We start from the raw sequence: 72,089 nt of genomic DNA on the forward strand, positions 1-72,089 counted from the left end.
TGCGATCAACATTCAACCAAAATTATGTTCTTAAAAACTATTTGTGCTGGTTTTTCGCGAGCATTGTCTAAAGCATTTTGTATTGATCAGGATTTTACTTGTGTTTATTCTTTATTTTTCCAAATAATTTCCTCTGTATTAGTTATTGGACTATGACTTGGTTTTGTTGTATAAGATTCTGACATTAGAGTATATTTCTTGTCTTGTTTCTTGTTCAGGGAGCCGGGGCTTTTGAAGTTGCAGCCAGACAATACCTAATTAATGAAGTAAAGAAAACTGTTCAAGGGGTAATGAGAATATTCTGAACTTACATACAAAAGCTATTATTCTTAAGCCGTCTCCTTTTTCTTTTTCTTTTTTTTTATTGCCAATAAACATTTTAAAGCCCTTATTAATATTTGTTTAAACATTTTCTTGTGTTTACAAACTTGAAACAGCGTGCCCAACTTGGTGTTGAAGCTTTTGCTGATGCCCTTCTCATGGTTCCCAAGACACTAGCTGAAAATTCTGGCCTTGACACTCAAGATGTCATAATTGCCCTTACGGTATTCTATTCATGTCACTAGTGATCCTTTATCTTTAATTTTTTCAATTGGAGAGTAAATAGATTCAACGTTCTCATGCTATATGGATATTTTGTCTAGGGTGAGCACGACAGAGGAAATGTTGTGGGATTAAACCAACACACCGGGGAGCCTATTGACCCTCAAATGGAGGGAATTTTCGACAACTACTCGGTTAAGCGCCAAATCATACACTCAGGGTAAGTAGAAAATCATTTGTACTGAGAATCATTCATGTTCCTTAATTAGGCTGCATCTGCTGCTACTTGGAAGCAAGTCATTCAGATGACATGAGCATTTTCCTGTAGCTTCTTAGCCATGCATCTCTCTCTCTCTCTCTCTCTCTCTGTATATATATATTCTGTTATATAAGACAAAACTCAAAACAGTTTTGATTTGTGTCATCCTTTTTTCTTCTTCAAGAATGCCCATATTGTTAACTGCTGCAGTAAATAATTGCTAACAGTTTTCAACTTCATCCTATCTTCCTCATTTATAAAATCACCAAAAATTTTAGATGTAAATTACAAACGCATTGCATTTGCATTCACCGCTGGTGTTAATTCATGCATGCCTTCCCAAGACTAATTGCTGGTCTTCTGGCTTTCCACCTGATCAGCAAGTCATTAAGATTACCGTTTCCCTTCTGGTTTTGTTCCTTTCTTCGGTAATGTATCTGAGAAACAATTGTGATTCAATAATATTTCAGGCCAGTCATTGCATCTCAGTTGCTCTTGGTCGATGAAGTAATCCGGGCAGGGCGTAACATGCGGAAGCCAAATTAGCTCTTTTTTGTTCGTTTGCCTACACTTTTACCAGGTGGTGCCATCTTCTTTGTTGTAGGGTGTTATTTGTCTATTTGTCTATGTATGCTTCTAACTGAATCTGCACAAATGATGCTGGTTTTAGTTTGAGGTTTGTAGAGGGTTATTTTGCCATGACCCTCAGAATTTTTGTTTAGAATTGGCATTTTTTTCCACAAGTTCCCTCTGTTTTGTTATCCTAACAATGGTTATGGGTCCGATATTATGTGAGTTTTTTTAGGGCCTGCTAAGTTGTGGGTTCTCATTATATTGATCACGTGAAACTTGTGAATCTACAAAGCTTTTTAATCTATTGGGTGGCGCTACGAACCAAAAAATGCGTAGACATGGACAAAATTACCCTTACTCACCTTCACCTCTCTTTTCTTCCCTTTCTCTCACTATGCTCATTTTTTGGGCTCATCTCTCTCTCTCTCTCTCTTTCTCTCTCTCTACCCAGTCTAACTGACCCATCACTTTCCTCCTTGGTTACCTACACTTTGATTCTGCAGATTGAAATAGTTCACCATGTTTTTGTTGGCAAAAATGTTAGATATCTTAAAAATTTTATTCAAATTTTTATTAAATGTCTCACATAGGTATGTTTATGCCATTGATTGTGATAGTTCTCAGCAAAGTTTTCGATTTAATTTGGTCATTTTGGTGGGATCGTATCATGATTTGTGGAGGAAATAATTTCTCTGCATCATCATGTTTCTCATGCCGTGTGAAAGAGAAAATAAATGAGGTATATGTATATTGAATTTGTTGTGTAATTACAAGGGGAGCTTAGCTCGCTTCTTATAGCCTATGCGAGGCATGCGAGACGCGAGGCACGGAGCCGAAAGCATAAAGCAAACAAACATAATAATAACAACTTAATGCTAAAGTATACAAAGTAATAACAACTAAAGAATAAACAATGCTAAAGTATAATAATAGACTAAACAATGCTAAAGTATAATAATAGACTAACACCGTGCTTGACAATTTCATTCGAAGATTTGATTTTATCACTTTCTTTTCTTTTCAATTCACTACATCTCGATCTAATTGTTAGATGTTTGTTTCACATCACTTTCTTAAACTATTCAAATTCGGTTGAATTGAATGTCCCTATAATAATTCTAACATAGTAGGAGAGTTGAATTTTTATCAAATCAATTCTCATTTTTGGGTTCATTTTTCTCGGCTCTTATTTCTCTGTCGTCGTCTCTACATGAGACCGGGGACAATTTAGTCAATGTCTTGCGTGGAGTCGGTTTTTCAATCATTGTCGAATCAAGCTGGCAGTGACTTGGAAGCGTTAGTAGTTTGGTGGCAACGACAGTGAAATGCAACGACTTGGAACAATTAAAAATAGTTTGGTGGCAAAAGCAATTCAAGGTGGCAATGATCAATTTCGATTTGGTACAATAGTAATAATGGATTTGTTTTGACCTTGTTTATCTCATTTTCGTTTTTTGCACATCAAGAAAAAAACAAAAAATGAAAGCATGAAAATACTCATTATTTTAATTTGTATGAAAGTAATTTTTGAAAATTAGAAAGAAATATTTTATTGTTTCCTAAAAATTGGTTCTTTTAAAATAATTTGAAAATAGTTTACAAAACACGTTTTTTAAATTTCTTAAAAATAAAATTAAAAAAAATAAAAACATAATCAAGCAAGACAGCCACTTTCAACCTCAAGATAGTGAATTGAGAAGAGTCACTTAAAAAACACTAATGATTGGATTGAAAAATTAATAAGATAATAATCATATATAATACACAGAAAATTGTTGAAAAATTCAATCTACGGATGTTATAAGGTATTAAATTTAGTAGATATTTTTGTTGGTGAGTGACTCACCCTTTTAAAAATAATTTGGTGAGAAATTCTTTTATTTGTTTTGAAAGACATTTTATTTTCAATTTTACCCCTTAATTTATCTGTTAACTTTTTTTAATTATATGTTCAAATTTATATCTATCTATTCAATTTTTTTATTTATCTGTTCAATTTTTTCCCTATCTGTTTAATTTTATGATCTTTTCCACTCAAATTTTGTTCCTATCTGTTTAATTTTTTTCTCTAAATTTTTTATGTTGAAGTTCGATCTATTCATTTTTTCCTATATGTTGAAATATCAAGCCAAACCAAATCCTATATGTTCAAAAAATTCTGTCTATTCACATATTTCTTCTCTTTATCTGTCTGTCTCTCACTCTCTCACTCATTTATTAATCATCATCAACAACAAAAAAATCATATATGTTCATCATCAGCAGCACACATCTAACACAAATATTTAACAAATCTAACATATTGGAGCTCAAATGTAAAAACCAAAAAAATAAAAAGATAAAAAAAAAATAAAAATCTAACGCATATTCAACAGATTAACACATTTAATCCAAGTTTCAGAAATCTCTCTATCTGTTCAAATCTTTATTCTCTCTATCTCTCACTCCTCCTTATCTTTTCAACACAAAAACAAAAAAATATTTTAACGTGTTACAATCTGTTTCATCGTTATCATCAACAACAACAATAACAACACCAACACTAGCACCAGATCAACAACTAAAAATAAATACATTAGTTCAAATCTGTTGAACAAGATCAAGATTGAGATTTGCTTCGATCTTCTTTCACCATTTGAATAAGATTAAATAGAGCCACAATAAAAAAACATGAAGTCAAACCAAAATCATAGATCTAAAAAAATAAAGAGAGAATGAGGGAACAGAGATGCCAAACTAAAAAAAAGAAAAACACCTAATCTAACATAATCATGATCGAAAACAAAACTATACAATCATAATCATCAATGCTAACCAAACCATGTATGTGAACATGAAAACCCTAACCTAAGCCTTAGCTAAACCGCTGCAGTAATGGAAAAAATCGTATAGATTTGAGCACAAAATCCTAGAGATAGATAAAAAAAAATGCAAACCACAACAAGCAAAAAATAAATCAACGAATATTTTTTACTTTGTCAACAGATAACTCAGCCTTGGCTGAAAATCGACTCGTCGCCTCTACTGATGCAAAGCCGACAAAGCTCTTGAGAGGGAGATTTATAACCTAATGTGGGCCGACCTGGCTTGAGCCTCGGTCAAGGTCTTTAGCTCGGTCAGATTTTGGATACGAGTTATACCGAGGTATTGGCTCAGTCTTATAGTATAAGTTTGAGGTGCTAGCACGGCCTGTGGATGTGCATCACGCTAAGTTAAACGAAATTTGTCCTCAGGTCAGGTTCGACTGAGCAAGAGCTTATCATAGACAACGGAGCTCAGTTGATGTAACAACCCTCACCACTGTTTACCGATAAACTACCGATTACTGCTAAACTGAGACTGATTATGATTGGTAATTGAACTGATTGAACTACTGAACTGACTGATTGGAATCTGAAACTGAATTGATTAAGTATATCTGTTATATTGCATTTCTATCTGTTGCCTATTTGATTATCTGTTCATGTTTTTACGGTTAAATTGCAAATTGAAGGCCTTATCGGCGGTCGAACCAGAAATTGATTAGTGTTTCATGATCCTTAGAATTAATGTGATTTTATGGTGTATTTATCTGAAAACTGAATTGGTATGATTAAATTAGATTAAATAGTGCTAAATTACAAGAGTTGCATTATTTACCACATTGCCATAGTAGTGGCCCACTACTTTACACATATTGAGACTTGTATTACATTGAGCAAACCATTTCCTCAGCCTTATTCATTGTTATTGCCGACTAGAGAGTGGGAATAGGGAGATTGGGTGATTTCATCTAGAATTGCTTGGAAATTGGAGGAATTGAAAGGAGTTATTGCTAGATTAACCTCAAGACTAGTAATTACGGAACCTAGGTATGAATTTCATCCTCTTGATTGTGTCTTTAAGTTGATTCATGCATGGTTCATGTCTAATTGAGGAGCTAAGTCATAATTTAGTTCTAACATGTTGAATTATAGCTTAATTATTGCATGCATGTTTGGATTGTTGAGTTTTAAGTTGTTTTCATGGCAAAATGTTACATGCATGCTCATAATTATGTTAAGTCCATGATTTCATCTTGTTTTGAAAAGAATTGGCTCCTTGGAGCATTTTTTGGAAGCTTGGAAGCTAGCTAAATTCATGCATGTCATGTTTGAAGATTGTTCATAAAAATTGGTTTGAAATTGAGTTTGTTTAAGCTACCCTTGGGCTTTGATTTCTTAAATTGATCTTTAAAACATGTTGTTCTATGAGTTTACAAATGTTTTCCAGGAAATGAGCCCAAGAGGATCGAAAATTTTGCATCAAACCATGGTTTTAAGCTTAGAGGTGCAATCTGGATTTTCCAGATTTTGCACTCCCGCTCGAGCGGGGAAAGTGGCGCTCGAGCGGGAAATTCGAGCATCCAGTACTTCGCACTGTTTTACAGTTCGCTCGAGCGGAGGAATTCACGCTCGAGCGGAGGCCTGTGTCTCGCGTTCGAGCGGGCGTCGAGCAAAGATTTCACTTACCCAGCACTTTTGACTATTTTGCATTACGCTCGAGCGGGTAAGTCCGCGCTCGAGCGGAGATATTTGTCTGCATGTCCGCTCGAGCGGATTAACCTATGCTCGAGCGGGACCCCTGTTTTCTGAAAATGCTTTTAAAGTGCATCTTTGCATCCTCATCCCATCCTAGGCATTCTTAGCCTAGTTTAAGACATCTTAATGAGGATATAGATGTAGAACCACACCAAGGAAAACTAGGGATTAAGTTATTATCTTTCCCAACTGTGTAGCTTAATGTGTGTTCAATCTGTTAACTGTGTAGGGTTGGCGACTGGGGACGCGCTCTAGCCTAACTGTAGCCCAGAACTCTATGAGTAACAACTGTGTAAAGATATGTTCAAAAATGATTATCTTCTGAATAATGAACTGTACTATTTCTGAATTGATACTGTTAATAGAATGAATGTATGTCCTCTATTCTGAACTGTATTGTGGCATCCTTAGCAACTACTGTTACTGACTGTTACTGTTATAGAGATCTCTGTCGGTTCCCTTGTTGGAACCACTACTGTTTACTGATTGATGGCCATCATTGACTGTTCGGTCTTTCAAGACCTACTGTTTACTGTACTGTTATGCTAATGGATGTACCACATATGATTGTACTGACTGAACGACTGAAATACTGATTTAATGAAATTTTTCTATTACTGTAAGGACATTCATTCTAAACCTCTTTACGCATTATGTTATTCACTGGGCTTTAGCTCACTGGTCATATATATATGTAGGTGTACAGGCACCAGACCGCGGCTAGAAGTGTCAGGGTAAGCACAATTTTGTCAAGCCAACCACTGTGCCTCACTGCGAGGTTCCGAGCCTGTCAAGCTATGGCTTGGGGATGTTATAATTTCCCCCGTCTGTCCCTGTAACTGTTTTGTAGACTGTATAGACTGTTACTGTACTGTTTAATACGGATTAGGTCCCTGATCTGAATGATTATAAATGTTGTACATACTGTTCTGCACTATGTATTTGTATATATGAAAAGTCTTTTTGGCATACAGACTGTCACAACTCATTGGACATTGTTTATTTACTGTATTGGCTTCCGCCAGGCCCTTGTACACTGTTTTACTGTCTTACTGTTAAGCAGGCCTTCGGTAATCTCGGATTACTGGCCGGTTACGATGCTAAACCCATAGGAGCGGGTTTGGGTCATGACAGAGTGGTATCAGAGCGATACTTACCACGAGTTATACCACACACACGTGTCCAAATGAGCTATAGGATGTCTTAGAAAAACGATTAGGGCATTACATGAGCATGAAAAGTGTGTGTGGCTATGACATGACTGAATATATGCTAATGTGATAAACTGTTTAAGTATGCAACTGCTTATGTTTAAAATTGCTTTAACTGCTTATAGTGAAATGGATAATACAAGAACTGCAAATGAATCTGAATCCTCATCCTCTGAGGCAAGAATGGCAAGACTGGAAAGAATGATGGAATTAATAACTGAAAGACTAGAGCAACAACAGAACCAACAGCCCCCACCTCCTCATCCGGTACAGGCGGAACAGAATGTGAATATTAATGATGGGGACATAATTGCTCTTACCCAAAAGTTCAGTAAAATGAAACCGCCGTCCTTTCAGGGAGGCCTGGAACCGTTAAAAGCTGAAGCATGGGACCTTGAGACAGAAAAATTGTTCGAAGTTTTTCCATGTTCTGAAGCACACAAAGTGCTATTGGCCACCTTTACACTACAAGAAGAGGCTAGAAGGTGGTGGATGCTTATCCGCGATGATAACACTGTAATGACTTGGGCTCAATTCAAAGGAGCCTTCTTTGAAAAGTACTTCCCTCAGTGTGTTAGGGACAGAAAGGTAACTGAATTTGAACAGCCGAGACAGGGCACAATATCCGTTGCTGAATATGAAACAAAGTTCACCGAGCTTGCTAGATATGCACCACACATGGTGGACACTGATTATAAGAAGGCCAGAAAGTTTGAAGACGGCCTCAATGTTGCAATACTCGACAGAATAAATGTTCTGAAATTACCGAATTATGTAAATGTTCTTGACCGAGCCTTGATAGCCGAATCCAACATCGAGGCACTGAAAATTTAAACACCAGCGTCTGAATGGCGTGGTAAAAGGCAGGGTTTCAAATTCAAGAAAGGCAAGCATAACCCATTGAACAAGAAACAGAATACGGGGTCAACAACTAGCCCCAGCCAAGGGAGTGGTTTCATACCACCCTGTTCTGAGTGTGGCAAGAAGCACAAAGGGGTCTGTTACAAAATATCTGGAGCCTGTTACAGGTGTGGCAATGTGGGCCACATGGTTAAAGACTGCCCCGGTGCTCCACAAGCCAATAGTAAAGCTGCACCAAGCGTGGCAGCATCAACTGTTACATCAAAACCGAATCCCAAAGCTACCGGGAAAGAGCCCATGAGGCAGGGCCAAGTGTTCGCTCTAGTACCGGGAGACGTGCAGAATACCGAGACCATTGTGTCAGGTATTCTCTCTATTTGTACTCAAAATGCTTATGTACTGATTGATTCGGGGTCTACACATTCATATGTGTCGCATGCTTCTTAGTGAAAACTGAATAGACCATTAGAACCCATGAATTATCTGTTAGCTGTATCATCACCCGTTGGGGGATCTATGACTTGTGCATATATGTACCCTGCTTGTGAAATTATTGTTGGAGATGCACATCTGTATATTGATGTACTGCCACTGAGCATTGATCATTTTGACGTAATATTGGGAATGGACTGGTTAACGAAATACCATGCTACTATAGACTGTGTAATGAAACAAGTAGTTTTCCGTCCACCTGGCTTGCCTGAATTTGTGTTTAATGGAAATGGAGTAATACCTCCTCCGTATTTGATTTCATCTGTGAAAGCTTGTAAATTGATTAGGAAGGGGTGTAAAGGGTATCTGTGTTCTGTATTGACTGTATCTACTGATGATAATGCTAATGTGAACAGTATTCCCATAGTCAGAGAATTCCCAAATGTTTTTCTAGATAACCTGCCAGGGGATTTGATTGACAGGGAGATTGAATTCACCGTTGATGTGATTTCGGGTACCCAGCCAGTATCTAAAGCTCCTTACCGAATGGCTCCAGCTGAATTGAAAGAATTGAAAGTGCAATTGCAAGAACTGTTAGATAAGAAGTTCATCAGGCCCAGTACTTCACCGTGGGTGCACCTGTTTTGTTTGTAAAAAAGAAAGACGGCTCACTGAGACTGTGTGTTAACTACCGTGAACTGAACAAGGTAACTGTGAAAAATAAATACCCATTGCCATGTATTGATGACTTATTTGATCAGTTACAGGGTGCTCAAGTGTTCTCTAAGATCGACCTCAGATCAGGATACCGTCAGTTGAAAGTTAAACCAGAAGATATTGACAAAACTGCTTTTCGAACGAGGTATGGACATTACGAATTTTTAGTTATGCCTTTCGGAGTTACCAATGCACCTGCTGCATTTATGGATCTCATGAACAGAATCTTTAAACCATACCTTGATGACTTTATTGTTGTATTCATTGATGACATACTGATTTACTCCAAAAGTATAGAAGAACACGAACATCATCTGAGACTTGCCCTACAGACCCTAAGAGAACAGAAACTTTATGCTAAACTGTCTAAATGCGAATTTTGGCTTGATAGTGTTATGTTTTGGGGACATGTTATTAGTAAAGATGGGATTGCAGTTGATTCACAGAAAATTGAAGCAGTAGTAAACTGGCCTAGACCAACAAATGTGACAGAAGTCCGAAGCTTTTTGGGATTAGCCGGGTACTACAGAAGATTTGTCAAGGATTTCTCCAAAATTGCCTTACCGTTGACTCAGTTAACTCAGAAGGGGATATCATTTGACTGGACTGACCAAAGGGAATCAGCATTCCAAGAGTTGAAAACTCGACTTATAACTGCACCGATTCTTAAATTCATGCATTCCAAGAGCATTCCAAGAGCATTTTTTGGAAGCTTGGAAGCTAGCTAAATTCATGCATGTCATGTTTGAAGATTGTTCATAAAAATTGGTTTGAAATTGAGTTTGTTTAAGCTACCCTTGGGCTTTGATTTCTTAAATTGATCTTTAAAACATGTTGTTCTATGAGTTTACAAATGTTTTCCAGGAAATGAGCCCAAGAGGATCGAAAATTTTGCATCAAACCATGGTTTTAAGCTTAGAGGTGCAATCTGGATCTTCCAGATTTTGCACTCCCGCTCGAGCGGGGAAAGTGGCGCTCGAGCGGGAAATTCGAGCATCCAGTACTTTGCACTGTTTTACAGTCCGCTCGAGCGGAGGAATTCACGCTCGAGCGGAGGCCTGTGTCTCGCGCTCGAGCTGGCGTCGAGCGGAGATTTCACCTATCCAGCACTTTTGACTGTTTTGCATTACCCTCGAGCGGGTAAGTCTGCGCTCGAGCGGAGATATTTGTCTGCATGTCTGCTCGAGCGGATTAACCTACGCTCGAGCGGGACCCTTGTTTTCTGAAAATGCTTTTAAAGTGCATCTTTGCATCCTCATCTCATCCCAGGCATTCTTAGGCCTAGTTTAAGACATCTTAATGAGGATATAGATGTAGAACCACGCCAAGGCAAATTAGGGATTAAGTTATTATCTTTCCCAACTGTGTAGCTTAGTGTGTGTTCAATCTGTTAACTGTGTAGGGTTGGCGACTGGGGACGCGCTCTAGCCTAACTGTAGCCCAGAACTCTGTGAGTAACAACTGTGTAAAGATATGTTGAAAAATGATTATCTTCTGAACAATGAACTGTACTGTTTTTGAATTGATACTGTTAATAGAATGAATGTATGTCCTCTATTCTGAACTGTATTGTGGCATCCTTAGCAACTACTGTTACTAACTGTTACTGGTACAGAGATCTCTGTCGGTTCCCTTGTTGGAACCACTACTGTTTACTGATTGATGGCCATCATTGACTGTTCGGTCTTTCAAGACCTACTGTTTACTGTACTGTTATGCTAATGGATGTACCACATATGACTGTACTGACTGAACGATTGAAATACTGATTTAATGAACTGTTTCCAGTACTGTAAGGACATTCATTCTAAACCTCTTTACGCATTATGTTATTCATTGGGCTTTAGCTTACTGCTCATATATATATAGGTGTACAGGCACCAGACCGCGGCTAGAAGCGTCAGGGTAAGCTCCAGTTTTGTCAAGCCAACCACTATGCCTCACTGCGAGGTTCCGAGCCTGTCAAGCTATGGCTTAGGGGTGTTTTAATTTTCCCCATCTGTCCTTGTAACTGTTTTGTAGACTGTATAGACTGTTACTGTACTGTTTAATAGGGATTAGGTCCCTGATCTGAATGATTATAAATGTTGTACATACTATTCTGCACTGTGTATTTGTATATATGAAAAGTCTTTTTGGCATACAGACTGTCACAGCTCATTGGACATTGTTTATTTACTGTATTGGCTTCCGCCAGGCCCCTGTACTCTGTTTTACTGTCTTACTGTTAAGCAGGCCTTCGGTAATCTCGGATTACTGGCCGGTTACGGTGCTAAACCCATAGGGGCGGGTTTGGGTCATGACAGTTGAGCTCACTCAGGTTTTATCAACGGGACCGAGCATGTAGCGCGGTCCCATGGGAAGTCTACGGTGCCGCGCCGAACACAACTTGGCAAGGTACGCTACGTGGCATATTCGGATTACAGGAAGGAGATTCCGTCATCTGTACACGTCAATGTCGTTAGGTGGTTTTGTCATTTAGTATTTGGCAATATTTGCGCTTATCCGTGAAAAGGGGAATATATCTACGCGTTAGGAGGAAGACAGACAGAGGAGCGCGCAGAAACTATATAAACGATGTTGCGCCTCTATGCATAAGTCTGGAACATTTGGTTATCAAAGCTACTTATTCCTTTGTCTTTCTCATTTATTCTTCTCTCTAAGTGTGCTAACTTGAACGTCAAAGGGTTTTTCCGACAACGCACCGCTGGGTAGCTCACTTTCTTTGTGTTCTCAAGTCACTCGGAAATGAGCATAGCTTGGATACGAGGAGTACCGAAAGCGATGAATATTTGCTCCCCGTACAGCTCTCTTCACTAAGTCTCCTTCCATAGTTCCAATCCTCAACATCGAGTTAGTCATCGTCAATATCCAAACGTTCAACTGATTCACGCGATACGAAACCGTATTGTGATGTTACTAATGAAGATTAATCACGTCTCCATAACCTCGAACTTACCGTTACTACCATCGGAGTTGAGGTTGACTTCGACGATCTAGACTTTTCCTGGTTGGTTTGATCGATTCTGATGGAAAAGGATCTAGGGTTAAGGTACTCAAATCTCGGCCTAGAAAAGAGAGAAGAAGAGAAGATGACTAAAACGACGGTGAATGTTTCTCTGATTAAGTCATCGTCATTTCCAGAGACGAGTTGCTGATGAAAGAGGGGATGAGAAAAGAGACAAATTAGATATCCTCTATCATCGGCACTACGGAGCTACTGCGTCGAAGACTCCAATCGGATCTGGGAGAAAACGAAAAGAGAGAGAAAAAAAAAAAATTGAGGGGGTTTGTGAGAAAGAATGTGAACAACGAATGCAACAATATATAAAGGCATTTTTGTCATTTTATAAGAGCTTGTCCTTATGGACAACGTATTTTAAATCGTGGATTTTTGAACAATAAATAAATAAATTTATATTTATGGACCAAGTACCTTATAATATATACGATTGAACAAACCTAATCCAATATTTACCTTTAAAAAGTCAATAATAATTATTAAAATTATATAAGATAATTATTGTACACAACTGAAATATTTTATGAGACCCTTCATATTTTTCATGGGACTTCCTATGCATTATTGTGGGTATTAATTAGGGCAGAGTAAGGAATTCGTAAAATCCATAATCCGATCTGGTCCAGTCCTGTAACAACCCCGACTCATGATTAATGATAATCCATGATTTAATATGCCTAATAAGTTATTAAGATCAGATTTTGAATTAATTGCATATGTGTTGCGTCATTTGTATTTTATCTATTCATTATAGGAATATCTGTTTGAAATTTTTGTTACATTTTGTGAATCGAAGGCCTTATCGGCATCCGATCACGAAATTGACTTAGTATATGTGTTATTTGGAATTTTGAGAACATTATGATAGGTTCAATTAAAATTCGATTCGGAACGATTAAATTTGATTAATTTAATGTCCATTTGATTAGCTTTAATAAACCAACACTAATGAAGCCTATATAATGCACCAATTGAGCCCCCACTTATCTCTTTTCCTATATTTCAATACATTTTGAGCCTATTCAAGTAAGAAAATGTGAGAGAGGGAGAGTAGAGAGAAATTGAGCTCAAACAAAGGATTTGCTAGGAATTGTTGACATTTGAAGAGGATTTGAGAGTTTCAACTTCAACCTTTGTGAATTCAAGTCTCTAGGTATGGAATCAAACTCTTAGTTGTATAATTGGGTTAGATCTTACCAGACTTCTAGTGAATTAAATGAATTCATGTAGGAATTGGGTTAGAAATGAAGAGTGTTAAACCATACCATGCATGCATGCATATTTTCTTACATTTTGAGTTGAATTTCCAAGAATTCCCTCATGTATGTCTTGAATTCACCTTAATTTCTGGAAATCATCAAGTTTCATGATGTTTTGTAGCATTTGATCATGTTTTGAGAAGTTTTAGTTTAAGGGAATTCATGCATGTTATGTTCATGAAACATTCATAAAGTTTAAGTTGAATTTTTAAACAATTGGTATGCTTTTGGGCCTTGATTTCATGAAATGATCTTCAAAGCATGATGTTTTATGAGTTTCTAAATGTTTTCCAGAATTTTGGCCCAAGATGATGAGTTTTGAGGTGTTGAATTCATGATTTGCAACTTGGAGACAAATCTGAAAATTCCAGAATTTGCACCTACGCTCGAGTGACCACTCTGAGTACGTGCACTTCCGCTCGAGCGATCTGAAGTACACTAGAGCGTGAAATGCAAGCCCTCAAAAGTTTTTGCATTTTGCAGCACGCTCGAGCGACAAAAGCCACACTCGAGCGAGGATCTGAATCTCACGCTTGAGCGGGGATCGAGCGTCCATCGAGTGTGAAAACAAAGCAACCGGTACTTTTTTCAAAGTTTGCAGACCGCTCGAGCAAAGGAAGTTGTGCTCGAGCGGACCTTCACATTTTGCATGTCCGTTCGAGCGAGGAAAGCCATGCTCGAGCGTGGACCCTGTTTTCAGCAAGTTTTGAAAAATATTTTCAAGTACATTTTTGCATCCTCATTCCATCCTAGGCATTCATAGGCCAAGATTAAGACTCCACAATGAGGCTAAAGGCTAGAAACACACTAAGAACAAATGAAATACGTTACGTACAATCCGAGCGTGTGTTTCAATGTATGAATCTGTCATGTTATGTAGGTCACGCGCCTCAAGTTAAGTGAATTGCCCACTTTGTCGTCTATTTGGAGCTACCAGTTATCTGTGATAAACAACTTTGTAAAGTTATGTTCAATATTAAATATTTTCTAAACATCATGATATGAAATAATTAGTTTTCTAAAATGCTACGCTATGTTTTGAATGAATGAATGATTGTCCAAGATTTTGAAATGCATTCGTGGCATCTTTAGCATCATATGATATGAGTCCCTTTATGGGTCATCGGAATGCCTTTATGGTCGTCCCTTTATGGGTCATCGGAAACGTCTCTGTGCACATGAGTCATCGAAATGCTTTATGGTTGTCCCTTTACGGGTCATTGCAATGCCTTTACAACTGTCCCTACATGGGTCATTGGATTTGTTAACTCTAACGGATGCACCACGTACTATATTATGAAATGTACGAACTTTGAATACGAATATGACTACGTATATGAATTTGTTTCTGCTTTGACATTTGATCATATACAAGACTCTATTTCTTTATGGACATCATTCAGTAAAATCTTTACTTTGTTATTATTCACTGGGCTTTCGCTCACTATTTACGTTATGTATGTAGGTGAGCAGGCGCGTGACTAGGCCTAAGCTGTCGCCTGGAGTTTTGGTGTCAACCAGCCATCGTGCCTCCTATGGAGGATCCTTTTAAGATATGTTCAACTTTTGTGTTTTTGGGACTTTAATGCCTCATAAATGTTTATGTCTGGTATGAACATGTTTTGAAAGTTTTGTATAAGTGGCTCAGGTGACGTAAGACTAATGTATTTAAGACGTCACATATACGTGTATAAAGTTTTAAAATTTTGTCCCATATATGTCTCCATAGCTCATTGGACTATGTATGTTTCTATATTTGCTTCCGTAGCCTCTACTTATATGTTATCCTGTATGAGGCCTTTCGTAATCCAAGGATTACTGGCCGGTTATGACGCTAAACCTATAGGGCGCGGGTTTAGGTCGTGACAAGTCCAATCCGATAGGCTTGGATTAGTTTTTTGAATCCGTGGTTTGGTTCTGGATTGAAAATTTAAAAATCCGTAGGCCACGAATCAGTTTCGAATTGAACCCGATTCCAGATTAGAACCAATTCGGACCGTATAGAAATAGTATATGTTTATACTATATATCCTCCCACATAATATCATTTATTCTCTCATATAAAAGATAAACTCTAACCTAATTAATGTCACTTGCTCACTGTCTCTCACTTTCATCTCTCTTTCGATACTTTCTCTCTCTCTCTCTCTTCTCTTTCTCATCTTAGATCAGATTGCGTTCTCTCTCGGTATTGTCCCTCACACTCATCCATCTTAGACTCAGATCAGATTGGTGAGTTGTCTCTCTCTCTCTCTCGGTGAGCTCTCTCTCTCTCGGTAATGTCTCACACTCTCATCCATCTCAGATCAAATCGGTGAGCCACTTGTCTCTCTCTCTTTCTCTCTCTCGGTGAGCTGCTTGTCTCTCTCTCCGTGAGCTCTGTGTGTGTGTGTTCTCAGATCATCCATCTCAGATAAGATCGGTAGCTGTATCTTCTTGTCTCTCTCTCGGTGACACTATTTTTGTTCCTTTGTTCTCAGATGCAGTTGGCTTCGATCAGATCAGTAGCTATAGCTACTTGTCTTTCTCTCGTTGAGCTCTCTCTCTCTCTCTCTCTCTCTCTCTCTCTCTCCCTCTAACATTCTGAAATGGGTTTAATCTCAAATAAAAAACATACACTGTTGTGATTTCATCTCAGATCGATGAATTTAATCTTAAATCGATTGTTCACCTCATCTATAATGGATTTGGTAAATGTAAGTAAAAAATCTTTATTGTGATTTCATCTCATCTTTATTGTAAGTAAAAGGTTTTATTATTTTCTGTTTTTATTTTTTTCTATTTTTGAAATTTTTTTTCTTTGATTTCTGGTATGATTTATGTGGTATAAAGAGAAACAGTGTACATAGAGACAAATGATTTATGTATTTCTTTTTCTTGTTTGATAGATGTCAAGTACTAGAGAGACAAATGATGTCATCGACCTCTCTCAATCTCAATCTAAGCCAGAGCATGATCCTCAGCCTGAAACTCCTTCAGGTTCTTGTCTACTACTGCTGAATTTTGTTCTTGCTGCTGCTGAATTTGTTTGTTGTTATCTCTTTTGTTATCTACTGCTGTTGAATTTTGTTCTTGCTTTTGTTTAAACACGGATTTGTTTGTTGTTGTTATCTCTGTTTGTTTGTTGTCTACTACTGTTGCTGTTGCTTTTGTTTGCTTTAAATGTTCTATATATATTTTTTTACTAAGTGAATTTGTGATTCTAAACCGATCCAAACCGTGTTTAAATGGATTGGTTCCACGATTTAAACGAATTGGATTGGTTCTAATCTTTCAGGAACCGTAGGTAACGGATTGGTCCGGGTTTTATCTCAATCCAGACCATGCTCACTCCTATGTTTAACGAACAAAGACATACAAAAAATAAAATGAAATAGTAAAAAAAAATATTAGGTAGCATTTGGTAGAATTTTAGAATTATGATTTGATAATAGAGTTGTATTTTAAGTTTGTAAGTTTTGGAATCATTATTTGAGTGTGAAAAATTTATTTGGTTATGCGTTTTGAAAAGACTTTTAAATTGAATTTGAAATGAATGATGTGACATATGATATTTGATTAAAAAACTTACTACTCATAATCAGACACACAACCCAAAATTCTATTCAAAACTCATAAAAAAAATTAAAAAATTACGAAAATATTTTTTATTTAAAATATAAAAATAACAGGTGAAAAAAAAAATGAATATTGTTCCGGTTAACAAGCCGATCAACCGGCTTAACATCCGAGGGGACATCCGGGAGAATGACTGGATAGACATGTTTTCAAAAGTAGGTGTGGAATTAATGTTTGAAAATCCTAACCAAACAACGTACTCAAACCCAGGTATGGAATTAAGTTTCCAAAACTCCACCAACTAGATAGACGAAAGGGATGGCAATGGTGGTGGTTTGTTGGCAGCACTGCGGTGACGGAAAGAAGGAGAGAGAGAGACACACACAGCGACGAAGGAAAAAGAGAGGTGGTGGTCTGCGATGAAATAGGCAGATAGAGGCAGCAGTTTATAAAAAAAGAGGAAGAGGGAGGTGGCGGTCTATGGTGGAAGAGAAAGAGAGAGACGTCAGTCTACGAGGAAGGGAGAGTAGAGAAAGAGAGTAAGAGGGAAGAAAGAGAGATAGAGTGGCTTGTTAGGATTTTTACCGTATGGAGATATATATATATATATATATATAAGAATGGTATTTTAGTTATTTTGTTTTAACTTGTTCTTATTGACAAGCTATTTTTGTGTTTAATCCTTTGGTTAAAAAAATTCAACTTTAAATTTTTGGCCCAAGCCCCCAACTAATAATTATTAAATCCAACACCTTTTTTTTTTTTAAATTCTTGTCACATCAATTTATAATAAAAATTTATTCATATGATAATATCAAAATAACAATTACAATTATTGATACAATTCCGTGGCGTACACTTACTCTGGAAGCGAGTGGGTTTAGTTAATGGCTTTGTTTGACAAAGACCAAAACTAGAATTTTTAAGCTAAAATTTATAAAAATATAAAATAGGTTAAAATAATCTACAAGATAAAATATCACATCAAATTATAATCATTTTATTTTTTGGACAAATTACAAACACCCCTTCGAGATTTGGTAAAAATACAGATTCTCTCTGAGGTTTAAGAAATTACAAATTACCCCCTGAGGATTAAATTTTCATAACAAATTAGGAAAAATTAGGGGAAATCTGTATGAAAATAAAAATCTCAGGGGCAATTTGTTATGAAAATATAAATCTCAGGGGGCGGGATGTAATTTCTCAAACCTTAGGGAGAAATCTGTATTTTCACCAAATCTCGAGAGAAATATTTGTAATTTACCCTTATTTTTTTTCTCACAAATATTATATCTAATTACAAAAAAATTCATTTATCTTTCTAAATAAAAATTTTATAACTTATTAAAATACTCAACTTTCCCCATAAAACCAATTAAACCGAAGTAATGTTAGGAATCCTCAAAAAAAAAAAAAAAAAAAAAAAAAAAAAAAAAAAAAAAAAAAAAAGAAGAAGAAGAAGAAGAAGAAGAAGAAGTAGTAACGTTAGGAAGCCCAAATGTTGTGGATACGGATGGTGTAGATCTATATTTACGTGAAAAATAATGTTACTGGGTCATAATTTTTGTGATCATAATGGTTCAAAATTGTCAAAATCATATCGTTTTGACATGTTTTGCACTCAAAACGACGTCTTTTTGACAATTTTAAACTATTATAACCACAAAAATTATGCCCCAAACATTTTCCTTACGTGGAATATTTAATAAGGAATTTGATAAAATTTTTGGAAAATGCTAGAGGTCCCAAATTTTCTACCAAATAAATGACCAAATGTCTCACATGGGTGTGGGACCCACAAAATTGCGGATCTCACACCCATGTGAGACATTTGGTCATTTGTTTGGTAGAAAATTTGGTATCCCTAGCATTACCCAAAATTTTTAGAATCGTCACAAAAAAGACGGCTTTGATTGTCAACGCCGACGTGGCGACAGTCCATGGTGATCTCAGCTACCCGCCACGTGTCACATTTCCATTGGTCCACCTATTCTCCGGCCCACTGTTCCCTTAACTTTAACCAAACCCCCCTCCTCCTCTTCCTCTCTCCTCCCATTCATTCCTATCGCTCCTTCCTTTGCAAGAGAAAGATTCGCTGTGTCGAGAAAGGTATGTATATTAATCCCTCTCTCTGAGAGTTAGGGTTTAAGGCTTTAGATCTATGGTTGTCAAGTTAATTGCGTGCTTGTTTGTATTGTTTTTCTTTGTAGATCTGAATTCGTTGACTGTTTTGGTTGATTGATTTGTCGTTCTGATTCTAGTAGTATAGCGATTGATTTGAATTAAATTTGTTGCAAGTGTTTACAGTTCGATTTGTTGTGGTGTAAACCACAGTGCGGAATTGTGGGAAAATGAAAGAAATTGAAAATTATAAAAGTACCTATGTATGGGGTCTGGAAATGGATAGAAATACAACATTAGATTCAAGGCTGTGTATGTAGTTTTTGTCTACTCTGTTTTCTTGACAAAGCAAAAAGTGGATTAGAGACTTACAGTAGTCTGTTTGGTTGCTGAGAGTATGTAGAAAATGGAGATGAGTGAGTTGTTGATTCTTTTAACTTAAAAGCTAATAAAATTTTACTGGATCTGATTCGTCTAGTTTAGGGCATTGAAGCTCAAAATTGTCAATTGACTCTCAAAATATTTTATTATTATTATTTTTTTTTTTTTGTAATTAGTTTAAATTGCATGTCAGTGCTTTGGATGTTTTAAATCTATTAGAGGTTTTTTGTGTTTAGAACATATTTATGAAGGATATGTGTGGAATTACTTTGCAGAAGTAGGTATTAGTGTAGCATAGCAAATATGGTGGCAACTGAAGCATCACGTGAGGAGAATGTTTACATGGCCAAATTGGCCGAACAAGCTGAAAGATATGAAGAAATGGTTGAATTTATGGAGAAAGTGGCAAAGACAGTGGATGTTGAGGAGCTGACTGTGGAGGAAAGGAACCTCCTTTCCGTGGCTTACAAGAATGTGATTGGGGCTAGGAGGGCTTCTTGGAGAATTATCTCTTCTATTGAGCAGAAGGAAGAGAGCCGTGGAAACGAAGATCATGTCTCTATTATCAAGGAGTACAGGGGAAAGATTGAGGCAGAACTCAGCAAGATCTGTGATGGGATTCTGAACCTTCTTGAGTCACATCTCATTCCTTCTGCCTCATCTGCAGAGTCCAAGGTGTTCTACCTTAAGATGAAGGGTGATTACCACAGATACCTGGCTGAGTTTAAGACGGGGTCTGAGAGGAAGGAGGCTGCTGAGAGCACTTTGTTGGCTTACAAGTCTGCTCAGGTGGGTTGTCATTGTGCCATTAGTGACATTTTTAATTTTATTAACATGCCCATATTGCTATACATGATAAAGTTTATTTGTGCTTTCTTTGGTGAAGGATATTGCTTTGGCTGACTTGGCTCCTACTCACCCAATAAGGCTGGGACTGGCTCTTAACTTCTCTGTTTTCTACTATGAAATCCTCAACTCCCCAGATCGTGCTTGCAATCTTGCAAAGCAGGTATTGCTTATTTAATTGCTTTAAGACCCTTACTTCTGACCCTCCCAAAACCCTGGGACTGCCCTTTTCTTATTTGTTTGCTGTTCCCATTTTCCTTTCATCGCTTGATCGATGTAACTTATTTGTATTTTCTTGGGGCATGTGCTGGGTTGGATATTTTGTCAAATATTAAGAGATAGGATAGGAAATATGGAATCTCACGTTAAGGCCATGTTTGTTTACCGGTGTGGGAGGGGGGATTGGAGTGCTATGGCTGTGGATCCCGCCCACAACTTGTTTGGTGGTGTTTTGGGAGGGGAGAGTAATAGTCCGACGGCTTAGTAATCTCTCTACTAGGTTGTTTGGTGGTGTTTTGGGAGGGAGGAGTAACAATCCAACGAGCTTAGTAATCCCCCTTAGGAGGGATTAGCTTGGTTGGATTTTAGGTAAGATTAGAAAAATAGTGAGCGGATTGAGTCTATTATATATAAAAAAATTATTTTTTTAATTTTATCTTTTTTACCAAGTGCACTTGTTTGTTTTAATGTAGAAATAATTTTTTTTTATTTATTTTATATAAAAATATCACTAATTATCTCCCACACTATCGTCATAACAAACACACTTTTACTTAATCCTCCCACTAACAATCCCCACATTAACAATCACTAACCATCCTCTCACTAACAATCACATCTAACTTAATCCGCCAAACAAACGTGGCCTAAGTTTGTGGAATCTCACATCAAGTTTGAGACCTCAGGTTTAGATGAGCAGTCTTTTCACCTATAAAGATACTTTGGGCTCGTTTAGGAACCTGGCTATTTTAGTTGGTTTTTTGGTTATTTTAGCTTGGCTAAAAAAGTTGTGTTTAAGATGATAGTTGGCTTTTTATTTAGATGATTTTGATGGTTGTGAGAGAAAAAGTGAAATGATTATGATTTAGAGCATTTCCAACGGTGGACCAAATTTTTCACCAAATTTGAGTAAAAAAAAGCCAATTTTCTTAATCTGATATGGCTTGCTCCAACCGTGCATCAAAAGGGAAGTGGTCGACCGGTTGGTTGACCGGCCGATCGACCGGTAAGGCCAATTTTTGTTTTATAAATTTTTTTGAACCATTTGAACTAGTAATTTGAACCATTTGAACCAGAATCGAACACAGTTTTTGCATGAGCTGGGTGACCGGTTGGTCAACTTGGTGGTCGACCAGGGGGTCGACCACTTAGTGTAAAATTTTCACAAATTTCTGCTTTAACGGCTATGCACAGTGAATTGGTGAAAGGAGCAAGCCGTCCTCAGTTTGGTGAAACCTTTGATGTGTTCTCAATTTGATACCAATTTGCTGAAACCATTGGAGCTCCAAAAAGTGATTTTTTTACCAAATTTCAAATCTAATGCAATGTTTGATGAATCGTTGGAGATGGCCTTAGATGTGACATTTTGTGTTATTGGCTATTTTAGCTTATTTTGTCTTTATTGGCTATTTTAGCCAAAGAAAGCCACCAAACCAACTTCCCAAACACTTAGACATGGGAATTAGTGAAAAGGAGATGCAATCAAGAAAACTTGGTTGGATCTGACATGGATATGCTAGTGTTAAGGTAACAAAGAAGCTCTCCTGATAAAAGATAGGTTGACAAAATGTAGATCTGCGTTCATTTCTAATAGAGCTCAATGGTAGTAAGTCATTTTTTTAGGACTCCTCTATTTTACAGCGTCTTGATCAATAGTCCTTTGTTTCAACCAAATTTAGGATGCTATAGGTGCATGGTGTTTACACTAGCTTCTTCTTTGGTCAGAACTTTGTTTTGATTTGAGTTCCATATTGAAAGTAAAAGGCACAAGAAAGTGACTCACCATTTCCGGTTTTGATCATTGCTCTGCCTTCCTGATTTAGAGATTCTGCTTGGAAGTGTAATGTTTATGTCTCCAGTGGGAGGGTGGCACCCTTGCTTTTAGGTGCTACTTCCATTATTATTTTCACCTTGTGTGTATTGGATGGGTTCCCAACTGTGAAGACTAGCAGTTTGGTGCTAAAGTACGAATCAAAATTTGTCCATAGCAGACAAATTCTTGAACTTTTGGCTTTGATATTCAATGCTTTTGTTTTGTGGGATGCATCTAATCACCATGCTATTTGTCATTATTAATTCTTCATTAGATGTTGTCCTTGCGCTTTGGTTTCATGTATGTGAATAACATCGCATATGTGCTGTTCTGTTAATTATTATTTTTTCTTTGGTTGGTGCATCAGATGTTTGGAAAGGGCTCAAATTCATGAACTAATTGGATCATAGAAACATAATACAATGGAATGATGATGTCATGAGTATTTAGTAGTTTGCAAATCTTGTATGAGTTGTTTCTTTGTTAACCAAGCAATAATCTTCACGGAAAGGAGATTGAACTTTTATAGCAATTGGATTTTAGGTTCTGATCCTATATTAGATGTTGTTCAAGAATTTTCGCTAGGGAAAGGAAGAACTTGGTGCATTTTCTTTCCTCCGTTTTATTGATTGTCAAACTTAAGAAGGAAACTATATTTTTTGTAATTGATAGAGAATGAAATTCTTGAAGAGTAAAGTGAGACTTCTTGATAAACAATCAATAACATGGAAGACCTCTTTTGTTCATCAGAGGAATAGACTAGGGAGTGAGGGCTTGGATAAGTCATAGTTGTTAAGGCGTGCTTAGGCTCCAAAAAAGCCCCCAGGCTCATCAAGGCTCAAAGAAAGCGCTTCATTATCTGCTAGGCCAGGCCAGGCCCTGCAGTTCGACCAGGCCCACATAAAGTACTCAAGCACACGCCTTTTAGTAGGCTCCAAGTCCAAGCTCTTCAAGGTGCTCCTTTTTTAATAATTGAATTGTCTTTTTCGTAATATTTTTATTTTTCAATAGTCACTAATTGATATGCTTTATGTTATATCCACGTTGTTTTAGAATTTAGATAGATAATATTGTTTAATTATTTTTAAGATATATATATATATATATATATTATTTTATTTTAGATTCATAAGCTTATTATTTGATTAGTTGAAATAGATAACTCTAGTGCTTAATTTTTTTTGTGTAGTATAATTGTATAATATATATGTTACAACTAGCTTTGTCATTATTGGCAATGGGTATTTGATTTAGTGAATGTATATATACCAATTGAAAAAATTTGCATATCTAACTCTCTTAGTTTGTATGTCAAAAAATTCAGTTTTTCCACCCATTTTAATATCTTAAATTACTTTCATTTGGAAATATATTTAATATACATTCCAATTGCACATGCACCTTACTTCACTTCAGATCGTGCCTTATGTGGGGGCTAGCGCGTAGGCTGTAGGTGACCTTGACACTTTAGGCTTTTAACAACTTTGGGATAAGTGTACTCTGCCTGTTGACAAGGTAGGGACCTATATGGTTGGAAGTTTTAAAGGGAACATTCTTCAGAATGGAGGGAGATATGGACATGGGAGTGGTAATTTAAAACGCCTGGTTACACTATTCTATGGCTTCTGGTACATTGTTATTATGGAAGTTAATGATCATATTCATCGTTAAGAATGCACAAATCTTACCTTTGTCGCCTAGGACTTGAGTAAAGGAGACGACCTCAAGGATTCAAAGGTCATTTAGTCTGGAGATCTGTTTGTTTGTTATCATTTCACAAGTGATTTGTGAACTAATTGGTGAATTCCTTCCTTATTTTTTTTAAAATGTAGATAGAGTACAAGAGCTGTTTTGGTCACTAAGCAGATGGGAAATGATATAAGAAGTTCAGAGATGGAGTTTGTAAGCTAGATTTGGAGACACTCTATCTATGTAATAGGGGTTGGAGATTCTTCTACTCTATGCTGGAAAAGATGTGCTTTTGTCTTCTTGGGCAGGTTCGGAATACAGATTTAACATTGATCCTCTAGCATGCCTGATTTTTGATATTTTGTTGTGGAGGTTTCTTTTATGACCAAATAGCCTTTGGTTTGTGTCTTTCTAAGAGTTCATTTATTGAAATTATTGGGGAATTTGGGATTCATTAGTTTACCTTTTGGGGAAACTTATTGAGCTCAATGGAATTTCTTGAACCATTCATTCCATGACAATTGTGAGACATGGTTCTCTATTGGGTTCTACATTGAAGTTTGGTCCGGGGTGACTTTTGGCACGAGCTTCCTTTGAATCACTTATCCTTCCACACTTACCATTTTCTTAGAGGTGGAGATGCTAATGTTGATCTTATAGTTCTTCGATGCGTTGTTAGGAGCTCCAGTTAATAGAGTAATTCAGTGTTATTAAATATTAAAGGGAGATCCATACTTGTTTTTGGTTTATGTAATTTCTGTGTGTAAAATGCATGTTGGTATCTACATATTTCATTGGTAGCAATTCTCCTTTTGCATGTGATTGAGACACTTGTATTGGTAATGTGGTTGGTAGAAGTTATATTACGGGGGTGTTTGGGAAGCCAAAAATTGGTTTTTTTGGGCTAAAATTCACAAAAAAAAACAAAATAGTCTAAAATAGCCAATAAGACAAAATGTCACATCAAACTCATAATCATTTTACTTTTTCTGTTACAAACATCACATCCAACTACAAAAAATCCAACCCTCTTCCCAAATACAATTAGTTTAGCCTACTAAAATAGTCAAAAACTAAAATAGTCTACTAAAATGGCCAACTTTCCAAACGAGGCCTACATGTTACAATTTTGTGCCATAGAATTGAAGTATGGACAGATGTGAACAAGGTTTCAACTTTTGATGTAAAAGTCTGTCTTTGCAATTTATTTATTTATTTATAAATATCCCTCTTTACAATACGTGACTGTGTCACTGAATTTATGGATATGTTATGGCTGCTAAATTTAGGCCTATAATAAAGACCCTTAAAACCATGGTTAATGTTTTCAATTGGTTTTGATGTCTAAACTATTTGATTATATTGTCTCATTGTAAAACCCATTTTCCTTCCTTGGCAGGCTTTTGATGAAGCTATTTCTGAGCTCGATACATTGGGTGAGGAATCATACAAGGATAGCACATTGATCATGCAACTTCTCCGAGACAACCTGACATTGTGGACATCTGATATCGCGGTCCCTCTCTCTCTCTCTCTAGCCTATATATATATTTGTGTGTGTGCGTGCTTGCATATGTGCTTGTGTTCTCGCATGTGTATATAATGAATATGTTGGTCATCTATTAGTGCAGTGTTAACCTGTAGCAGGGTCTAGAGTGCTAGCTTGATTCATGAAATGAAATCCTGGCTTGATCATTGCCATACAAAACAAACTGGCTATACTGAACTCCAATTATATTTTCCCAAAGACTGAATTCCTGTTGCGGAGCTTACCAAATATCAACCAGAACTAGTTTCTAAATTTAGCATGGATTGAGTCGCATAAACTCCCAATCCAAACTATTTTTGGCTTCAGTTGTTCCCAACTTAATTAGCCCTCAAGCCTACTTTTGGTGCCAAGGTCCATGAAATAGTCTTGGAGCTCACTCAAGGTTGGCTTGGTGTGGATTCCTAAATAGTATTTCGACTCGAGATGAAGTCAATGCACTTGTTACATGCTTCGTGTGGATATGCATATCTTTTTTATAATTTTTTCTCGTTATAGTGTTGTTTTTTTCATTGATGTTTTTTTGTTTTTTAATTTTAAATTTCAGGATGAAGGTGGGGATGAGATCAAGGAAGCTTCAAAACGTGAGTCAGGAGAGGCACAGTAGTGACATGCTTGTATTAGATGTACTTTTATCATTTGTGACCTTAATATAGATTGCTGCATTTGGGTGGTTGTAGAAAGACTTGATGTATTCGAAGATCTCCGAGTACTGGTGTGCTCAGGGGTTTGTAATGCTTCTATATAGGTTATAAGCTTGTTATTAAGGCATACCGAAAGAATATGGTTTGGTGGTTGATGACTGTTATTCAAGACAGTCCTTGAATCAGTGATTTCTTGTTCGAATACAATGGCTTGAGGTGATTGTTATTTCTTTTGATCCTCCTTTTTCTTTTTCTTTTTCTTTTCTGGGCGCGTGTGGTCTTGATAAATAATTGGGAAAATTACAATTCAGGGGGGTTTTCAAAAATTATTACACATTAGTTAAAAAGTTTATGATTTTAATTATTCATATTTATCATATATATATTTGTAAATAATTTTTCTGACTACCACTAATGGATAATTCCCCTTAAGTAATTTAGTGGTTACAGTTGTTTGGATGGTGATTGAGACCAAGGAGATTTTTTTGGGAACTTTTTTTTCCTTTAAATTTTTATTCTTCTTGCATTTTATTTTATGATACACCAATTAAACTGAGTAATTTAATGAGGATTTTACAGATGCTAGCCTGCAATTTCTGGAGTTGGATTGGTTTTTGTTTTGTGGAAGATATTGACTAGGACACCAAGTGGAAGATGCAAAGACACCAGGAAGCTATTGATTAGAAAAATGATTGCTTTTGGATGAATGAATGTAAGCAAGTTGTCACCGACTGGGCGCTTGTCATCCTCTTGAGTTTGCGAATGGTACTGCATACCCCGTATATTATGCCCAAGGACCAACGCAGGAGATGTAATAGGGATCTACTCTGTCTGCTTTGCCGCTCACAGATTAATGCACTTGCAAGGTATTTGGTGTAAAACTTGCATCCACAATAAGTCGGTACGTGACATGCTACCAATGCTAGTCCCTGACGCCCTCGTCAGGGGACATTACCTTGCCTGCCTCTATGCTTGTCTATTCTCGTCCTCACGGGAAACCCACACTATACGGATACCATCCTTCGTGCGGACCCTACAATGAAGGTGCTTAGTGTAAGTCCCACGTAACGTCTCCATCACAGTGCCCTTAGGCTGGCTCTAATACCACTTGTCACGGACTAAGCACTTGTCATCTTCCTGAGAAGCCGGCTCCATAAGTGGTATTACATACCCCGTGCATTATGCCCAAGGACCAATCCAAGAGATGCGATAAGGATCTACCTTGCCTGCTTTGTCGTTCACAAACTAATGAGCTTGCAAGGTGCTTGGTGTAGAACTCGCATCCCTAGTGAGTCGGTACGTCACATGCTATCATCGCTAGTTCCTAACACCCCCATTACGGGGAGATTACCCTGCCTGCCTCCATGCTTGTCCGTTCCTTTACCTAGGGAAAAACCTGCCCCAGCATGGACACCACCCTTGGTGCGGACCCCACAATGAAGGTGCTTAGTGTAAGTCCCACGTACCGTTCCCATCATAGTGCCCCTAGGCTGACTCTGATACTAGGAATGGCAACGGGGCGGGGTGGGCCGGGGCGGGGCCGGGGATCGCACTCCCCTTCCTCGATCCCCGATGGCAAAAACCCCCCCATCCCCGGCCCCGATCCCCGACGGGGAAGTTATTATCGTCCCCATCCCCGTCCCCTGACGGGAATCGGGTTTCCCCGACCCCGATATTTCCCCGGCCAAAAAAAAAAAAAACAAACAAACAAAAACAAAAACAAAATCAACGTCAACATCAACATAGATCATGATGATCTAAATCCAACACACAAATCCAAAACACACTATTCAACAAATTCAACACACAGATCCAAAAAAAATTATAGATCTACTAAACATTTATATATATATAAAGATCTTGAAAAAAACATTTAGATATGTTAAAAAAAAAAAAAAACGATCTGAATCCATATATATAAAGATCTATATCTATAAAAAAAAAACATTTAGATATGTTAAAAAAAAAAAAAATTAGATCTGAATCCATATATATAAAGATCCTGATTTTTCAAAAAAAATCATAGATCAGTTTGTTTCAGATCTATATCTATAAAAAAAACATTTAGATGTGCTTCAATCATTATAGATCTGTTTCAATCATCATAGATCTGCTTGTGTTCAGATGCTTCTTCAATGGCTTCAGATGCTTTTTCACGGTGAGTGAGTGAGAGGGAGAGAGAGATGAGAGACGGTGAGCACGACAGAGATCAGAGACGGTAAGTGAGTGAGCGCGAGAGAGAGATGGGAGAGGAGAGAGAGAGAGAGAGAGAGACAGACAGTGGAGGAGAGAAATACTCTTCCTAGAAGAGAGATGTGAGGAATGGAGAGAGAGAGTAGATCAAATGAATAAAGATGAGAATAAAAAAGTATATATCAAATGAATAAAGATAGAGATGAGAATAAAAAAGTATATATATAATGCATATATCATCCAGGGGACAAACGGGGCGGGGCTGGGGCCGGGGCCGGGGCCAGGACTGAAATATGTATCCCCGTCCCCGGCCCGAAAATCATCGGGGATTTATTTTTTATCACCATCCTCGGTCCATCGGGGTATTTTTCGGGGAATAACCGTTATATTTGAGATTGGGGGGTCGAGTCCCCATCGGGCCGGTTTCAGATTGCCATCCCTATCTGATACCACTTGTCGCAGACTGGATGCTTGTCATTCTCTCGAGAAGTCGGCTCCATGAGTGGTATTGCATATCCCGTGATTTATGCCTAATGACCAACCCAAAAGATGCAATATGGATCCATCTTGTCTGCCTCGTCGCTCACAAACCAATGCACTTACAAAGTGCTTGGTGTAGAACTTGCATTCCTAATGAGTCAGTACATGACAAAGCTTTGATTCTTTATGGTTTCTAGTTGTTAGCAAGTCTTTCATCAGGTTGTGAAAATGTTGATATGTATTGTAGACTTTTGGGTTTTATTGTTGTTCTTCATCAGTAAAATACAATAGCAATGGGCTTACCCTATACATGAATCATTCTTTGGACAACATATATTAACATAAATATAATGAGACATATCGTATAAACATAAAACTCATTTGTTTGGCCACTTCAGCAGCCAGTCTAGAATAGGATTGCTGTGGGTCCCACCCATAGCATGTGTTGGTGTTGTTTGAGAGGTTGGCTTCACAGTCTGAGCGGCTTAATGGGTTTACCATATACATGAATCATTCTTTGGACAACATATATTAACATAAATATAATGGGACATATTGTATAAACATAGGCCTCGTTTGTTTGGCCACTTCAGCAGTCGGTCTGGAATAGGATTGTTATGAGTCCCACCCATAGCATGTTCGGTGTTGTTTAGGAGGATTGGCTTCGCAGTCTGAGCGGCTTAGTAATCCCTTTCAGTAAGGGAATTAGCTTTTTTGGGAAACAAGTGGGATTAAGAAAATAGCAAGCGACTTCAATCTGTTCGGTTGTTTGCATGGACATTTGGTATAGTGCAATTATATATATATATATATATATTTTTACGAATCCCAAGCGTACCTTTTGTTTTAATATTTATTTTAATTTTTTTAATATAAAAATAATTTTTAAATTTATTTTATTAAAAATATTTTAATAATCTCATCATTAATCATCTCCGACACTATTATCAAAATAAAAATATTTTTACTTAATTTTTTCACTAATAATTTTTACATCAATAATCTCTTCATTAACAATCTTCTCCAATCTAATTTATTAAGGGGTTGTTTTGAATGACCTAAATAAGTATATTTTTTATCTTTTTACGAAAAGATGTGTAAAAGAATAAAGAAGTAATGTGATGAAGAAAAGATAAAAATATGAATTATTTTAGAATTGTCAAACTTGACCTAAATAAACGTGGCCATAACGGGGAGAGAGACAGAAAAAGAGTGAAGGAGCTGCTCACCGAGAGAGCGAGGGAGACAATTTGAGTTGAAATTTTGTACAGTAGTTTTTTTATAAAAAAAAAACTTTATTACTCCCTCCGTCCCAAAATAATGGTCTCTTTTGGGGAATTCAACTTTTTTTGGTAGTACAATTATTACATTTGAAAAAAGTTGATTTTCTAAATTACCCTTTTGATAGTACATTTTTTGAGAATATCAATGTCATAATTGTACTTTTTATATTGTTTATTAATTTAAAAGAAGGGCAAAATAGGAAATTTACATTATTTTTGTACTTATTTTTGAAGAGGGACTAATATTTTGGGACAATGAAAAATGGAATAAGGGACTAATATTTTGAGACAGAGAGAGTACCATCCTTTCACACTCTTGATATTTGTAATTATCATTGGAGCACTAGTGTGGCATAAAGGTTATGCAAACTTGATGTCATCTTTTTTGTTTATTTGACGTTTTGTTTTTAAGTTACATGTTTTAATTATAGATTATTATATTATTTTTTATTTTTTTACAAATATTTTTTTTTATAAAACATTGAAAAATTATTAAAATAATTTATTCCTAAATGAGGCAGGAGTCATTTTGGCGAGGATACTGAGCCCTTAACAAACAAGATTGAATTCAATTTTTATTATTTTTTATCATATAACATAATATTTTTTTAATATTTTCATTTGAAATTGATTGTAATTTTGTTGTTAGTTTTGTGTGTCAGTCGCATGACTTTCCTATATATATTAGTACTGTATTTGGTTGAAAAATTTGATGTGAGATTTGAAAAGGGAAATAAAAAGGATAGGTGAAATGTGAATAAAATATATCTACATTTCATCTAGTTTCACACATATTTTTTTATTTCTAAATCCCCCTATCAAACAGATGAAAATCATGTTAACAATTAGGGTACTTTTTATAAAAATAATTAAAGATTAATTGAAAATTTTAGGCATATACTTGTGTACTCAGATGTATGATGGACTGGTTTCAAAAAATCCCGCCCACCCACCTCTCTTTTGGGCCACGAACTAGCAGGAAAAATCGAAAAGAAAACGCCAATTCCACTTGGCGCCACTCCAATCTCTCCAAATTCCCAATTCTCTCTCATTTTTGAATTTCGTAATCTCCCGCCATACGTACACCCAGAAAACAAGAAATAGACACGAAAGAAAAACTCCATCTGTTATTTGTGTGTGTGTGTCCTTGCAAGTTGCAACAACTATCAAAGCCAACAAAGGAAGAGTAGTAAAAGAGTTTTCCACAAATGGCGGTGGTTACTTCAAGTTCTGCTTCCAAACAGAAGCTGAACTCGGCTGATCATCAGAATAATAATGGCAAGAAGAGCAAGGAAGACAAGTCTCGGAAACAATCTGATAATGGTTGTGATTTGCCTGCGAAGCGCACCAAGTGTCCAGGTGTTCGTCTCGTCGGCGGTCGAATCTACGATTCTCAGAATGGAAAGACTTGCCATCAGGTGTTCTGTCTCAACCCTTATTTTTTTTTCTTCTTTCTGTTTGTTTCACGGGAAACACCAAAGGAAATCCGAGGAACTTAGAATACTTCTCACACATAAATACGTTATTGCCGTCGTAATAATTGGTTTAAAACGAAGGATTTTACGTCAGTTAACAGTTGATTTTATGATTTGAACTTGTTTTCTGTTGTACATTAAGATCTCGACTGACGAAACCTTCGTTTTCTGTTAGTTAAATGGGAAAATTCCTAGGAAATCGAAGGAATACTCTCTCCCTCTCTCACACACACACACACACACATGTATATATACTTTTTCGCTATTGTAATTGGTTTAAAACAAAGGATTTACATCAGCTAACAGTTGTTTTATGATTTTGAACTTTGTTTTCGTTGTACGTCAAGATCAGATTTGGAATTGTGTAGGTTTCATAGAAATTTTCCTACCTTTGAGCATATTCTCTCTCTTTTTCTTCTTTTACTCAAATTTGAATCAAACATTGACTAAAATCTTTATTTGACATGAACCAGTCCAATGTACAAAATCAGATTTAAGCATAAATTTGAGAAAAAGCTTCACCAATGGTAAAGTGGTAAATTTGAGAGCCATAAAATAGTATTGAAATTTTTGCGTAAACATTTGAGTCTCCTTGATTTGGGTAAAAATTTCAATAAAACTCAATTTTGTATAATTTTGGGTCAATGAGTGGAGATTGTTTTGAGTGATTTTACCCAAATCATTTTTAATTTGAATTATATAGGATCTCATATTTTATTTTAATTTTAATTGAACTAAATCATTTTTGCAGTGCCGTCAAAAAACCATGGATTTTACAGCTTCCTGCAAGAATCTGAAAATGGACAAACCATGTACAATCAAGTTTTGCCACAAATGCCTTTTGAACAGGTTCAATATAGTGATGTGCTTGACTATATTATATCTCTATTTTGTGTAGTATTCTATGCAATCAATTAAATTCGTTTTCCATCAGATATGGAGAAAAGGCAGAAGAAATGGCAGGTTTGGAGGACTGGAATTGTCCAAAGTGCAGAGGCATCTGCAATTGCAGTTTCTGCATGTAAGTGTTTGTTTTGTGAATTTTTCTACTGTTGACCGGCTTACAAGTGTTTTGAAATAAAATTTGATCTTTTCAGGAAGAAACGAGGACACCGACCTACTGGCATACTTGTGCACACAGCCAAGGCAACTGGTTTTTCCTCTGTTTCAGAGCTGCTGAATGTTAAAGGCCCTGAAAATTTTGGTATTGACAAGATTGTAAAAGCTGTGGATGTTAGTCCAAGAAAGGCTGCTGCTTCAAGCACTGTACGTTAATTCTTTTCTGCCAACAGCATGCAGCATTTATATTTCTAGAATGTATTATTGTTGGCATGTGTCTGTTGATGTTTTCATACCAATTTGTTTAAACAGGAAACTTCTGTTGCTTTGCCTACAAAGCGGGGAAAGGAAAATTCTTTTAGAGTTTACAATGATTCAAATTTACGTCCTCTACATTTGGCACCAAGCCCCAATGAGAAAAAACAAAAGAAAATGAAGCATGAAGGGTTAAAGGAGATGCGAGATGGCAACCGGGACAATAGGGTTTTGTTGAAGGAGAGCAGCCCCAGAAAGCCTCAGATTGATGAGGAGATAAACCCCCAAGTTTCCAATGGTGTTTTCAAGAAAGAGTTGAAAACTAGTAGGAATTTTGAAAGTGTTCTAGAAGAGAAAAATAATCTGAATACAAGGGCTTCTAAGGGAATTTCATCCAATCTAATTGGATGTGAAAGTGAAACACAAAGGGATAGCAAAGTCCACAAAGATGCAGAATTGTTGGACGTCCAGAAGCTTGATAAAGATGGAGCACAGCCCACGATAGTTGTGGATTCTTGCAGAGTTCAAACAAATGCTGTGAAGGTCCAAAATAAAGATATTGATGCTGACATTTCATTGCCTCTGGGCACTGAGCTGACAACTGTAGCTGGCCTTGACTTACCACCAGAAGATGTTGGCCATGCCTTGCAATTCTTTGAATTCTGTGCTGCTTTTGAGGAGGCAAGTGAACTTTAATTCTTTTTATGATGGGAGAATAAATGCAACTTAGCATCTGTTGATATTACTTGCAGTATAATGTTTTGTAGGCATTTCTGCCGCCCAAATATTAGTAGTTGTTGAATAGTGGTATATTGCTGTGTCGGATACAGACATGCCATCGACATTTGTTTGTTTTTTTGAAATTTATGTTTTTATTTCATTGAACATATTTGGGGACAAGTCAAAGACATGTCTTGCATCCAAACATGCCATAGGACACATTTGGGTTTTATTACAATTCTACAAAGGTGGGTTGGATGTCAAACAAAATATTTGAAAACAAGGTGGAAATTGGACAAAAAAAATTGTTGCCGAAGATGTTGGATTTTCAATGTCTCCAATATGTGCCCTAGTATTGACTTGACAGAGGTAGAGAGCATATCTTCTTAAAAGAAACCAGTTGTCCCTCTTATCTTTGATTTACGCTAATTATGTGGAATTTTTAGTGCGGACTTTTGGTAAATGATAGCATGATATTATTTATTACTTAAATAAAATAGTGGGAATTTAATTTATTTTTTTTATATATAGATGATGATCTATTTCATTGTTGAACTTAAATTCTTTTGACATTTGTAATTTATAGAGGTTTATGATTGATGAAATAGTGCTTTTTGTGTTGAATGAAGTTTAAATTATAGATCAAGTGGTTTTCTTATATTGAATTAGTTTTAATTTATTATTATTTTTTATTGTTTGTGGAGATAAATCAGCTACTAATTCCCGTATTCCCATTGTGTTTGTATCTTTTTTATTATTTTTTTTTATTTTTTAAATTGTTGTATACTTTTGAGCTTATTAAGTCGTAAGAACTAATATGTTAGAGAACATTTCTTGTTCCTAGTTGAGTTGACAAAGAACAAATTTCATTTAGTTTGATGTCTAATATGCATTGTATTTCCTTTGATGTTTACTGTCTGAGCCGTTCTCAAATAGTACTGATCAAGAGTAGTGTCAATTATTCTTTGTACTTTCATATATTCATTGATGTTTTACTAATGTGTTCTTGAGGAACAATGACTATAAACATCTGCTGCCATTTATTATTGCTTAAATATTTTGGTTTTTTTGTTGCCTTGTAGTACCCTTTTAATGATGTTGCCTTTCTAGACTAGCAATAAAACCAAGATTTTAGTAGCACATCAAATATTTTTCTCACTTTTTCCAATTCTCATTCTCCTTTGGGTAGATTCTTGATTTGAAAGAAGGGGAGCCTGAATATGTACTTCGAGAATTAATTCGTGGGGGACGTGGGCGGCGAGGAAAATATTCTCCAATTGTCCAGTTTCATATCCAGTTGCTGTCAATGATACAGAAGGACTTGGGAGAAGAGTATGAACATTGGCAATAGACCTTTGTAGCTAATCAAATCCCTTATAGTGGGGTAAATGTACTGATATCTGTTTTGTTTTTTGTTTAGCTCTCCAGTGATAACTTCAAAAGGTGGCAAAAATTCATGGCTACATGCTCTACAGAATTATGCCCTAAGATCCCAGTGTGTATTGGAAAAATTGAAGTTGGATGGGTTTGGCTGGGAAGCTAATGATTATGATAGTTTAGACTCCTCAAAAAGGCTTAGACTCTTAACTTTTCTATGTGATGAAGTTCTTTGCACTGCGTAAGTATAAGGTTTTGCACTTCTTTTTTTCAAGTCATCTGAACTTTTCTCTTACAATGCAGCAAATTATGGGAAAATAATTTTGATTTTTTGTGCAGAAAAATGAGAAGTTGGATAGATGATCAGAACTCAAAATTTGTTGAGAAGCAGAAGGAAGCAAAAGAAAGAGTTCTTGCTGCAAAACATAAGGTAACAACCATCATGGACATTTTTTTTGGGCCTTTGGACCTTGGGGCATAGAGTGATGTTCTTTTGAATTTTATTTTTTATTTTTTTAAATTGCTGCTCTGTACAGGAGAAACAGTTGAGGAACAAGATGCAGAATGAGGTGGCCAAAGCTATCATTGCAAAAAATGGTGCTCCTCTTTCGATTTTTGAGCATGAAGCTATTGTTTCTCAAATTAAAACTGAATCAGCTCAAGCTCATGCAGAGATGCTGCAGTTAAAAGACATGTTACTTAATGGTATGTTCTATAATTTTAAAGTGTTGTGTAATGCAAATAAGTTGAGTTGTACTGATTCTTGGGATGTTAAAGTTTGGCTTTCTAGATTTTGGGTAGAGGTTGAAGTTGACTTTGTTATATGTTGATCCGAGTTTGAGCTTCTTGTGATTCTAATTAGTATGTTAATTAGCTTAGGGTAGCATGTCATAGACCTGAGTCAACTTGTCTTTGTGGCATGTTAGATAAACTAATGTACAATTGAGTGTGTGTCCCAAGTGTTAGACTTTATGATTATTGATTAGAATTTAGGATTTGATATTTAGACAAGTTTGATAGTATACCTATTGATGTCATTTTGGATTTTGATTTTTACCATAAGATAATCATTAAGAGTGCTTTTATTAGCACCTACCAAAATTCTTTGGACTCTCTATTTCTTTGGACCTCAACCTTAAACTCTAAATTTTAATAATATTTTTTTAGACACTTCACTTATTATCAAATCTATTCATATTCATAATATTTTCTCAATGAAATGCACACTCACCTAATTTTTCATTCATCTCCTTTCCTAACTCACTCAATCTTTAGAGTTTAGAACTTCAGTTTAGTATAGAATTCTTGGACCCCAATCCTCTATTACTCTTGTCGCTGTCTTAGCCGTCAACGAAGCATTCTGACGACTCTCATCTTCTCTGAATGCTCTTAAGTGTTGTCGAATCAATAATCTCTCTCATCCTCTCATTATCGTCTTTTTCGTTGCTTTTTGTATCTTCGTCATCGCTGAGATCGATCAAAGGTACTCTAATTTCTACGGGATTTGCATAACCGTTTGCAAGATGAGAAAAAACAAAATTATCGTTTGAATCGCCATTAGAATCATCGTCTAAATCGCCATTAGAATTTTGACCTTGTTTGGTAAGGATCATTTCTAGCTTATTTCAGCTTTTAGCTTAATTTAAGTTATTTTGATGTGTTTGGTTCAGCTTAACAATACAATTTATAGCTTTTTGTAAGTCAAAAATCAAATTATTCTTTGAGTGGGGGAGGAGAAGTTTAATTTATAAGTTAAAAATCAGTTTATGTTTACAACTAAAAGTTATAAGCTGTTAGGTTATAAATTATAATCACTTTCTCATAGCTCTACCAAACAGGGTCTTTGAATGTAGCCTAAAACAATTTGTTCACCACTGTGTAGTTGAAAAAATATATTTTGTTCAGAATTGTTTTGTTGAACAATAATGATCCTGTCAGTATTGTATGTCCGAACAAAAATTATTCATCACTGTGTAACTTGAATCCATTCTAATTTACAACTTAAAATAACATGAATTAAATCCATTCAAAATACATAATTTAAATCTATTCCAATTCACTCTTTTTCATTCTAAGTTAGTTTAACAAAGAAAATTACATAATTGATTATCTGCATTAATGTTCAGAACTTATGTATTGAACGAAAGGATTATGTTCAGTATTGTATTACCGAACATAATTCTAACAGTTAGCAAATCAGTATCGAACAGTTCGAACGAAACAAGAACGACCGAAAACGATTGAGAATGTTAATACAAGACAAATAAACGACCGAGAATGACGACCGAGAATGTTGTCCTCGTTCTCTATTACTCTACACAGTGAAATAAGTGATGAAGTATACATTATATTTGAAGCAAAACTTTCAAGTTTAATAGCATTGATGATGGTGATAAAAATGACACATTTAGGATTTAAGATGATTATGAAAAATAATAGATTTATGGTTTATGTTAATTAGTTATAAAAAGTAATAGGTTTATGATTTACAAACATGGAATACGTATGGTTGAAGTTGGAGGTGGGGGTGAGTGCTCAATATTATAGAGTATTAGTTCTTATCGATAGGTGAGCGTTTTATTTAATAATGTCTTTTAATATAATTTTACTTTAGGGTATAATTGTAATTAAAAAAAATATAAAATGAGGGGTCCAAAGAATTTTGGCAGGTGCTAATAGCAGTACTCAATTATTAAACAGTGAAAATTTAAAATTTGGAGCTTCATAGTGCATTAAATTTACATTACATTGTTTTTTATCTTCCAAATTTTCTACTATATCATTTTTTTAAGCAGTTATTCAAGTTTTGGTAATACAATCTGACTTTCCCCTCTGCCAATAATTTCTGTAGATAAACAAAAATCTGATGCTGTTAGAACAGAATCTATTCTTTTGGACATTAAGGGGCGCACATATTGGAGATTAAAAGGATATTCTGATTATTCTAATGTTCTGCTTCAAGGTTATGTTTTAACTGTATTATTTCGTAATGTTTTTAAGCATTCATTTTGGAGTTTTAAATGTCAATCCTTTTTCTTCAATTTACAGATGTGGGAACCTGGGATGCAGTTCAGTCAGGTGAAAAATGGTTCACCTTTGATGTTGGACAGGAAAAAGAAATTGAAAAACACATTTGTTCTTTAAGGTAAATACAATTGTTTGTTTCACTTGTAGCCTGTAAGTGCATTTAGTCCACCTTATATGCAACAGTATGCATTTCTTGCATATTGTTTTAGGGCTCGTAGAATAATTTCATGATGTTATTGTGATGTTATTGTAAAACACAGGAATGCTAACCAAAAAAAAAAGAAAAGGTTTTTTGCTTACTTGTTTCTGACAATGGTATAAAATATGGTTTAAAATTAATTCTGAGCACTTTATTATACCTCAAGCAAGCTTTCAATGTAGAATTGTTAGTCTATATTGATCCATCTGTATTAATATTATTTTAGCAAGACTAGTTGTGTGCACTTTTATTCATGAAACGGTGTTGACAGGAATTATTACCTTTTCAAATTGTGGTTTTGCTTTTAGTTGATGCTTAACTTTCTTAGCATCTTTTTCCAGGAAAAGAAGGTTATGGTCTCAAAAAAATTATTGATGGGCTTCATCTAAAACTACTGAAGAGGAAATGATTTTGTAACTAATCCACCACCTTAAGTCAGTGCAATCAAGGTAACTGTTGGATCATCTCTTTCTCTAATGTTATTTGTCAGGTACTTGATTGGGCGTGGAAGTGGCACAGCTAAATTAATTTCACTATTTTTCGATTTAGTATTTGATGAGTGAAAGGAAAATGACATCACTTATGGCTATTCATATATATATATATATATACATTTCAAGTAACCAAACAAAATGAATTTTCTAAGCAATGCCCATTCATTCTCTTCCCATTTTTGCAGCCTAACTAAACAAATGCAAGGAATTTAGCTTCTCATTTGTTTTTTTTTGTTTTTTTCTAATTTTCTTTTCAGCAATGATTGAGGACCACAATTTTTGTAATTCAAATGGCTCGAAATTGCTAAAACGACGTCGTTTTGGCAATTTTGAGCTATTTGAGTCACAAAAATTGTGGCCCTCAAATATTTTCCTTTTTTTTTTTTATATTGTTACTTTAATTCAAGAACCGAACACAGCACCTTTAATTTAAGGAACCTTTATGAAGATAACTGTGACTTGTTTTGCCTTTGAGTCGATCAAATAAGATTAGCGCAACATTTTCCAATTTAAGACATGTTTCCAAGCTAAAACTAATACCATATCTGTCATTGTAGGGCAGATAGACAGACGGCAATGAAAATGATCAGCGGACTTTTGGCTTCAACCGTATCTACTCAGAAGGGTTCAGCAGTTCTGGCTTTCATTGTTTTTTGATGAATTGTATAATTGGAACTTTTTGAAGTTTGCTATGCTGTATGTTTTTGCTAATTGTTAGCTCTAAGAATATTGAATTAGATCAATCGGCCAATGTGTAACAACCTACGGAAGTTTATACTCCATTTTTGTTCTGTTTGCTGCTTGTATTATGGAGAAGCAAATAGATTGATGCTTTTATCATAAAATCCAACTTATTGCCTCATATGTGCATTTACATTTAGAGATGTGTTAATAACTTGCTTGAGTGCTACCTAAAAAGGTTGAAAAATAGACCTTAGCAATGGACCTTAACTTTGTAGGTTGTGTTCGGATTTGTGTATTTTGAAATGGAAAGATTTAAACATGAATCATTTAAGCAGTAATTCAAACTTTAAATATGATACTTTTAACATGAATTTTCATCTTAAATTTGAAAGTTTTACACTAATGGATTATAACGAATTTGAAATAAAAGTAAAAAATCTGAAATCTTTCATCTAATCGTTAGTCATCCAAAGACTAATAAAATATATATTTTCTTAATTCTGCTAATTTCTCAATCTTTCTATAATATCTAACTTCTATTCTTTTATAAAGCTTAGTATCAAATCTATTCATGTGGAAAAAAAAAATTAAAATCATATAGCTTCATCTTTTTGAGATGCAGAAACAATTTTTTAAAATTTAAAATTATTTTTTTAGTGTTTACTTTAATCAAACTAGTTTCTATTTAAAAAAAATAAAATTACAAAACTGTTTCTAAAATGCAAGCCAAACATGGCCTTAATTTTTGAAGTGCAGGCATTCAGATTGAGCTTATTCAAAGGGCGGCCTATCCAACAAAAACAAAAATAAAAAAGTGTAAAACTCGTTTGGAGGTAAAAGAATGTTAAAACAATCCATTGTTCAACTCTCCCCAATTAGTTACAAAATATCTTTCACCGTGTTACCTTTCTCCTATTCATTTTTTCTTCTCTTTATACAAATCTATTATAGTGAGCTTTTTCAATTCCATTAAAATATTACACAACTGTCCCACCTGGATACAGCTAGCATGTGGAGCCAGGGCAGATAACATGGTTCCATGAACTTTGTACATTTTTATGAAGTCGTATTGGAAATAAGTCGGACTTCGTATAGGTCCTTTTCTCCCTTCCCTACACCCACAAATTTATGAATGTTAGTTGAAAATTGCCTATCTTTGCCGGCCTGCAAAACATTTCTGTAAATCATGTAACAAGAGCATATAGAACTTACCAACTTCAGCTGTGATCCCCGGTCCAAAGAATGAAGTAAATTTTGCCTAAGAAACCATTGGAGTTTGATATGTCAGTATGGAATTATGCTTGCTGTTCACTACAATTAAGCATTTTAAAAGATGAACTTATATGACTGTCAAGACACAAACTTGCAGAAAGAATGTAACCATTGAGATGGAAGATCATAAGAAAAATAAGCGGAAGTGGTTCAGCACGCTATATGCACAAAATTATCTCTCACCTGTCTTCGTTCAAAATCTGACAACTGCAAAGCTTTTGCCTCAAACACCAAAACTAAACAGTATTTACCATCTTCAGTGACCTGGGGCATGGTTATTAACAACATAAGATGGCAGCAACCATCAGATAGAAAACTATCAAGTTAAATTTTCATTGAACATAACAATATTATTATTCAAGAAAATTTTGCTAGTAAATAGATTTGTGTTGTTTTACTTGAACTATTCAATTTTTTAAATCTATATTCCACTAAGCCATAGTGTGCGATTCAAAGAGAAACCTTAACAGGATGAAAGATCAAATAATATTGGGTAGTAACAAAAAAAATTATTATTTCATTCCTAAATCAAATTGGGTTCCCACTAAAAAAAATTAATGTAAATGACACCATCATTTAGCAAGAAGGGCAGCAAAATAGTTGGGAATATTTGCTATCTTATCAAATGATTCTTAGGACTTAAAGGTTCTTTAAAAACGAATTGTCATATGGACTGTCGGTGCCGGATTTCATAAAGGAAATTAATGGAATGGTTATTAAGCTAATTTTTTAAAATAAAATTAGCAAAAAGACAATTTCTTAAGGCAATATATGTTCAAAGATGCTGCCAACTATAAATGCTCAAAAGGCTCTCACACTGATGAAATTTAAGCAAGTTTGAGAAGCATACTTCTTCGCGAATCATTTGCAGAACAGGTGCACTCCTTCGGGGAATCCCTCCACCCTAGATAGAGAGAAAAAATTATGACATAGAAATTGAATCAATTATCTAATAAAATTCTTTAAGAAAAAAAAAAAAAATAGAACATTACAATTACATATCACTATATTATTTTCGATTCCATTTTGATTTGGTAATGCTTACATTTCTAGATAATGTTGAATCATGTGATTTATTCATCCATTCCATCTTTGAGCCTTCACTCAAAGAATAAAATACTTATCCTTGCTTCTTGCAAACAAGGCAGCAAAAGTGTCTTTTCTCATTTGGAAAGCAATTCTATGAGTGAAAATTCAGTGTAATGGTTATACGACATGTTGTATCACCTACCAATAATAAAACAATACATGGGAGGGTGAACCCCACATTGGCACAAGGCAGGCAGTACTCAAGTTCAAATAACATGGTAGTTTGTTTTCCTAGGCATATTATGTTCTCAATAAGAGAACTATCATTCAAAACGAAATCAGCTTCTACAACATAAAGCGAGAGAGTATACCTGACCATATTGAAAAATTCGTTTCAATGCCTCATCCAAATGTTGCTCATCCCCATAACGATATCGTGTAACATCATTCCTGACCTAATATACATAACAAAAATGTCATTCTTTATGAATAAATGAAACTACGTCAAGTAGAAAGTCTCCATCCATATGTACATGAGAGAAGACACTAATAAATTAAGTCAGCTTGTTAGTGCTACTCATCACGTGGTCAGGTTTGATTAATCAGCACATAAGACATGATACTTGGCGATTCTCTGTCCAGGCTCCAGACCAAAATAGCAGGTCCACATATGAAATGTAGTGGTACCTGATGCTGGGGCCTACTTTTATCGGTGCTATTACTCCAACATTCCCCTCTGTAAAGCAGTGATACACAGGCAGGCTTTATTTCTTTCTTTTTTCAATATTTTATTTTAATTTTGATAAGTAAAACACTCATGCAACTATATGGTGTGTGTGCACGTGTGCTTCTGCCAAATCTCTCAACTAAGGCCAAGTTTGGGAAGATCCAAAAAAGCCATAAAGTCAAAAAGTTACTCAAAAAGTTAAAAAGTTAACACTATTCATCAAAAGTCAACAATTACGGCTGCACAACTCCCAATTCAATTTTTTCCCTACAAATCAATTTTTACAATTTTTTATTACACATTTTTCAATAAAAAGTCAAAAAGTTAACCCAAACATCCATATTTTCAACCTCAATTTTTTAGTCCAAAAAGACAAAAAGTGCACTTTTTTAGTCTTCCCAAACTTGGCCTAATTTGTAACAACAATTCTTGTCCCACTATTCCAGTAAGTAAATCCAATACATTGCCATTATAACTAGACAAATGGAAAAGTATTACTATAAATATGGGCTTTTAAAGAAAAAAGTTAATCTCAAATCAAAAAGAAAAAGAAAAAGAAAAGAAAAAGGAAAAGAAAAAGAAAGAAGTTGATCCACTTAATAGGGAAAATATGTCCAACAATTATTCTTAAATGATATTTATGAGACAACTTTGGTAGATGCTACATTTGAGCAACCATCTATTCAACCAAGAAGCATTTAGTAGTGAAAAACAGTTACACCTAGAAGTGCACAAGCGAAGAGTAAAAAATGAAGGATAAAAAGTCACATTAAATGACATCATTTTGCATGACAACAATAATAATGATCATTCGGTTCCATAATTTGATAAGTAAATTTGTAGGAAAGGACAAAACAATTTGCAAGAAAAATGTTTTACTGAGATAATGAATACGGCTAACATCAATCATAGAATTATGAAAAGTACCTGCTTAAGAATTGGAGTGGCACATTTCTCCCGCAACATCTGGGCATTTGAATAAGTCAAACACGGCACTGGTTTTAGCTCTGCATACTGCAAAAAAGCAGAATCCTATACAATTACAATGATGCAGCAGACAATGAGCATTCCTTGATTGCAATCAACAAGTTTAAGAACTCCAGTGTATCACTTTTTCATACAGGAGGCATGGAACTAAATGATACAAAACAAATAAAGTAAAATTCCATAAAATATAACCAAGAACAAATGAAGCATAAGTATATCATCAAGAAGAGCAACCAAGAATAGAAGAAGTCACTGGTTAAATGGAGAAAGTACACTAATCAACTTCAGAAGTAGCCAGATTACTCCAGCTACTGCAGAAATAATATATGTGAAATGATTTTTCTTTGCAGAGCAGTTTTAATACTCCAAACATTTTGCTATTTCTATTAAAATTTCCAAATTTTGAACAAGACTTTGATGAATTTATGACCCTGATCTAGGCCGAAAAGTACCAAATTGAGGCCACTGAAGTTACATTTTTTGGCTTTCAATATTGTTTATTTAGTGGAGATGATGTGTTTTGTGCACTTGTACAGATTTGGCAGGTAACACGCAAATTCAATCAAAAAGTGCGCGAAAGCAGATTCTCCGAGTGAGAAGCGAAAAATCCGAGCCAGCCACCCCACCGCACGTGCGCTTGAGCGGCCCACCTAGGGATGCGTGCGCAGAATTTTGGGTCTGTTTTGTTGAGAATAAAAGAAAAAAAAAAAAAAAGACGCTAAGCGAGGGTTCGAAATATTACTTTGAAGAAAAGGGAGACTAGGGTTTTAAAGAGGGATTTCTTCCCAAGCTAAAAGGACAACTTCTATGGGGGTTTCTTCCTCATCCTCTTCCTCTTCCCACTCCTCCATAAGCGGCTAGTCTTCTTTTCTAGGGTTTTGATGAAACCCTAGCCATGTAACATGATTTTTCATAAGTTTTGATTGTGAATCAGTTTGAATCAATGTATGGATGATTTAGAAGTTTTTAATCATTGTTTTTTTCATCTGTTTAAGTATTTTACCTTTTGTGATTGTTTAATACTTTCCATACATTAGTTTTCTTTGTATTTGTATTCAAAGTACGAGACGAATCATGCTATGAGAGACGGGTTGTGTTGCTACTGTAATTTAGAGCAAATGCCGTATGCTACTTGGGATGACTCGTGCCTGTACGTTGAATGCAACAACTCTCTTGATCAATATTTTAAACTTGTAGTTGTGAAATATTGGGTATTTCAAACCGGATTACAATTGATAGCCGATGTTTAATCTCGTTTATATGGTTAGTGGCGAATTCTTTGCCCTAGGATTTTTTTCAAAAATTAATATCTCAAACCCTAACTTTAATTATCAATTTAATTTATCAATTTCATCTAATTTCTTTTTAGTCATAAAATCTTTTAATCAAAATTAATTTAGGAATTTAGCGATTAAATTAGTCTAATTTCACAATTGTCCCTGTGGATCGATACCTAGACTTGCCATTATTCTAAAAGAATTTGGTATAGTTTAGTGTTTAATTTTGGTGTATGTAACGTCCCATCTCTATTCAATTTTTACAGAAACAACACCAAAAACTTAAGTTTAATCTATAGCTGTATATCAAAACAGAATAAATATGTTATATTTGACCGCAGAAACATTTTTATAATGATGTGTTAAAATGTACCAAAACCTACCACTACACCTACTCCACCCACTTCACCTTCTCTCCACCTACTCCTCACCTACTCCTCACCTACTACACACTCACCATCTCCTATATATAGGAATCAATGTAAACACAACAATATATCAATCAATAATACATCATTTCTCTTTATACATTAAATTTCTACATGGTATCAGAGCAAGGTTAAGACCTTAGTATTTCTCGCTTCACCGGCGGGCGGCAACCTCGCCTTGGCCGCCCGCCGGACCTCAACCTATTCCACTGTCATCTCTATCACACCCATCACTAAATATACCTTATATTTTCCAGCCATAGCAGCTAATCGATGAACTTCAGGTCCATGCACATCAATGTGTCGATGGAGTTTTGTTTATCTGATCTTTTGGTGTTTCTCTTTCCTTGTAAAAATCAGGTAGTGGCCGGGCTTTGAAGCAGAAGCTTTGCCGCAATTTTCTAAGTTTTGTTCCTGCTTTCTCCTTTAATCTTGTCTGCGGCTGCACTTTTTGTGTGTCCTTAGCGTTGAATTTTTCTTCAAGCTTCTGTTTTCTCCTCGCTGCTCTTTCCTCCGTCCTCAAGCTGAAAGGAGTGGATAAAGTTGGTGACTGCAATTTGTTTCTGCACGAAGATCTTGTTGTTCTTCTTGGAGACGGTTCGGAGGACAGTGGCTGTGTACCAGGACCCTCTGAAACCCTCGTCTTCGAAGCTCAGCGAAGAGGTCGATGCTTTCCACAACGACGGTTGGTGGGAGGGTATTGTCACTGCCATTCTCCAAGATTCTAGATACTCTGTTTTCTTCAGAAGTTCCAGGGAGCAGATTGATTTTCCTGATTCCGATCTGCGCTTACACCGTGAGTGGGTCCACGGGATTTGGGTTCCCCCATTGGAACAACAACCTCCTCCTCCTCAAGAACAAGAATAAGCCCCGTCTTCTTAGTTTCATTTCAGGTTGTTGTGGACCGAAAATCATGGCTGCCTATGGAATTTCGGGGCATTTTTATTGGATTTTTATGGAGAACCATTTCTGATGATCCTTGTCATTGCATCTTCCATTGCTGTGTGGTTTATCTAGATCTGGACATGCTTTTCTTGAGCTGAATTCACTGCACAAACCCATCTCTCTCTTCTCTCTCTCGACAACACCAACCCCATTTTACTTTTCTTCTCTTATTTCTTTATTTTTTCTTTTACTTCCTTTACCACCACTCACCCATGTGACCCACTCTCCAACCATATATCTTTTGCAGGTGCACTACCCCCAACCTACATTCTCTTTCTCTGAAATCCCATCATCGTTTTTTTTTATTTATTTATTTATTTATTTATTTTATTTTATTTTAACCCCATCATCCTATTTTATCATCATCATTATGTCTCCACTACCCAACTTTCTTTATTTTATATATATATATATATTTTTTTTATTATAATATATTTCTCCATCAATATTTCATTATTATACAACTCGTTAGTGAGCATCACCCTTTTTTCATTATCTTATTATTATTTTTTATATTCCACCAAAAAAAAAAAAAAAAAAAAAATCACACCGATGTTTTTCATATGACCCATCCACAAATATTTTTATCTATTTTCTTTATCCATTGTTTTTCTTTTATTTTTATTCTTAAACAAAATAACAACACCACCAACATTCCACAAACTTGTCATTTCTTCATGCCGGGGATCAACCCCGATCACAATTTTACACCAAAAAAAAAAAAAAAAAAAAAACAATCAAACAAAACCAAAACAACCACATCCACAGGCGGGATTTTTTTTTTTTCTTCTCTACTCTGCCGCCGGTCTTTTCTTCTTGCCTCCGTCCTGGGCGGCCCTTGCCGATGTTGCCTCCGTGTTTCCTGCTCCACTGGGCACGATCACTACTCCCTGCTCCTCCACTGCAGCATATGGCGGCCCTCCAAATCGGAACATCACGGTGGCCTTCCGCTTCAGCTCCTTATTTTCCGCCTTTAGCACACTTATCTCTGCTCGCGCATCCTTATACATGCGTTGGAGCAGAGCCAGCTGGGCGTTTAACTGCTGCACCTCATTTGTCCTACTCTGCAGCCGGTGCGACAGGTTTGTGACCGCCGTCATGGTCTCCACACATGACTTCAAAGTATACTGATTGGCCTCAATATCAGTTTGCACCGCCATTTTTTGCTCCACCGACCGCATCGGAAAGTTCAACGGAGCAAAACCAGAGGCGCTTGGTTGAGGTTCACTGGCCACCGCACCAGTTATCTCTCTTGTTGACTCGTTGAGGTCGGGAAAGAGAGTGAGCAGACCACGGGACGAAGAGGCCATATTCTGGGTAGCTGAACGGGAAGACGAGGCCATGTTATGGGTTGCTGAGTGTTTCAGAGAAGGGTTGGTTACAGAATGGCAACAGAGTGTTCCAGAATCTCTTTCTCAGAAACGGAAGAGTTTTTTTCAAAGGATTTTCGGCGGTTTCAGACTGGTTTGCACAGCCTCCGCCTCAACCTTGGTTAAATAGCCGAGGCAGACACGCGCATCATGCGCCTCTCAGCGCTCGCCGACAACATGGGCGCTCCTTTTGATAGGCACGCCTTTTGATGGCACGCCTTTTTATGGATTGGGTACGCCTTTTGATGGCACGCCTTTTGAAAGATTGGGCACACCTTTTGAGGGTGCGACTTTTTAGGGATCCGACAAGACTCTGTAAACTGTCCCGACATTGATTCCGGTTAGCTCCTTCATGGGTCCGACAAGACTCTGTAAACTGTCCCGACATTGATTCCGGTTAGTTTCTACAAGGGTCCAGCAAGACCCCATAAACTGTCTTCTACATCGGTCTGCCATAACCATACAGTCTTCTACAACGGTCTGACACGACCATACAGTGTCTCCTATCCATTTTTTATTTTTCAGATTATTTTCTTGTTTTGTTAGTCTCTCCAAACTCAAGTTGGTTAGTTCCTATCCTCCTTGAGTTTGCGGGGGGCTGTTAAAATGTACCAAAACCTACCACTACACCTACTCCACCCACTTCACCTTCTCTCCACCTACTCCTCACCTACTACACACTCACCATCTCCTATATATAGGAATCAATGTAAACACAACAATATATCAATCAATAATACATCATTTCTCTTTATACATTAAATTTCTACACGATGACATAGTATAGACAGGTGCAACTGGGGCATCAGGCAGCATGCGCGAGTGCAACAAGACAAGACAAGCATACTTGAATTTTAGATACCGCTTCTGGAATTATTATACTTGTGAGAAATCATGTAATGTGTCCACGACATAATCCCAGTAGAAGCAAAAGTAAATTTCACCTTGAGAGCCATTCCAATTATGGCAAGAGGAAAGCCATATGTTAGCATTATTGCAGACCATTCAGATCCAGGGAGGATGTTGAAGTATGCCCCAAAACCATACCTGTGGAATGCAGACACATCAATGTTAACAATCAAGATACTGTTTGGAATATCAGGCATCATCAAAGGAAAATGTACTCACGAGAGGAGTGATACTCCAAGACTTAGTCCAATAACACCAAAAGAAACCTGCATACATTAGGTAACAACATTGTTTCAATACACAAACTGGGGTGATCTGCTTTGTGAAGCTCATTCATAAAAAGTGATTTTTATCAAGGAACCTTGAAAAATCTACAGTTATGAATGGTTCATGTAAGCTAATAAAAAATACTGTAATATATCATAGCCTCATAAGTAATTCCACTGGCCATAAGAACAGAACACTACTTTCCACTTGATGTAAACAGCCACTTGCGATCATAATCTAAGCATGCACTTAGTGGCACACAGAAATAAGGGATAAAAAGGGTTTAATTAGTTAGCATCTAGCATTCAAATTAATGTAGTGTATGCCACACATTAACTTTTCACAGAGTTACAGTCACAGATCCGATGCCAAAAGTAATAAGAAACCAACTTTTTTTTTATAAGCCTAGGTGAGGCAATTTTTTATCAGCAAGAAATATGCTCAAAATAAATCAACAGTTTTTTTTTAAACACTATCCCAAAAAAAGATATTTTACAGTTCTCAATATTCAGAGTAAGTAAAAAACCAACCCAGTTAATTGGCTCCCACTTCGAAATTATCTCCCAATTGAATCCAACATATAGCACTGTGCATTAATGTAGAGTAAGCCTGCATACAGATCCTTTAAAGGGCAAGAAAAAGCCCATAAAAGCAATACTTTCCTTCGACCCATAGCCATACCTCTTTACAAAATGGAAAGAAAAATATTTCTTAAAATAATTTTTTACCCAGAAACTCATCCACAATGATGTAACATTCTCATGTATGAAATTACAAGCCACAGGGAAGCATTTTATATTTTGTTTCAGAATGAGAGCATGTTTGTATGTAGCTACTCAAATGGGAAAGATTGCATTGATTATTTCAACTAGTCTGACCCGCCTATTAGGTGCTGTAAGCTGATAATCTTTGAGCCTCGAAAAAAAAAACTGATAATCTATAATCAAAATTCAAAAACATCCCTTCTACACTTTCAGGATAATCAACTTTTCCCATCTCACTTAAGTCATTTCTAGTCTTAAGGTGTAAACAGTAGTCGCAACAAACAGGGAACACGGAATCCCAATAAATATGTGTGTTGTGTGTGTGTGTATAAGCTATAAGTGGATTATTGTCCAAGCTACACCAGGCTATTGCCCAAGTGCATTATTGGGAATTGCTTTTCCATGGAAGCAACTGCAAAAATAAGGAGGTGCAAGTGAAAAATGTAGTCGTACTTGGACTAGAGAACAAACTCCACTTAGGTCACATCTAGCCCTTACTCAAATTTGAGTAAAAGCTTTATTTGATATGAACCACTTTAACGGACAAACTTCCATTTGATTAAACATTTGCGTCTCCCTTGATTTGGGTAAAATTTTGAGTAAAACTGAATTTGGTATAAGTTTGGGTCAAGAAGTGGAGGGTGTTTTGAGTGATTTGACCCAAATTTAAGATTGATACATATAGGTTTTGAGTCAAGGATTGAAGATGCAAGATCATTTTGAATTTATAGATATGTTTTTATATTTAAAAATTTTAATACTCCCCTTACGACGACTAAAATAAAAACAACACTATGAACTCAAATGTATCACTAACATAATATCATAATTCACACACAAACACAGAGAGAGAGAGAGAGAGAGCTATTCCAAATACAACACTATTCAATCAATTAGGTACAAAGATTCAGATACATACAAACACTCCCAAAACTTGAAACAAATAAGAAGCACAAAAATTAACCTAAACAACGAGAATCTCCAGAAGAAAGTTTTGCATTGAAACAGTATCGAAATATAAACCGTACCTTGGCCAAGGAGAACTCCTCGTCGGGGACAATTGAAAGGTCGGCGGAGGAAGGCTGAGTTGAATCGGCAGCTCTGGTGATGAAAACGTGCCTTAGACGGTGGTGGTAGGGTTTGATAAGAGAGTGGTCTTCACAGGTGAAGAAGCTCTGTCTAATGCGAGAATTGGGATGAGATGTGGAGGAAGGTCGATTTAGAGAGAGAAAATGGGGACCATTGAAGAGACCTAATCGATGCGAGCAGAGTATTGTAGCTCCGCCGCCACCGCCACCGCCATCGCCATATACAGTTGCTGCTTTGATCGCCATCGCTTCTTCTCACTTTGTCTGTCTCTCTGTCTCTCTCTAGAGTGTGGTTTCTCTCTGCCTATCTCTCTCTCTCTCTGTATATATATATCCATTGGAGAGTGAACGAGAGGCTGCAGTTTGAAGACCACACCAAGTGCTCTACTCTCATACGCCAAAATCCAGATGACGGGTATGTGTTCGGTATATATCAGTTAAATAATAATTTAAAATTTGAAATTATTCAGGTACGGTTGGGTCACCTTACGTTTTTAATTTTCTCTTTATATTTATAAAAATTTTAAAAATTAAAATAAAAATTTATTTGGTAAAATTTTTGATTTATAAATTAGTGGTCTCAGTTTATAAATTTGGCCAAAAAATAAAAACACAAAAAATATATTTCCATTTTGAGTTTTTTTTTTACCACCCAACACTAGTCACCACCCCCACCATTTTCCACCACCGTCTTTCGCCACTACCACCCACCCCCCATCACCACCTGCCACCACCACTCACCACCACCATCCACCTACCACCCACTCGCCACCACCACCCATCCCTCGCCGCCACTACCACCACCACCACCACCACCACCCACCTATCATCCACCCGCCACTACCATCCACCGCCCGCTACCATCGCCCGCCACCTACTTGCAACCACCACTCACCACCCACCTACCACCACCACCCACCTGCCACCCACCCACCCACCACCACCACCCACCACCACCACCACCGCCACCATCACCCACTACCACCACCACCACCATCACCCACCACCTACCTGCCACCATCATCAACCACCACCCACCACCACCGCCACCACCTACTCGCTACCACCTATCACCGTCATCCACCCCCACCACCAGTCATCTACCCGCCACCACCTCCCACCACCCCCCACCACCACCCATTCGCTACCACCCGCAACCGTCACCCACCCACCCACCCACCATCACCACCCACCTGCCACCACCACTACTACCCACCACCCGCCACCACCACCACCACCACCCACCTGCCACTACCACTACAACCCACCACCCGCCACCACCACCACCCCCCACTCGCTACCACCCACCACCCGCCACCACCCACCACCCGCCACCGTCACCCACTTATCCACCACCACCACCACCACTACCACATGCCACCCACCCGCCACCACCACCACCACCACCACCATATGCCACCCACCCGTCATCCGCCACCCACCACTACCACCACCCACTCGCTACCACCCGCTACCGTCACCCACCCACCCATCACCACCACCCACCAGCTACCCACCGTCACCACTTTCCACCACCGTCTTCCGCCGCCACTTCTCACCACTTGTCATTTCTCACTCTTTTTTATATTTTTAAATTTTTTTAAATATTTTGTCAATTACCAAACGCGCTTTTAGCTTTTGTTTTTTTTAAAATAAACAAAAACCAGTTTATAAAATTTTTGTAAATATAAACTGAAAACGTAAACGTTACCAAATACACCCTCAGTGTTTTGTTTGAGTTTTTTGGTTTTCGTATTTTTTTGTTTTTAGTGAATATTTTTAAATTTTAAACATTTTTTTTTACTTTTTTAGATGCACCTTACTTAGATGTATCTAAAAAGTAAAAAATTTACGAAAAAATATTTTTAAAAATTAATAAATACATAAAAATATAAAAAATATACTGAATTCTCGTATTTTTTTTTGTATTTTTGATATTTAGTATATTTTTTAAAGGTTTTTTTCAATTTTTTTTTTACTTTTTAAGTATATTTATGTTCGATATGTCTAAAAATTAAAAAAATTGCTCAAAATATTAAAAAAATTTAGTAAAAACAAAAAAACACAAAAAATAAGAAAGTAGAATTTTCTGAAAAGTATTTTTGAAAAATGATAACCAAGCACCACCATTATTATTTTTTAGAAAGTTAAAAAAGTACAAATTGTAATAAAATATTTAATACAAATTCTCAAAAAATAATAAACAATCTATTATTCTAATTATATAAAGTATACAGTTGTCCAAATTTTTTTTTTTTTCAGACGTCATGCTCTTTCCATGTTTAAGTTAACCCTTATATAATTGTCCAATTTTTATTTATTATTTATTTACGTGTTTAATTTGTTTATGAACGTAGTAAGATTGAGTAAGAAAATTATTAATGTGATAGTATTAAGTTAGAAATATAAGATAAAATGTGTTTAAAGAAGTGATTGAGACCTCCTTCAATTACCACCCCCACCATCTCCACATACATGTGGCGGATGGTGATTGGAGGAGAAGGAGAAAAAAAAAAAAAACTGGCCAATCAGAGGGGGTCAAGGGGGTGCCCCTTGTGGGGGTCCAAGTCATTTTCCAATGTGTTTATTTTTGATGTATTAATTAGTTATGACTAAATCTATAAAATTACCTAAAAACACTCCTCACATATAATAAAATTTTATTTAATGTGTTTGGTTTCAGTTTTCTGAATTCACTTTTTTGAAAATTAAGTTTTTTATTTTTTTGTTTTTAGTGAATTTTTTTAAATTTTAAGCAATTTTTTTTTTAGATGTACCTTACTTAGATGTATCTAAATAGTAAATTATTTATGAAAAATATTTTAAAAAATTAATAAATGCACAAAAATATGAAAATGTACTGAATTTTTGTATTTTTTTTATAGTTATATTTTTGGTATTTAGTGAATTTTTTAAAGATTTTTTTCACAAATATTATACTTTCTAAGTGCATTTATGTTAGATGTATCTAAAATTTAAAAAAAATTGCTTACAATATTAAAAAAATTCAGTGAAAACAAAAAAAAAAAAAGAAAAACGAAAAGTAAAATTTTCTGAAAAGTAAATTCTAAAAACGAATAGAGTGATTAGTTTTGTAAAATGGAGGGTAAAATGGTAATTTATGCCTGGTTTGGCATACCAGAAAAAATTTAAAAAGTCAAAAAGTTACTAAAAAAGTTAAAAAGTTATTGCTATCCACAAATTAAAAATATAAAAAAATTAATTTACACAATATTTTAATACAAACCAATGAGTTGTCAGTGCTGGTACTGAATTGATGGTTCATAAGTATGTATTGGTATGTCAAAGGAACAAAAAAGAAAATTAGATATATATATTCATTAAGTTGGAGGGTAATGTTGGGCCCATGGAGGCGCACCACGGGTCCGAAGAAAAACATTTATTCATTTCATATCTGTTATGAATTACATAACAGTATTTATATACAATGCTGAGACTGAAAGATAACTAATCACTGTAACTTCTTAACTAATTCCTAACCACTTAACCAATTCCTAACTGATTTCCTAACTGACTATACAATGCATTTGATATAACAGATTTTGAATGTACAGCTGGAGCTGTAGCAGTTGCAACTGATGCAACTGATTCTGAAGCTGAAGCTAAACCTGGAGCTGGTGATGCTGGAGCTGAAGTTGCTGTTGTGGTTGTCTTATCACCCTCTTGCAAGCTGATGGGAGAAGGAGAGACCAGAAGCTTGGCTTGAAGATATTGAAACCGAGACACAGAGAGAGGTTTTGTAAAGATATCAGCAATCTGATCCAGAGAAGGAACATAACGGAGTAAAATTTGTTTGCGGGCAACTTTTTCGCGAATAAAGTGACAATCGACCTCTATATGTTTTGACCGAGTGTGAAACACAGGGTTGGAAGCTAAGGCAATCGCCGAGAGGTTATCACACCATAAAATGGGAGCAACCGAGGAAGGAAGCTGAAGTTCATGAAGCAACATTTGTAACCAGGTGAGTTCAGCAGCAGTATGCGCCAAAGACCTGTATTCTGCCTCTGTGGAGGAACGAGACACGGTGGGTTGTTTTTTTGCGGACCAAGAAATAAGATTCGAACCAAGATACACACAATAGCCTGACGTACTGCGACGATCAAGAACATCACCAGCCCAGTTAGAGTCAGAGAAAGCCTGTAAATCAAAAGAACTAGGACTGAATGTGAGACCATGAGTTAAAGTCCCTTGAATAAAACGCAGCAATCTTTTGACTGAAGCAAAATGCCCAACAGTTGGAGCATGCATATGTTGACAGGCTTGATTAACGGATAGTGACAAATCAGGCTTGGTGATTGTAAGGTATTGTAGAGCCCCAACGATACTGCGATAAAGTTCAGGTTGACGAAATGGAATATGAGAACCTGAAGAGAGAGAAGGCTTGACAGAACTTGGGGAATGGCAAGGCTTGCAATTGGCCATCCCAGCCTTAAGAAGAATGTCAGAGGCGTACTTATGTTGAGACAGAAAATAAGAATCACCACAATCCTTAATGGAGACCCCTAAAAAATAGGAAATATTCCCCAACTCTTTCATGGCAAAGGCAGTATGCATGTGGGCAATAAGAGAGGCAATGTGAGAAGAATTATTACCTGTGACTAGGATATCATCAACATAGACTAAGAGAATAGTGATGGTAGAAGCTGTCCGTTGAATGAATAAGGAATTATCACAGTGACTGTTAATGAAACCTTGAGATAAAAGAAAAGTAGAGAATGTGGAGTACCAAGCTCTTGGTGCTTGCTTTAAACCGTAGATAGCCTTTTTTAAGAGACAAACATGATGTGGATGAGCAACACTAAGAAAACCAGGTGGCTGAGTCATGTAAACTTCCTCTATAGCGACCCCGGTCTTTTCTCTTTAAATTATTGTATCCGGACGTAGGTTCCGTGGATCCTGTCATTACTTATTGGTTGTTGTTGTCCTTTAATCTCTTTGTATTTGAAGTATAGGTTGTGTTGGACGGGTCTGTTACAGGTTGGTTGATTTTAGATGCCGATAGGTGATGCCCAGATTTTGGCCTTCACGCTCGAGCGGAAGTTTTAACGCTCGAGCGGTCCCTTCGTTGTTGCTTCTCCGCTCGAGCGGGATTTTTGACGCTCGAGCGGGATTTTCCATCTCCCAGTATTTTGCTCTGCAGTTCTTCCGCTCGAGCGGTAGTTTTTACGCTCGAGCGTGATCCCTTGTTTTTGCTCCTCCGCTCGAGCGGGTGCAGCGCCTGCAAAACTTCTGGAAGGGTGCAATCGACGCTCGAGCGGCTTTCTTCACGCTCGAGCATGGTTCTGTGTCTTACGCTCGAGCGGGGCTTTCTACGCTCGAGCGTAGAGTCGATTATATCAGTCCGTGATTTCACTTTTTGGATCACTTTTTGACCTACTTTTCCTTCATAACCCTCTAAAAACCGCCCCTGGAGTGTTTTTTATCTCTCTCTCTCCCTCTACACACCTTTTCTCTTACGATTGATCTACTTAGAGTGAGTTTCTACCTTAGATCCTTTATTAAAAAGTTAGAGTAAGTTGAGGGCTTCGTTTTAATCTGAGAAACTTGGGATTTGGAGCACGTTGGTCTTTGGTCTTCATCTCCATCTTCTCTATACGGATTATTTTCTTCGAGGTAGGGATTTCCTACTCCATTCTATAAGTTTTGTTCTAAGTTTTGGTTTTTGATATGTTGGGGTTACTTTGATAATTTTGGGAGAAACCCTAGTTGTGTTAATTAATTAATTTGTATAATTAATTTAAGGGAATTGGGGAATTTGGTTTAATTCATGAAATTGGGAAAGTTATTGGTTAAATGGTGTAATTGGACAATGTAAATCACTCGCCTATTGAATTGATGGTATATTTATTTCCAAATCTAGAAATAACTGTTGTGGGCTATCGGTGGAGGATAGTCATGCTTGTTGTAGACACTGCATGTGGATTAGGGATAACTGAAACTAATCATTGATTAAGTCATCAATATTGACTGCTGAATTAATACAGACATTATGTGTATTGATTGTGTGTTGTATATGTTATGTGTATGCATACATTGTTTTGTGTGGGAGGAGATAGGGGATGTACTCCACGGTTTAGGGGAAGATAGGGGATGGACCTCTAAACCGGATTTTGTTTGGGAGGAGATAGGGGATGGACTCCATTAGCATCACTTTTATGTGTGCTTATTATTATTGAAGTGTTTAATTGATACAGCACTAAAATGTGTATCAAACTGGAAGTATGAAGTGTTTTGATTTGAGCCTGAGTCTCAATTGTTTGTTGACATTGGAAGAATGTGAATATGATATATATAGTTCACTGTTGTAAGTTTGGCCAGGTTCTGAGCCAGATTGATAATGTTGGAAAGTAAAACGTGTTTTAGACATTAGTGTCATGAGACTGGATAGTAATGTAATTGATTATCTTGGTTAACCATCTATTAAATACTAATGCTTTATTCAATGCTTATATTTGGTTTAGTATATTTCTACTGGGCTGTGGCTCACCCTTATGGGAACATCATTTTCAGGTCCAGGTGATAAGCTACCTCCCAGGACTTAGCTTGGAAGGATTTGGATTTTGAAGACTAGCTTTAGTTGTTTGCTTTTATTTGATGAATAATCAAGCCTAGGGCTTTATTTGTATTTGAGTTAGAACTCATATTTTGTGTCCAAGTGATGGCTTGGAAAGATGTAAGCCCATAGGGCATTTAATTTGATGTTACATGTAATGTTTTTATTTAGTAATACTCTGATGAATGAATGAATAAATTATTTTCTTTAAATAATGCATGTCAATGATATACATATAATGGGTTTATTTTGAGGGCGTGACATCCTCCTCTAAGGTTCCATGAAGAAAAGCATTACTTATGTCAAGTTGCTTTAGAGGCCAATGATAATGCAAGGCAACACATAGTAAAATGCGAATGGTGGGTTGTTTGGCGACAGGGCTAAAAGTGTCAGTATAATCGATACCCTCTTGTTGGAGAAACCCCTTGGCAACCAAACGAGCCTTATAACGAGCAATAGAGCCATCAGAATTACGCTTAATGCGAAAAACCCACTTGCAGCCTATGGCAGATTTGGAAGAAGGTAGAGGAACCAATGACCAAGTACCCTGGGCGAGAAGAGCATTATATTCCTCCGACATTGCTTTATGCCAGATAGAGGACTGAAGAGCTTGCTGATAGGTCAATGGTTCAGTGTCAAAATAGGCAAAAGAAGCAGCAGAAGAAGAGGCCAATAAGGCTTGAGAAGAAGTTTTAGATCGAGTGAGCATAGGGTGTGTGTTAGGGATAGAAGGAGGAAGAGGAAGATCAATGGGAATAGAAGAAGGAGGCTGGACACTAGCAGAAAGAACCTGATCAGTTGAGACAGGAGACAGAGAAGGATGAGCAGACGATGGTGTAGGCTGAGACAGGACAGTAGGAAGAGGGACAGAAACAGACTGAGGAAGAGAGGAAGACTGAAAATTTAAAGAAGGTGACCAGAAAAAAGACTGGAGCTGAGACAAAGTCTGAGGCAGGGGAGCAGCAGAGACTGTAGCTGTAGCTGTGGCAGAGGTGGTACGAAATGGAAAGATGTGCTCATGGAAGATGACATGACGAGACAAATACACCTTCCCAGAGGAAGGATCTAAGCACCTGTAGCCTTTGTAAGAAGGATGATACCCGAGAAATACACATAAAGTAGATTTAGGTTGTAGTTTATGAGATGTGTGGGGTTTGAGCCAGGGAAAACATTGGCAGCCGAACACACGCATAAAGGAGTAATCTGGAGATTGATGGAACAACAATTCATAAGGAGAAGCATGAGGAGTGGTAGAACTAGGCAAACGATTAATCAAGAAAATAGCTGTAGAAATGGCATCAAACCAGTACTTGATAAGAAGGGATGAATGATGAAGCAAAGCAATAGCAGTTTCAGTGATATGCCTATGCTTCCTTTCAGTGACTCCATTTTGAGGAGGTGTATGTGGACAAGAAATTTGATGGAGAATACCATGAGTGCGAAAATATTGAGTCATAGATGAATTAACAAACTCAGTGCCACCATCAGTGCGAAAAATTTTCAGATGAGTAGAAAATTGATTTGCAACATAAGCTGTGAATTCCACAAATTTAGCAAAAACTTCACTCTTGTAACATAAGGGAAAAAGCCAAGTAAACTTGCTATATTCGTCAACAAAGATTACATAGTATTTGTAACCAGAAACAGATGGTAAAAATGGTCCCCAAACATCACTGTGAACTAGTGAAAAAGGTTTATTTACAGTGGAGTTAGAAAGATTAAAAGGTAGTCTATGACTTTTGGCCATAGAGCAGTGAACACATGGGAAATCATTATTCTTGGCTTTATTACAAGCAACAGAAAGAGAAGACTTCAGTTTATTAAACTTGAGAGGTGATGGATGACCCAACCTCTGGTGCCAAACAGTTTCAGGCACAGCAGTAGCAGTGGAATGAAAGAAAGCATTATGAGCAATAGAAGGAGGAGAAACAGCAGCAGCTGATGAAGAATATGCAGGCTTGGATGGTGCATGAAAATGATATAAACCATGGGAATTAAGGCCCTTGTGTAAGATGCCCTTCGTGTGCTTGTCCTGAATAATGAAGGAAGAATCATCAAATGTAATGGTACATTGATTATCTTTAGTGAGTTTATGCACAGACACAAGATTAGAAGTAATAGGAGTGTGCAAAACTTTATTGAGGTTGAAAGTATGATGTGGAGTAGGCAAAAGACCTTTACCAGTATGAAGAATAGGGATAGAATTACCATTACCAACAGTGATATGATCAGAACCTTGGTAGGGTTGATGAAGACTCAGATTTGACAGATCATTAGTCATATGATCAGATGCAGCCGAATCAAGATACCATGGGGAAGAGTCATAGTGAGATGGAGCAGAGGCCACATAAGCTTGAGAGTTTGACAGTCCAGTTGATGTGCTAGTTGATGATTGTGAAGATTGATAAGATGGAGAGGCAGTTTGCTGAGACTGTGGCTGTGGCTGATAAGCAGCATCTAACCTATGCCAACAATCCAAGGCTGAGTGATTAGTCTTACCACAAATTTGACAAATCAAGTTGTTGTAGTGTTGGTGTTGTCCTCCTGATAATTGTCTACCTCTCCCTCTAGGAGAGTATCGACCTCGGGAGCCAAATCTAGAACCACCTTTGGTACCTCTGAATGAAGACCTGCCTCGGCCAAAAGAGCCACGAGTAGTAGCATATGCAATGGGAGATTCATGTGCCTGAAGCTTCTTTGTTTTGGAATCAATATGCAGAGACTCTGAACAGAGGAGAGAAAAAAGTTCCTCCATCGAAATAGCTTCAGTTCTTGCTCGAATTGTAGTCTTCAAAGCATCAAATTCATCTGGTAAACCGTTCAAGGTGAGAAGAACTAGATCTTCTTCTTCTATAGGAGAAGAAGCAAGTGCAAGTTGATCTGCCAGAGTTTTAATCTGAGACAAGTATTCTTCAATTGTCTGAGAGCCTTTAGTCAGATTATTCAAACGATTCTTCATTTGATGAATATGACTACGAGACACAGTAGTAAATCTTTTACAAAGAACATTCCAGACCTCTGCACTGTGTTGCAGATGCAAAATAGAAGAAAATATCACAGGTGTGAGTGTAGCTGTAATACAACTCAGGAGATGGGCATCAATCTGTTTCCACTGTGCATAATCTGGATTGATTTCTTCAGCTCCATCAACATTTTTGATTGTTAATGATGGAGGAGGAGAAGAACCATCAACAAACCCTATCAGATTTGTAGCTCGTAGAATATTAAGAACTTGACTTCTCCAAATGATAAAATTTGATGAATCTAGCTTAACAGTTATAAAGGAATTGAGATTTGAGATGAGAAGACTGAGATTTGGAGGAAGAGTGCTTGAGGTAGTCATTGAAGATAGGGAAGAAGTCATTGAAGATTTGTGAAGCTTCTTGTAGATGAAGAACTACAGAGAAATTGATATCAGAATTTTAGAGTGCTCGTGAGAGCTATAGACGCTCTGATACCATAAAGAAAAACATTTATTCATTTCATATCTGTTATGAATTACATAACAGTATTTATATACAATGCTGAGACTGAAAGATAACTAATCACTGTAACTTCTTAACTAATTCCTAACCACTTAACCAATTCCTAACTGATTTCCTAACTGACTATACAATGCATTTGATATAACAGATTTTGAATGTACAGCTGGAGCTGTAGCAGTTGCAACTGATGCAACTGATTCTGAAGCTGAAGCTAAACCTGGAGCTGGTGATGCTGGAGCTGAAGCTGCTGTTGTGGTTGTCTTATCACGTTTTGATAATTCGAACCATTCAATGTGTAGACCTCGTCGAGTATTATATGTCTGTAAAAAATCACATTGATTAGATATGGATAACTATATGATCAAATCAGATTTTTTTTCAGCCGTTTATTTTTCACCGTTTATTAATTTCATACAAGACTGTTTTGATCACATAACTATCGATATCCGATTAAAGTAATTTTTCATTAGCATATAGTACTCAACGAGTTCTACACATTGACGGTTCAAATTATCGAAACGGGACCCGTGGTGGGCCCCCACGGGCCAACAGTACCCATGAAGCCTCATACACCATTTCAACCAAGCCGTACTATCCTCCTGCCACCTTTCACTGATAAGTCTACAATGTAGTGGTACAAACATAATTTTTTCATTTTATACAATATTTTAATACACATTTTTTCGTAAAAAGACAAAAAGTTATTCCAAACAACCATATTTTTTTCCTCAACTTTTTAGTCTAAAAAGTCAAAAAGTGTACTTATTTAAGACACCCCAAACAACCCCTTAGTTAGCAAATTGTGTGAGGGGATTACTTATCCCAACTCTCCCATGGGAATGCTAATTCCACTATAAGAGGAGATTTATACTCCCATGAGATTAGCAATCCCATGAAATTTTGTTGTATACAAACATGAGTTTGGTGGTTCTCATGGATGGGTAATCCAATCCTCTCTCCCAAACCCCAATCAAACATGGCCTTAAGGTGTTTGTAACTTAAGTAGGTTGGGATTTACTTTCCCTAAGATAATTTAACAATTAATAATTAATTTTAGCTGATAAAATAATGTATATATATATATATATATATAAAATAAGACAGAAGTGTTTTTAAATTTATCCTACACACTTTGTCATACTAGAACATTTGAACAGTTAGGATTTATTTCTGCTTGAGGATGGACGGTAACTCTACCTCAACTTCCCGCCTAGGAGCCACACTTCAAAAATAAACCTAAAACTTTGCAACCACCCATCTCTGTCTCACGTTAAGATCCTCTAGAGTGGATTCCTAGAGTGATCTCCTACAGTGAGCCATCCATGGCCGATACGTGTCCCACACGGTTGCCAAGGGCTGAGATTCAGCCTCACCAAAACGACATCGTTTTGGTGAGTAATTTGAAAAAAAAAAAAAATCAGCTTTATCTCTCTCTCTCTCTACAGTGAGCCATCAGTGAGTAATTTGAAAAAAATCACCATCTGATCTTCCAATTGCGATGCTTATTGATGGAGAAGAATTACTCATATCAGATTATATAAACAGTTATATTGCAAAAGTTGACTCAGTTCATACACAGCTGTATTGCAAAAACTGTACATTTCAAAACAAAATCAAAAACAAAAAAAATCAAAACCCTAGAAATAGATTTCAAAAAAATCATGTAAGAATCTCTCAATCAACACATTCAACAGCCAACAAACTTATATTACCATTAACATTAAAAAAAAACCTGAAATTTATCAAATCGAAACACAAATATTGGAGAAATTTTGGAGCCGTTGGCGGCGGCAAGACGACAGTGGTGGTGGTGAGGTGTCGGGAGGGAGCATAGGCTCTCGCTTCTTCTCTCTCTCTCTCTCTCTTTCTTTCTTACTCTATTTTGTATATCTGCGGCGATGTGAAGTGAAAATCAAGAAGGGGTTGGCCATGGAGAAAAGAGAAAACAGAGAGAGTGTAAAAAGAAAAGTAAAGAAAGAGAGTGAGAGAGAGAGAAAGTTGATTTTTTTTTTCTTTCAAATTACTCACCAAAACGACATTGTTTTAGTGAGACTAAATCTCAATCCTTAGCAGCAGAGTGGGACACGTGTCAGCCATGGATGGCTCGCTGTAGGAGATCACTCTAGGAATCTACTCTAGCGGATCATAATGTGATCTGTCTCATCCACTCTCTATAGAAGAGAGACCCACGCTCATTGAACTCTTTCTATAAAGTCTCTTCTATTTGTCTTTTAATCTCATTTACCAATTTTCAAATTTTAAAACACCCACTCCTCTCTCTCTCTTAGCCTTACTTCCTACCGTAACACCGGTACATCTCTCTCTGACTGTGATACATCTCTTTCCGACGACTCTCTTGTGACCCAGCCACCGCACAACGCCATTTCCTCCAGCCATCTCCGCCGTTACTACTCATCACCACTGCCGCCACTCATCATCGCCATTGCCATTGCCATTGCCATCGCCATCGCCATCGCCATCGCTATCGCCATGGATGGATCGACATCAGACTACTGTCATAAAGAGTTTGTTATTTGATCACCACTATGATTTGGATATGCGAAGCTTAGGGAAGGCCCGATCCCTGAAGATGTTGCGGCCGTGAAGCCTGATCAGTCACAGGATAAGAACTTCGATTATATCCTAATTTGGTCATACATGCCAAGTAAAGGGCAAAAAATGAGACCTTAAAGACCTACCTCTTGCTGCAAAGGTTGCATCTTCTCGATTATATCCCGATTTTAATCACTTGTAAGTAAATTAATATATCATACATGTGTCCACTTCACTTCCACAACATCTGCAATTTGATCCAATTGAGAGGAGAGAAACCAACGTTTTTGGAGAGAGAAGAGACGAGAGAGAGAAAGTAAAGTAGATGTATCTCATAGGTGAGAGAGAATGAGTGGTGGAAGATGGAGGAGAGAGAATGAGTAAGGAATTGATGGACAACCTATGTAGGTTCAGTGTTTCTAACCCTTAAATTGATATGTTTGGGTTTTTTTATTTTTTATAGAGATTTGTTTATTTTATTTTATTATGTAGCTTATGGATTTGGATTTAATTTTTTACAAAGTTTTGGGTCTGAAATAATACTTGATCTTCATAAAATAGGTTTTGATTTTAGAAATGTATTTTTATTTTCAGTTTGATTTATGAAATGGATTTAATTTCTTAATGGAAAATGAGTATTGATTTTTTATGGTTTTGAATTTTTTTTTGAAATGGGTGTTGATTTCCTATGGTTTAACATAATCAAATCAAAAATTTGAGATAAAATAATTATAGAGTGTTTTTTTTTTCAACATATTTTTTTATTTATATTAAAAACACGCGTAGTCTCTAATTAAAAAGTGAGAGTGAGTTAGAAAAAGAGACCAATCTGAGACAAAATAAATAATTGAAAATAGGAGTGTAATTGGCAATAGGAGTGTGGTCTCTAAAAAAATTAATGAAGCCATGTAGAATTATAGGAGGTGTTTTGGAGGATGGTTAATTTGGTAAGTTATTTTAATTTTTTTGTTAGTTTAATAGGTTAAAATAATTATGTTTAGCAAGATTGTTGAATTTTTTTATAATTAGATTTGATGTATATGAGAAAAAAATGTAAAATGATTATGAATTTGATATTATTTCAACTTATTTTATTTTTTAATATTATTTTAATCAAAAAAAATATTTAAATACATATGACTCAAAAAAATGTTTGAGGTGACATTGTTCAAATACGTTATAGCTATTTTATTTTTTTTTGGATAAATACACTAAAGTTTATATATGACTCAATTCAACTACATTTTAAAATTTTAAAAATATGTTAACACACCTTTGTTCAATACTGTCTTAGTCACTATTTCAAATTCTATACTTTTTTTAGATGATGAAATTCTATAAAAAGTTCAATAAAAACTTCAAATACAAATTAATATCGCGACCGGCGGTGGGGTTGCCGTAGATGGTGGCGGAAGTCTTATGTGTGGAGTTTTATATTGTAGTGAAATTATTATCATCTTGAATTGATTAATTATAATTGATTTCTGTAGCAGTAAAATCATTATCATTTTGAATTGATTTTTTGTAAAAGATATGATACCAATATTAATAATTTATGTTAATTGATTTTTGTAGAATATGTGTTCCAATATTATTTACACCGTGTCTTTAGGCACGAGTATACACTAGTATATATATAAGGTGTAATTATATAAATTATTTTAAAGCTTAAATATTTTTTAAATTTTTTTAAAACTTCTATATTTTTTTGTCATTACTTTGGCACGGTCATTAATTGAAAAGGTGAATAAACAATTTTTTGTAACAATTGACTTGATTGAAATCATTGAGCACTCGAATAAGTGCTCTTGAAGATTATAGCAAATGGGTCGAGGAGTTGGATCCCCATTGTGAAGCGAAGATGGGGGCAAGGATCAAGGAGAGTGGATAATCATCCAGGTATGTACACACTGTTTGTGGATAACCTGCCACAAAGTATGGATCCTAAGGGCCTGTTCAACCTGTTTAAGAAGTTTGGAGTGGTGAATGATGTATTCATTCCACACAAGAGAAGAAGAATAACTGCTTCCAGATTTGGTTTTGTGAGATTTAGTTGTCAAGTAGCAGCAAATGTTGCAATGCAAAAAGTTAATGGTTTGTGGGTGGATGACAAGGTACTAGTGGTAAAAAGTACTGACTTTGATAGGGAGAGGCAAGAGAAAGGCTATACACAACCATAAGTAAAGAGACAAGGAGTACAAGGGCCACAATGGCGTGACTCAGGTAAAGGCATGAATCAGTATGTGGGTCAGAGATCGTATGTGCAGGTAGTAAAATTGGGGAATACTGGTGAAATAGGGGCTGTTACAGTAAAGGTTGAGAAAATAGGCAATGGATGGCTATATGAGAGTTTGATTCTACGTTTGAAGGCGAAGTATACAACTGTCAACATGAAGATGGAGCTTGAAGCTAGAGGAATGAAGGATGCTGTGGTGAGGAAGGGTGGAGGGCGGGACTTGATATTGTCTTTCAATTCAAACGAGGAGATGAAATTAAAAATGAAAGATGTAAAGGAGATATTTGGGGACTGGTGTGAAGAGGTAGTCACAAGAGATGCAGGGAAAGTGCTAGAACAAGAACGATGTGTGTGGTTAAGTTGCTATGGAATCCCCTTAAATTTGTGGAATAGAACCAATCTACATAGGATTGAGAATTTATGGGGGGAGATTATCTGCACTGAAGAAGAGTTAAGCCAGGCACAATTGTTCAACTGTGGAAAGATGATCTCCACTAAATGCATGGAGCCAATAATTAAGATGATAAATATGGAGCGTAAAGGAGTGCTCTACCCAGTTCGAGTTTGTGAAGAACTGAGGGTAGTTGTGCAAACAATTAAAAAGACTTGTGTCTATAAGAAGCATATGCGCTTGGATGATGTTTACAGTACAAATGAACAGGTAGGTAAGTCTATGGAGGAAAGAAGCAGAGAAGGTGAAGATGATGATGATCGGGCAGCTGAGTTAGCCAAGGTGGTTGGAAGAAATGATAGCATGGCAACAGGGGACATGTCAAATGGACCACCAAACAGAGTTGAGGTGGAATAAGAGGTGCACGGGAGGAGTGAAACAGTAGTTGCAGCGTCTAGTGGAAGAGTGGGGCAGGAGCTCGAGACGACAGTGGTTGAGCCGAATTATGGCTGTGCAGAACAGTGTCAGAATGGTGATGACCAAATGTTCATGCCTGGTTTTATGAAAAGCTTAAGTGGGTCTACTTTGCTTCGGCCTGGGGTGAATCTAGAAGTGTAGTTGGATCTGAATCAGGGGCCTAATGTTTTAGGTGGGCTTCATTCTCCGCAAAATGGGCTTAGTGAGCTAAGTGGGTTAAAAGCCCAAATAAATAATAGCAAGAGTGATGCAAATATAAGGCTGAAAGGGAAGAAGAAATGGAGTAAAAAGACCCACCGTCGGCAGCAACCTCAAAGAAGGGTTTTTTTTTAAAAAAAAAAAAAAATCTTGTGAGGAGATATGGACATAAGGGTGCTTCAACAAGTAAACTAGCTCCAAAACATGTCCTGTTGAGAGCAACAACTATAGAAGCCTCACTATCGACATCTATTAAAAAGGGGAATGATGGAGAAACAAGAATCCTTAATGAAACTGAAGCAACAGTACAGTTGGGTAAAATATTGGGTTTGGAGTATAATGGAACAGAAGAGGAAGTTCTTAGCAAAATAGTGGAACTGGAAAAGAAGGATAAGAAGAAGCTTGTGGGGGATAATGGGGCAACTACATAGGGTGTTTGTGGAGGTGGGATTTCATTAGAGCCTTATAATGTTTCCTTATGAAGATACTGATTTGGAATATTAGAGGAATTGAAAGGCAAGAGAAGAGGGGAAAGATACGAAAGTGGGTGAAGGACAGAAATATTGATATAATGTTGATTCAAGAAACAAAAAAGTTACTATTACAGACAAAGAAGTTAGAGAAATGTAGGTGAGGACTAGAATGGAGTTCATGTCAGTGGATTCTGAAGGTACAGTTGGAGGATTGTTATGCATATAGGACCCTGAGGTATTTTAACTTGGTGCTTGCTGTAGTAGTAAAAGGTTCACACTCTTATTAGGTACATTATTTAATTTTTTTGAGTGTGTTTTACTGAATATCTATGCACCGAATGATGTGGGCGGTACAAGAAAGCTTTGGGATAGTTTGCTTAATCTGAAACAAGGATTTCCTAAACCATGGTGTTTGTGTAGGGATTTTAATGAAATTAGACATATAGGTGAGAGGAAAGGCTGCTCCAGAAGAGAGAGGGGTATAACTGAGCTCAATGAGTTCATTGAGAATAGTGAAGTACAAGACCTACCTTTATTAGGAAGAAAGTTCACATGGTGTAATTCTAGGGAAGGGGAGAAATGAACTAGGATAGATAGGGTGTTGGTGGACCCAAGATGGCTGAAGGGTTTTCAACTAAAATTATGGAGATTACCTAGGCTCATTTCAGATCACAGTCCACTACTCTTGATGGAAGATAAAAGGGATTGGGGACCAAAGCTGTTCCGGTTTCTAAATGCTTGGTGTCTACATCCAAATTTCTCCTCTTTTGTGGTTAAAGTTTGGAAGGAGTCAGAGACTAATGGTTGGGCAGGATTCATATTACAGAAAAAGTTAAAGGATTTGAAACTGGCACTTCGGCAATGGAATAAGGAGGTGTATGAGTCTGTGCCTAACAAATTGAAAGCAGTAGAGGAGGAAGTTCATAACCTTGACCTTCAAGCAGAGAATAGAGAGCTGGACCAGCAGGAGAAAGCTAGAAGAAGAGCAGCTAGTGAAGAGGTATGAAGACTTCATAGAATGATGGAATGGACGTGGTTACAAAAATCAAGACTAAATTGGAATTTGAAAGGGGATCGAAATAATAGGTTTTTCCATGTGGTGGCCAAGGGTAGACAATGTAAAAATGAAATAACATCCATTGCCTTTGGTGGTTTAGTGCTTGAGGAACCTAGTCAAGTGAAGGCTGCAGTGTTTGAGCACTTTAAGAAGCAGTATTCTGAGGAGTGGGTGTCAAGACCTAAGTTAGGAGGCATATTCGAATCAGTGAGTAGCAGTTCATATTTTGATGTGTTAGAAACTGAGTTCTCAGAGTCAGAAATTTTGGCAGCAGTGAAGGATTGTGAAGAAAACAAGGCACCTGGCCCAGATGGTTTCAACATGTTATACTTCCAAAAAGTCTGGAAGGTGATGAAAGAGGAAGTTCTCAATTTTATGAAGGAATTCTATAGGAATGGCAGATAGTGGAGGGTTTGAATAGCTCCTTTATTGCTCTTGTCCCTAAAAAGGAAAACCCTATGGGCTTAACAGACTATAGGCCAATAAGCTTAGTAGGATCAGTATACAAGGTCCTATCAAGAAGACTCAAAGAAGTGCTACCCTGCATCATTAGTGAGACCCAATCAGCCTTTATAGGAGGAAGGAACATGCTAGATGGGGTTTTGATTGCCAATGAAATGGTGGATGAGTGGAAGAAATCCAAGAAGAAGGATGTGATCATTAAACTTGATTTTGAGAAGGCGTATGATTCAGTCAACTAGGGGTTTCTATATTCTATGTTCCTGAAGTTTGGATTTGGGTTAAGATGGGGATTATGGAGTGCCTTAGTACGACTAGAATTTCAGTACTTGTAAATGGGTCTCCAACTGAAGAGTTTAGTCCTCAAAGGGGTCTTCGTTAAGGTGATCCACTGTCCCCCTTCTTGTTCAACTTGGTTGCTGAAGGTCTCAATATGTTACTGACAAGAGCATACCAGATGAGAATTATTAAAGGTGTTCAAATTGGTGCAGATGATGTGATGTTGTCTCACCTGCAATTTGTGGATGATTCTATTCTTTTTTGTGAGGCAGAAGAAGAGGAGGTTATAGACACCCCATTTTTGACCGCCCTTAAGACTTGGGCACTACTGATGGTCTACTTGGTGGTGAAAGGTGTGCAGGGCAACAGTTCGATTTCTTCGGTAAGGAGAGAGTCAAATCCCAACCTCACACCCCTTTTTGGACTAAAAGGATTTTGAACAAAAAGATTTTAGACCTTAAAACCCTCTCTTTCAAAATGATTTTGCGATGTTCCGACGCTCGCATTTTGTTAAATGTTGCGTTTTTCTGTAAACTGAGCAAGGACAAAGTGAAAATGAATGAAAGAGAGATGAAATCTTTGAAAAATCTTTCAAAACACCTTGTTTAGAGGCTTGGAGTTGAATAAAAGAGGAGAAGAGGGAAAAACCAAGTTGAAGAAGAATGTAGGTATGAATCGCTAAGAGAGAGTCGAGCGGTCCTCACTAAATCGGGCCTATCAGTCTATACACTTGGATTTAAGCTATGAGGCCACCACCGTTAGAAAGCTTACTTCCGAGGCTTCATTTTACACTCAAGAATCTCCTAAAACCGAGTCCAGACGGGGGAGATATGATTGGTTGAAGCTGAGCATCATTCCGGTTGGACCAAAACTGAGTGGCCTCACCAAAACATGCATAACTTTTTCACAGTTGGAATTTTGATGCAAGGTTGCCCCCATTGGAAAGCTTATTTCTGGGGATTCATTCTGGACACAAGAATGACCTGAAAAGGCATCCATATAAAGGAGTTAGGCTTGCTTCAAGTCGGGGACTAGGACTGATTTTTGCTGCCAGCCTCTATGGGAGTGTGCCAGCCATGAATGGCCAATGCCGGCCCTATGCCGCCCAAAAGTGACCCATGTCGGCCATCAATGGTAAGGTGCCGGCCAACAATGGTACACTGCCGGCCACAGATGGCAGAAAGTAGCTTTGGACAGATATTTTGCTCCAGCTGTCTCTCTTGAGATATTTTTGACCAAATGCTCCATTTTTCCTATATAATGAGGTCATATCTATCATATTCAAGGGTTAGAACATTTTGGAAGAGTTTTGGGAGCCTCTCTCTCTACACATCTCTCTCTACATTTCTCCCTCTCAAGAACCTTTGTGCATAAGAGCTTGCAAGTGTAGATACACTTCTCTTTTGCACACACATCCTTGATCAAACTTGACAACCATTGGGCTGAGATCCCTTGGAACCTATTTTAGGGTACTAAAGGTTGGTTTTGGCTCAAGAAAAGGGGCTGTTCTTGTGCTGTGATTCAAAGGTAACCTCTTGTCCTTTTTAAGCTCTTTGTGCACTATTGTTTTGCCATCTTTCTACACTATTTTTGGGGTGGTTTTGAATTGAGAAAATCTCTGCTTTTCAGTCCTTAAAATGATGGTGTAACGCCCTCAAAATAATAACAATAAACCCATCAGATAAGACATGCATTTACATTTAAACTAACTGCATTCCTTTCATTCATTAGAATTCCAAGACGTAAGTATTACATGTTAACCTCATAACAAAATGCCCTACGGGCTTACAGCTTTCCAAGTTAACACTTGGTTACAACAAAGAGTTCTAACTCGTTTACACATTAAGCCCTTGGCTTGAAATTACATGTAATACATCAACAGTAAAACGACAAAACTATGTCCGCCACTAGCCTCCCAGCTATGTCCTTGGAGGTGGCATGCTTCCTGCACTTGAAAATGATATTCCCATATAGGGTGAGCCACAGCCCAGTAGAAATACACTAAACCAACCATGGACAATGACTAAAACATTAGCAATTGATAGTTGGTCACCACTGATTCAATCACATAAATTACATATTTATGTCAACGACTTACAAGTCCCAATTACTTTTCATTTTCCCTTTTTCAACAGATAAGCATGCTAGCTCTATCATCATTTCCACAGATATGTATAAAAACTATATCTCACATTCAGATAAGCATAAAAGCTATATCCACATTTTCAACAGATATGTATATCAACAATATCCACAGATAAGCATACAAGCTGTATCCACACTCTACAACAGATATGTATATCAACAATATCCACAGATAAGCATACAAGCTGTATCCACACTTCACTTCACAAAGATAAGCATATGAGCTCTATCTTCACTTCTCTAGACAAGCATATGAGCTCTGTCTACGGAGTACATCCCCTATCTCCTCCAAATACCTATCCGGTTTAGAGGTCCATCCCCTATCTTCCCCTAAACCGCGGAGTACATCCCCTATCTCCTCCTCTACACATAACGTATATAAACACATCGGTTCTATATACAATCACACAATACAAACAATTAATGTATTCTAGCAACTGTCAAGTTCCATAACACATTCCATTGATTAGTTTCAGTTTGCCTAATCAACATACATTGTCTACAACAATCACGACTATCCTCCACCGATAGCCCAAAGCAGTTATTCCTAAAACAGAAAATAAATGCACAAATGGATATTCAATCAACATTTCATTTCCTCATTTCTCATCAATTAATTATCCCAATTAATTAAACAATGTAATTAGGCCATTTTCCATAATTACCATTTCAACCCTTAGGTCCCATTTTCATCAATGATTCAACAATCATTCCATTTTCTTCATGCCAAACATGCATCTAGGTTTATTATGACTGAAACCCCAACCTTTGTAAAATTACACAAAAGCCCCAACATCTCAAAATACCAAAATTTAAAGACAAAACCCATAGAGAGGAGTAGGTTATCCCTACCTCAAATTCGGAGTCCCAAAGGAGAAGACGACAAAACCCAACGTGCTCCAAAACCCGAGATTTTCAGATTAAAATGAAGCCCTCGACGATCAACAACTTTTTTGTAAAGGCCAAAGGTGAGTAAATCACTCCTACTAGATCAAAACCTAGAGAGAAGGTAGAGTCTAGAGTGAAAGGCTCAACAATGGTAATTTTGGAAAAGTAAGAGAGAGAAGAGAAAGTGAAAAAGTGATTTGAAAAGTCACAATTTCGGGACTTAAACCCAGTCTTCCGCTCTAGCGTAAAACACCCCGCTCGAGCGGCCACTCACAGACTTCCGCTCGAGCGGCCAACCTCCCGCTCGAG

At 36.7% G+C, this 72,089-nt stretch overlaps 4 protein-coding genes across 9 annotated transcripts in view; 3 read left to right on the forward strand and 1 right to left on the reverse strand.

The window, feature by feature from the left end:
• LOC114295391 (T-complex protein 1 subunit zeta 1) overlaps nucleotides 1-1,643 on the forward strand; it is an 11,284-nt gene extending 9,641 nt beyond the window's left edge. For both annotated transcript variants that reach the window (XM_028239616.2, XM_028239617.2), the window contains exons 13-16: nucleotides 219-287; nucleotides 438-545; nucleotides 645-763; nucleotides 1,273-1,643. In XM_028239616.2, coding sequence (XP_028095417.2) covers nucleotides 219-287; nucleotides 438-545; nucleotides 645-763; nucleotides 1,273-1,348 — 372 coding nt within the window. In that variant the 3' untranslated portion in view covers nucleotides 1,349-1,643. The remainder of the gene's footprint in view (nucleotides 1-218; nucleotides 288-437; nucleotides 546-644; nucleotides 764-1,272) is intronic.
• A 17,222-nt stretch (nucleotides 1,644-18,865) lies between these two features.
• LOC114295419 (14-3-3-like protein A) lies at nucleotides 18,866-26,482 on the forward strand. Its single transcript, XM_028239636.2, has 5 exons — nucleotides 18,866-19,106; nucleotides 19,775-20,288; nucleotides 20,386-20,508; nucleotides 25,466-25,582; nucleotides 26,160-26,482. Exons 2-5 carry the CDS (start codon nucleotides 19,803-19,805, stop codon nucleotides 26,217-26,219), a joined length of 786 nt encoding a protein of 261 aa, XP_028095437.1. The 5' UTR covers nucleotides 18,866-19,106; nucleotides 19,775-19,802; the 3' UTR covers nucleotides 26,220-26,482.
• A 4,623-nt stretch (nucleotides 26,483-31,105) lies between these two features.
• On the forward strand, nucleotides 31,106-39,680 carry LOC114321230 (uncharacterized). 4 transcript variants are annotated; one of them, XM_082867427.1, is made up of 13 exons: nucleotides 31,106-31,630; nucleotides 32,439-32,536; nucleotides 32,622-32,708; nucleotides 32,785-32,953; nucleotides 33,059-33,682; nucleotides 34,911-35,053; nucleotides 35,142-35,339; nucleotides 35,438-35,528; nucleotides 35,635-35,803; nucleotides 37,950-38,060; nucleotides 38,147-38,243; nucleotides 38,666-38,773; nucleotides 39,376-39,680. In XM_082867427.1, the coding sequence occupies exons 1-12, from the start codon at nucleotides 31,421-31,423 to the stop codon at nucleotides 38,697-38,699; spliced, it is 2,031 nt and encodes a 676-aa protein (XP_082723553.1). In that variant the 5' UTR covers nucleotides 31,106-31,420; the 3' UTR covers nucleotides 38,700-38,773; nucleotides 39,376-39,680. The 4 variants fall into 4 exon arrangements, with proteins under 4 accessions (XP_082723553.1, XP_082723554.1, XP_082723555.1 ...); XM_082867428.1 differs by having other exon boundaries at nucleotides 31,161-31,630; nucleotides 39,381-39,680; XM_082867429.1 differs by lacking the exon at nucleotides 37,950-38,060 and having other exon boundaries at nucleotides 31,161-31,630.
• A 629-nt stretch (nucleotides 39,681-40,309) lies between these two features.
• Nucleotides 40,310-50,978, reverse strand: LOC114295387 (uncharacterized). Of its 2 annotated transcripts, none has more exons than XR_003640892.2 (9): nucleotides 50,506-50,978; nucleotides 48,666-48,712; nucleotides 48,482-48,584; nucleotides 43,458-43,544; nucleotides 42,175-42,258; nucleotides 41,591-41,678; nucleotides 40,958-41,038; nucleotides 40,715-40,760; nucleotides 40,310-40,614 (listed from the first exon to the last, which is right to left on the reverse strand). XR_003640892.2 is itself a non-coding variant. In XM_028239610.2 (9 exons), exons 1-9 carry the CDS (start codon nucleotides 50,809-50,811, stop codon nucleotides 40,559-40,561), a joined length of 864 nt encoding a protein of 287 aa, XP_028095411.2. In that variant the 5' UTR covers nucleotides 50,812-50,978; the 3' UTR covers nucleotides 40,310-40,558. The 2 variants fall into 2 exon arrangements, 1 of the variants encoding a protein (XP_028095411.2); XM_028239610.2 differs by having other exon boundaries at nucleotides 41,625-41,678.
• Nucleotides 50,979-72,089: the final 21,111 nt, after the last annotated feature.

This window comes from Camellia sinensis, chromosome 4 (genome assembly GCF_055761805.1).
Source record: "Camellia sinensis isolate YWXY chromosome 4, ASM5576180v1, whole genome shotgun sequence".
NCBI lineage: Eukaryota > Viridiplantae > Streptophyta > Magnoliopsida > Ericales > Theaceae > Camellia > Camellia sinensis.

Coding starts and splice junctions, on each gene's coding strand:
- LOC114295419 (XM_028239636.2), top strand. CDS start 19,803: ATGGTGGCAACTGAAGCATCACGTGAGGAGAATGTTTACATGGCCAAA. Junction 20,289..20,385: donor TGGCTTACAAGTCTGCTCAG/GTGGGTTGTCAT, acceptor TCTTTGGTGAAG/GATATTGCTTTGGCTGACTT. Junction 25,583..26,159: donor TGTGGACATCTGATATCGCG/GTCCCTCTCTCT, acceptor TTTAAATTTCAG/GATGAAGGTGGGGATGAGAT.
- LOC114321230 (XM_082867427.1), top strand. CDS start 31,421: ATGGCGGTGGTTACTTCAAGTTCTGCTTCCAAACAGAAGCTGAACTCG. Junction 35,804..37,949: donor AAAAGACATGTTACTTAATG/GTATGTTCTATA, acceptor TAATTTCTGTAG/ATAAACAAAAATCTGATGCT. Junction 38,244..38,665: donor AAACACATTTGTTCTTTAAG/GTAAATACAATT, acceptor ATCTTTTTCCAG/GAAAAGAAGGTTATGGTCTC.
- LOC114295387 (XM_028239610.2), bottom strand. CDS start 50,811: ATGGCGATCAAAGCAGCAACTGTATATGGCGATGGCGGTGGCGGTGGC. Junction 48,713..50,505: donor AGGAGTTCTCCTTGGCCAAG/GTACGGTTTATA, acceptor TAATGTATGCAG/GTTTCTTTTGGTGTTATTGG. Junction 40,761..40,957: donor CAGATTTTGAACGAAGACAG/GTGAGAGATAAT, acceptor ATGGTTTCTTAG/GCAAAATTTACTTCATTCTT.